Here is a 66778-nt window from a genome sequence, read left to right on the forward strand (position 1 = left end):
TGAGATAAGTATTTTGTTTGTGCCATGGCGTTGCATGTAAGCAGAACCGTTTTTCCCTTCCGCTTTTTAGCAGCAATAATCAGTAACCCTTTCATGAACCTCAGCTTGCTAATTCATAAACGACTCCTTCCTCCCTCCTGCTGCAGTATCTCAATCCAGTTCTCAACAAGGATTAGAGAAAAGAGAGAGTGCATTAGTAAGGTTTTATACACGGAGACTCTGTTAACTGACTGGATTCCCTACAGTAACTCATGGCAATATTAGCACAACTATTTCAAAACTAAACTGCATATAATAAATCAACACAACCTATTTTATAGAACTCTCTAGAGTTTTTTAGAAAAAAATGACAAACTTCTTCCTGTTGTAGCCTTTTCCCTTCTTTCTTCCTTTTTCATAGCAAAATGGGAAGAAAAAGGAGAAAGGCAAAGGGAAGTTTAAAATGCATATTAAGAAAACCCAAGATTTTCCAGTATGGGTGATTTTAAAATTAAATTGTTTTAGAAAAACTAGGAGGAAAATATAAAAAATAAATCCAATTTCTTTTCTTTTTTCAATCAGCTCGAGAATTGTGCTTATTCCCACTCCTAGAGAGCTGGTTCATTTATGAATTTAGAAATATTTTGCCTTTGACCAACGTGATTTGGACGCTGAGCTCAACAGTCCAAGCCGGAGATTTCCTTAGATAGGTTGATGTCATCTCAACTCACACGCACGTGAACGCTCTCTTTCAGCCCACCAAATAAAATCTGTTGTGGTGTTCTCTCCATGGCATCACTGTAAAATATGCTTCTTTAAACAAATAAATAAATAAATGGGTTTGCTGAACAAGATTTGTTTGCTTTATTCACCAAAACCAAAGTCAAATCCTAACTAATCAAAAACGTCTAGAAAGAGAGAGCCTCTCCTAAGCAACTTCTGTCTACCGTCCAGAAGCCAAATGTACCTATACGGATCACGGCATGAAAACGTTGCTGCTCCAACTTCTGCGCTTATTCATGTTCTGTACTTCAACCACCTAGCTGCTGGAGTCGTTGCTAGCTGCATAGACAGACAGACGGCTCCTTTGTCAGAAACTCCGTTGCACAGAAAACGTCTTCATTTTTACTGTTGAACCCACTGGTGTTGATTCACTGGACAGAATTCTACTCAAAATCTGCAGGATAGTTTCTAGGCAGTTTACTTAGCTTTTAGGCAATTCATCCCACGTAATGGGGAACAAAGGGCAAGGAATAATATATTAACAGCTTACAATCATGAGTTTGGAACTGTTTAGTTTCTATCTCATTTGCTGAGATTTAGGAGCTAAAGCAGACATATTTCACCAAACACAGGTTGGTTGTATTATGTTCTTACCCTCTCCGTGTAATATAAATGCGTATTTTTCACCAGCTACAGTCAAGTTAAATGTGTGCACACATAATCCTCAAACAATAATTTACTAGCTTTCTACCCCCCTGGAGATGGAGGCAATGTATATACTTTTTAGTTCATGTTTATGTTAAAATGATTTCTCACTCAGAAGAAATCTTAGCTTTGATTAAAGGAAATAGAGTAGGATAGTGAAACAGGTTATCCCTAATACTATTATTTGGATTACATTGCCTGACAACACTAAAAGGGGTATTTTTTATATATTTACAGATTTTATTAAGTCAATAGTCTTCACAGAGAGAGATGTTAGGCATACATTTTAAAAAACCCCTCTATTGAAATTACAGAAATACCAGCTGTATTTAACCAGTCACCATAAATAAATCACACCCATGGCATTTATATACATGGTAATATATTATACTCAACCAAATGCCAAACCATAGTTTAGATGGAGCTGCTTGCCAGAATCTCCATGATTTTTTGAAGAGCAGCAGGATCTTAGCGGAAAAAAAAGAGGCAACCAGGTAGACAATATATTGTGATTTGTAGCACAAGCTTAAACACCCAGTTAGAACCTCATCTGCCATTCACCACTGAAATGGCCTGCAAAAGGCCATGTCAAATCCTGCGATGCGCAAGGCTAACATGCATGATGCAACACATGCAGCTTTCCAGAAAAGAAGTCACTTTTCGTGACTATTAAAATCAAATCACAGAAGTAAAACATTTATATGTAAATGCTTTAGCTTCCAGATTGCTAGTAAACACTTAATCCCTGTGAGAGAGATCTGCAGCACTGCCGTCCATTCAGAGAGGAAAGCTCTTGAAAGGCTCTGCAAGGCTGCGAGAACCGCACAGGACTGAGCACAATGTTCGCTCCGAGGGCTCGACCCTGCTGGGCACAGCGCAGCCCGCGCTCCCAAAGTACTTTTTCGCCTCTCTGCCTTTTTTGCTTGACTTCAATTTTCTCCTCCCTCCAGCTTTCCCCTGTTGCTTTCAGTTGCCATTTTGGGAACTCCAGATCCAAGGCAACGATATCTGGGATCGCTTTTGTTTTTTCCGTTAAGGAGCCGTCAAACCTGGAGCCTTTTGCCAAGGAGCCCTGCCTCCCACTCTTGTAAGCCATCTCCCTGAAAACCTATTCCTGAGGAAGTGAGTTGGGAAAACTACTGTGGTGATAAACCATCTACGGTATCTTCTGGCCGTGCTTGGGACGATTTTGAAGGCTAGCTACGAAACCCGATTCTGTGCTTGTGCTCTGCAGGGAATCACTGCAACAAGGAGAGTAAGATGGCTGATGTTGCCTTCATCCTGTTAAATAAAACAAAGTAGCTCAATACCACACCGAAAAAGTGCTCCAAGTACAAGTCCAGTCTTGTTCTGAAGTCTTGGAAATCTATTTTTCCTTCATTTAATTGACAAAATCTGTAGATCATACAAGGAAGACAGTTCCTGCCAAAAATCAAACATCACTAGTTTTTAATAATACAATGGGAATAACCCCTTAGAACATATGTAATTATGGCAATGAGTCATTCTGATGGCATCACATAACCACATTCACTGGGATTTTGACAAGGAAGAGGCCACATAAAATTCGAAGTGATTTCATTTCAGCAATGGTCAGGCTAGTCCTGTCAATGAAGCTGAGGCTGTTTGGCAGATCTGACAGGCCTGGCATCTATCACTAACCCCCCTGTCCTGTCTGGTATGTGGTATGGACAACATCCCGCTGTAGCCAATTTAAAAAGAAGAAGAAAAGAAAAAAGTTAAAAATTGAAACGGGAGGAGCATCAATAGCAAATGAAAAGCTTGTGAGTCATACAGCAACAAAAAATTAGTTTAGTAGAGTAAAATATCTGACTTGCGTGTTATCAGATACACAAGTAAACAACCACAGCTACAGAGATACTGCAAGTTAAATACTAATACTTAAAAAATGTTAGCCGCAGTAATGTAATTTTGGTCAGGAAAAAACATGAGAGAGAGGAGAGCGCAGCTGAAAGAATGAATTTATTCCAGTTTGAATGCAGTTCCCATATGTTATCGGTACAATCTTTTCTCATGACAGAAAATACAGGCTTGTAGCCCACTCCGATTGGGACGACAGGGCTCGCCATAAGCAAGGCTGGGGAGAGTGGTGCAGAGACCTCCGCGTTAAAGCTTTCAACGTGGGAATTCAACAATTAACTCTGAGGCGTTACCAACAAAAGTTCTCCATGACATAACCGTATGTCTAAAGCTAGCTATTTCTATTCTTTCACAGAAAGAGACAGCAATTTTCTGGATGCACTCCAAGATATCTTGCTAACAATAAAAAGAGTGTTTTCTTAAGGAAAAGGAAGAAAGAGTGGGGGAGAACAGAGCAAGTATTACTCAACTATTTAGTCTAAAAATCTGAAAATCAAAAGGATCTTCTGACAGATTGATATCAACTCTAATAGAAAACACACTTGTCCAGGGAAAACTCTTCTACATGAGCCTCAAGTCTGATAGCTTAAACAATTATCTACAATTTGGAATTAATTTTTTATGCCCACATCAATGTGTATTTTTTAAATGCCCAAGGCATAGATAATTTTAGTAAGAGAAAAAACAGAAATCGTAGGCTTAGCCAAAACAGACTCAAATTCAAGACCGCCATCTTACAAAACATCTCTCAAGTCTTGACTCATTAGGACTTTGTTGTACAACAGGGACTATGCACTACCTAAAAGCAAAATGCTGAAAATCATTAAAAGAACAAAATCTCAGAAGCTCTGTTATTGTTCTGGATTTAGAAGAGCACTAGCAGACCTAGAAGGAAATTGAACTAGCTGTGAATACTCTGCCGCTAATGAGTATTTAGAAACGACAGGCCAGACCTTCGTTTTGGGGAATGATTCCCCAACGCGCTCAGCAGTTTGGCCCCAGCCCAATCTCTGGTATAAATTAACACCGTTTCAGCGGAGCTTTGTTAATTCCCCCTAGGTGAGGATCTTTCCAGTTTCTGTTAAAATCTGGCAGTAACGTGAATGTAGGCTTAGTCTTTAGACATATAATTCGCCTAAATTTGATTTGAGTTACTGCACCGTCCGTGCAATTCTTTACATGCATATAAAAAAGCCAGCGTTGTCATTTCTAATTTTAAAAAGCCGTCGCCAGCAACCCAGAAACAACAACCCTGTGTGCCTATAAACATCCCACCAGCACTGCCCCGCCGCACGCAAGCGTGCCCCGTGCCACCAGTGCTCCCACCAGCACCCCGTACCACCGGGCCGCTTTGCTGACCGCACGCATTCATCTCCAAATGGAAACAGGCATTCACGCCAAGCTCCCAAACGATTCTTATTATGTCCCTGCGAACAAACAACGTCTCACAAACAATGAGGGCTCCTGTGCCAGCCACCCTCGGCCTTACAGCCTCCCCTGCCCTTGACACGGCCCGCGCCCCCCCCCCCCGCCCCGGGCCCAGGGCGGGAGCCCCGGCCGGACAGCAGCGGCCGGCCAGGGCCGCCTCCCGCCCTCCGCTCCGGACGGGGCCCTGCGGCCCACCGCCCTCCGCCCGCCCCGCAGGCCGCGCTGGGGCGGGCCGGGAGCGCCCCGCGGCACAGGCCGCCCCGCCGGGCCCCACGGGCCGCAGCCCCTGTCGCCGCGCCGGGAGGCCCCGCGGGCACGGCGGGGCCGGGGGGGGGGGGGGCACGACGGGACACCGGGGGACACACACCGGGACACACGGACACACCGGGACACGGACACCGGGGGGGACCGGGCCAGCCCCACGCGTTGCCACGGCGACCGGCGGCAGACGTGGTTGCCAGGGCAACCTGATGCGCCTGCGCAGCCGGAAGACTGACTCAGCGGAAGCGCGTCATGCCGCTGACCCTCACGCCGGAAGAGGTTGTGCCGCCGCTTTCTGCCCGGTGCGGCGCGTGTGGCAGAGCGGCCTTTCCGTTCGTCCCGGTCCGGCCGTGAGCGCTGCCCTGTCCCGTCCCGCGCAGGGCGCTCCGCTCGGCACGATGGTGAAGCCACGCTACAAGGGCCGCAGCACCATCAACCCCTCCCGCGCCAGCACCAATCCCGGTACATGCGGAGGCCGTAGCGGACCGGGCCGCGCCGGGCCGTAGCGGGCCGGGCCGGGCCTGACGCTGTCTTGTCTCCGCAGATCGCGTGGGGGGCGCGGGAGGAAACAACATGCGGGACCGAGCCACCATTCGGCGCCTCAACATGTACCGGCAGAAAGAGCGGAGGTGAGCGCGGCTCGGCCCGCGGGAGGCGGCGGGGTCCCGTTACCGGTGCCGCGGGGCGCAGGCGGCTCCGTGCGCCTGCCCGGGCGGAGGCGCTGGCCGGTTTCCCGCGGGGCCGGGCTCCCGCCGGGCGCGGCGGCGAGCGGGCGCCGGTAACTGCGCTGTCGGTAACGCTGCCGGGCCGCGGCCTGCGGGACAGACCGGAGCCTTGTGGCGCAGGGAGCGCGTTTGTCGGTGCCGAGCAGCGGCGTGGCCTCCGCTGCCCACGCACGTTCAGCCACGCTGAGGGCAGCTGCCCGCGCTCTGATGCCAAAATGCCCGTATATTGGCACGGAGCCGCTCCTCCGTGTTTCCTGTGATACCGTGAGCTGGGAAACCTCGTCCTGAGCTCCAAACAGACCAGCAGTGTGTATCGGGGAATGCAGCTGGAAAACACGGGGTGCAGAACAGCTGATGTGATCTCCCTGGAATGTCATGAACCCCAAAAATGCCCAGAATTCCTTCATTTCCCACAACAGCGTAACTCTAAAGCTCATCTCAAAATGTCTGAAGAGCCTGACTTCCACACGGCTCCTTCGCGGAGAGACACCCCCTCACTCTGCTTGAGAATTGCTGGCTGTGGAGCAGCTCCCACCTCGTAAACGTGTGTCTCTGCCATCTTGTAGATGCCGCAGGGGGTTCTGAGAGTCCTGGTTCAGATTAGCGGTTGTGTGTTGTTTTGCCAGATTTCACTTTGTTTTGAGAGCAGACTGGGGAATATGTATTTTCAAAAATTACTAAATTTAAGGCAGGTCTAACTTGGAAATCATCTTACGGTGAGTGCTCTGCACCAGCTTATGGGTAGAGCTGATTGAAAAGTTCCACGTGAGCCCATGAGAGAAGAAAGCAGGGTTTACTAGGAAATTGTACATCGGTGCTTTTTGCACCCCAATAAGCCATTCCCGGTCTGACGTAAGCAGCCTTCATCAAGAGTCTGGTCAAGCTGGAGTGAGACTTTGGAGTGTGCACTTGCCAACATCACTTCTGCTGCAGTGTTTAAGTTAATTAGCCTCTACAGGCAGTACTGTCTCTGATAACAATCTCAGGGGCACTGGTTCTAGATGAAGGGTCTTTCTGGATTTTGTGGATGTAATTCTGGTCTAGTGAACAAAAGTGCTAGAGGGGTGTGTGCTGCCCTGCGTAGTTACATGTGTTCTCATTCTTCGCTTAGAAACAAACACGGTAAAGTGATTAAGCCTCTACAGTATCAATCAACAGTGGCACCAGGCACAGTTGCAAGAGTGGAACCAAATATTAAATGGTTTGGTGAGTTGTTTTTTGTTTTTTTTTTTTTTTTCAACTTGCAGACTCAGCAAGCTTAAAAACTGTTGAACTTTGTGTGTTTGGAGGGTGTTTATTTCAGAATTGTGGTCTCAGTGCTGTGTGGGACAGATACTGAAAATGGAGCTGAAGGATCTCCACCGTAGGCTTGGGTATGGGCTCATGCTTCGCATGTACCTGTACTTTGGGTGTTTGCTTTCCGCGCACTCCTCTAAAGTGTGGTTATTCTGTCCCCTTTGGTCATTTTCTGGGGTTTGCCTGTGTGTACATATGTTGTAGCCTATGTATGTTAAGTGTCCGAGGGATACTTTTAAAAATTTTCTTTAAATGGTGGGAAAGAAAGGGGTTGGCTTATTTATGCTAATTTGGGGTTTGTCGCAAGTAAAATCATCTATTTTTTGTCACTGGTATTTTTGATTCCAGATGGAATATTAATATTTTAGTAGTGTACCTGGGGTCTTTGAAGCAGTTAAGATGAGGAGTGGTCAGGTGCAATATGTATTTTTACATGCAGGAAATACTCGTGTGATCAAGCAATCATCCCTACAGAAATTTCAAGAAGAGATGGAAACTGTCATGAAAGATCCTTACAGAGTGGTCATGAAGCAAAGAAAGTTGCCAATGTCCCTTTTCTATGATCGGATTAAACCACACGTGGGTATTGTTCATCTGTACAGGGTGAAGGCTGGGTTGTGTGGAAAAAGGTGTCATGAATATTATTTATCTACGGGTGATCGTGCTGTCTCTCTTCAGTCTGGTGAAATGTTGTGTTCTAGAAGTATTGGGAGGGGCAGTTAGAGCAGGTGACTCGGGGAAGGATATTTTTGACAGCTTGTCACTATGGACATCAAATGTGAAGGCAAAGAAACAGTGTATTGCTTCCCTGTAGTTTATGAGAAGATCTATTAATTATTAGAAATTTTCATTTTTCGGTAGGAAACTTACCCTAAAACATCCTAGGTTAGCCTACCAGCTTAGGATGACTGTAGCAGCTTGCCACCTTATGTTCTAACGCTTCTAATAGCTCCCATGACAGAGGGACCTTTTTTGAGGATGCTTCACACTGCAGATATTCTCGTATGATGAATTTGAACTCAAATATGTGCTTTTTATCTTGAATCAGAAATTCTTGTGCATGCAGCCTTCATTTCTAGTACATCAAGTTTTAGATATTACCAGGTTTCTTTCATAATGTCTGAACTATTATTTTGGACTCTTGCTAGCTATTTCTTCATATGGAAACTTTCCAGGTTTATGTCATAAAAATGTTACCTAAATTAAGGAAAAAGTCATAAGAAACTAAGATGTGCATTACAAAAACAAATTACTTCTTTCAGCAATTAATTGTATGCCATTCGGAGGAAAGTTGGCATTCATTACAGGCTTTAAATTCTACAATTTTGATTGTAATTATCCCTGACAAAAATCTGTGAGTTTGGCGAGATTTGTGCGCTTGTTAGAAAAAATAAGAAATGATCAAAGATAGCAGCTGAATTTTCATCATGGTAGCTTTAATCACATTTGACATCACTTATGGTGAATGAACTGAAGCGTAGTTCTTTGGCAAGTGCGATGTGTTTTGTTGCTTATTAAATATCGACTCTTATGTTTCTCAAAGATTAAGCTGGAAAACTCAAACATTGTTAGGAAAGTGCCTGTAACTCTTGTCACAGGTTGCAGAGTTGCGTTGAACGAAGGTCTTGTTCACTGCATGTCATGAGAGATGGAAAAAACAGTGCTTGTGGGTTTTTTTACGAACCTGTTTTTCCTTAGACCTCCAGAGTTCACATTCTTGACACAGAAACATTTGAAACAACATTTGGCCCCAAATCACAGAGGAAAAGACCAAATCTTTCTGCAAGTGATGTGCAGTCTCTGGTGGAGAATGCTGAAGCCTCATCGGGATCTTATGATCAGGGCAAGGACCGAGACCTGGTGATAGAAGACACTGGTGTAAGGTAAATAGAAAGAAGAATTTATTCATTGTTTACAGTTCTGAAGAGCCAGCTTTGTTTTTAAAGAAGTATGTAGTACATCCATCGATGCTGTTGCTGTATGGAGGAGTAAGGAAAGTGATATCAGCTGAATTTGGGATTTTTTAATCCTGTTTTGTCCCTATGTATTTAACCATACTGTTGCTTCCATGAGACTCTTCTGTCTTTATTCATAATTCGTTTTCTGTTGTGTGTCAGAATATCTCCAAACTCACATTTTGGGTTAGATAAGGAACTGACTGGTAGGCAGATAGGAATGTTTGAAAGAGTGCATGTTTATAGGATCTTTCTGCAGATGGGTAGGTTGAAGGCGGAGCACAGGGAGCAGGGCTAAATCCCAGCTATCTGTTATCTGGGCCTCGTCTCCTCTTTTGTCTGTAAATGGCTTGAGAGAAGACAATGCTGTAACCCTGTTACTGATGTCTCTGGTAATGCACTTTCAGGGATGAAGCACAAGAGGAAATATATAAGAAAGGACAGTCCAAAAGAATCTGGGGTGAGCTCTACAAGGTAAGCAACATTTATAATTTGCAGCAGAGTCATGTCTATCTTTCAGCCTTTATGAAGTCAAGTGCTTCAGCACGCCACTGGAAATCCTATACAGCAATAATCAGAACAGCTCTGAAAAACCATTCATTGTTCTGTTAGGGAAGCTTTGATACAACTGAACTTGCTGCAAAGTTTCTTAGAAACATTAAGACAGTGACTTCCTTCATGCAGTGATGTCCTGAGTTTGTCACTCCCTTGCCTGCTTTCCTGTCAGCCTAGTTGGAACGGACTGACTTGAAACCATACACCCTTTTTCTGGTACTGATACGGTACATAAACACAAACAGAGAAAGCCAGCTGTAGAAGAGAGCAGAGATTCATTTTCAACTCTCTGCCTGACTGAGCTTGTTTCTTGAGTTCTCATCTCGCTGGAACAAACATCCTTAAAATAGATGATCTAGAGATCAACTGGCAGAGCAAAGGTGTTAGCTTCTCTTAGGTTCCTGGATCTTCACCCCAAATAAACCAGTCACATGCCCTTAAGTTTCGTTAGGCAAAAAACATGTGGCATATTGATAGGGTCGTCTTTGGAGGGCTCTGACCCTCAGTTCCCCATGAGCCACCTTGACTGCTAGAGAAATGGAGACTGAGAATGCATTAGGGTTGTAAGAGCAGTTTGTGTGCTCTCAGTGACTGTTAGGTGTGAAATTGCTTGACTTTTTGCTCTGAATTTCTGAATGTAGCTTAAAACCTTTTCATTTAGATCTAAAAGCACTGGGAATGATAGAGCAAAACAGATTTCAGTAAGATGCTGCCAAAAATGCAGGAAATAGCTGTGAAACAAATTCACTTGGCTTGAAGCAAGTCGTAAAATGACAGCTCCCTGCTGTAGATGCTTAGCGGACTAACAGCAGGTTCCTACTTGGTTGTGTGTTTCATATTGATCCAGAAAACATGTTTTATATCCTGATCCTTTATGAAATGGCAGAATTGAATTGCTGCAGAATGGATGGCAAACATTGTTTTTGTCTACTGAAGCAATTAATTTTCCCATTTGGGTGCAGTGTTTTCTTTCCCAAGTGCTACCAGCATCTTCCTGGTGCCTAAGAACAGGTAAAAGCTATTAGCCTGAATTTGGTGGGGAGTAAGGAGAAGAGAGAGTGGAAGATCAATGGATATTAGTCTGAGCTTCAGTAGTCTATGGGGAAGTAACAGTTGTTCATGAAGGCTACAAGGTTTTTAAATTAATGTTGTAGTTTAGAAACTTTGGGGAGGTATAGACATCTTACTTTCTGTAAAATCCTTTCCTGCTGTGTGATTTTTTTTTTTCAGGTGATAGACTCATCAGATGTTGTTGTTCAAGTTCTTGATGCCAGGGATCCCATGGGTACTCGCTCCCCTCATGTGGAATCTTATCTTAAAAAGGAGAAACATTGGAAACATCTCATTTTTGTCCTGAACAAATGTGATCTTGTTCCTACCTGGGCTACTGTAAGCACAGTCCTGCCTGTTACTCCTTGGACCTTCTTTGTTCCTTTTGTAGCCTCTGCTTTAATTCTGTTGCCAGTCCTCATGCTGGTCTCAAAGGGCATAATGTAACTGGGTCAATGGGAACTCTCTGCTTGCCTGCTATAAAAGTAACAATTACAATGTAAATCTGTCCAAGTTTGGCTGAGTTGAGCAACACTCACCAGCCACAAATTCTCTACTTCCTCTGTCTGGATTTAACAGTTCAGCTGATGTCTCCAGAGTATGCTAAATGTTAGTCCGCGTAAGATCCATATCCACCACAGCTGGTTTGCTTTATATTGTTAAACTAATTAGTTTTAGCTAGCAGTGAAGGCGTTTTTGGGAAATTGTTTGTCTTTTATAAAAACAATACTCAGACCTTTTAGCTATTGGGTTGGTGAAATGCTTCAAAGGTTCTTATATAGCAGTTTTCATAGACAGTTACATTTGTGACCCAAGTGAAGATGCTGTGTACTTCTGCTTATAAGCAGATTGTTTCACCACCTCCGCAGCACAGGATCCCTAACCAAGTAATGTTTTCCTCTTTAGAAGCGCTGGGTTGCTGTCCTTTCCCAGGAGTATCCAACACTTGCTTTTCATGCCAGCCTCACAAACCCTTTTGGCAAAGGTGCTTTTATACAGCTTTTAAGGCAGTTTGGAAAGGTACAGAATAATTTTGGCGATTCGTATTGTTGTTTGGGGAGGGGGAGGTGTTTAGTGTGGAGTCCTCTGTTTTGTTAGCGTTTGGGGATCAGTACACTTTCTGATGGCCATTCTGTCAGCAAACGACTCCATCAATAAAGCTCCCTTCTTTGGAGAGAAAATGGAAAATATTCCTTCAAATATGTTCAAAATGTTTGTCAAACTGAGGAGATCCACAAAGAGTGGGTTGGACCATCAGTCTCTGGCCTAGGTTTGTTGTAGACAGAGTATCCAGTTGACACTCGTAGGCCTCATCTGAATGTGTAGGAGAGAGGAACGTATTTCACACCTGTTTGTCCTGCATGTATGCATATTCTATTAAGGTATTCTCCTTTTAAGTGTCTTCATTTTTCAAAGAAAGGCACCTTCTGTTGCCTTTAGATTAGTTACTGTCTCTTCAGGCCACATCTATATTCTATCCCCAGCTACTGTTTGTATTTGCTTGGTTTCTCATCATAAATGGTTTCTAAATAAGGCATTCACAAGTAATTTTAGAGCAACAAGGAATGCAAGGGGTTCACGTCTTCCTTTTGAAGTAGCAGATATTTTCCTCAATGCTTGGAGTTCTTGGATGGCAAGTTGGTTGTACCCTTATACATTTCTCTTGATAGAAAAGAGCTGATCTCATTTTTTGACCTGGTACTTCAAAGTCCCCTTTGCTTTCCAATATAGTGAGAACAGTAGCTGCTCGAATGTTCAGAACTGTAGTAATTCTGTCTTTCTCTCTGAGATGTTAAAAAGATGTGCTATTTCTTAACAGTTACACTCTGACAAGAAACAGATCAGCGTGGGTTTCATTGGTTATCCAAATGTTGGCAAAAGCTCAGTGATCAATACATTACGGTCTAAGAAGGTCTGCAGTGTGGCCCCTATTGCAGGTGAAACAAAGGTAGGAAGAGATCCCTACATTAAAGATAAAAATTAATTATGTAAGTGCATTGTCAAAGGCAGAATTCATGAAAAATTAGCTCAGTGATGTTTTCAAGTCTTAACACTTGAACTGTACAGGCTATGTGACCCTGAGTTTGAGGAGTGGCTGATCGACAGGCGTTGCTCTGAAGCACTGCTACTGGAAGCATTCCTGAGTTCCCACTCTACCTGTACAGTAGCGCTTTGATCTGAATGCTCAGCTGCCCTGACTCGGGGTCTGCACTTTCCCGAATCACATTATTTGGTATATTTGTGCTGTCAGGCTCTGTTAGTGCTGGTTTTCTAACTCTGTTCTTCAAGAATGTGACCGTAAGCAAGAAGACAAAGTTACAGGAATCTTCTTTGCTAGCCTGTTCATTTTACTCCTAAATATCACTAAAGTTAAGGATCATGGAAGAGGAAGCCCACAGAATATCGGAGTTTGTTGTGATTGTAGTTTCCTCACCTTGGTCCTGTGAGTTAGTAGCTTGGTGCAAAACCTTAGAGATAGCATTGGCTGATTCAGAAGGAGCAAGGTGCAATATGTCTTGGCTAGCTAACAAAAATGCCAAGTTATATTCCGTTGTCTGTTAATGCCAAATTCCTAAGATGAATCCTGTGTGTTAGAACTGTGCATTTAAAAATCAGAACAGAGCTGTGTGGAAGGAGGTAACATGGGGAACTACTGATCTCTTTCAGGTATGGCAATACATTACCTTGATGCGGCGGATTTTTCTCATTGACTGCCCAGGTGTAGTTTATCCCTCTGGAGACACAGAAACAGACATTGTGCTGAAGGGAGTGGTATGTGTCTGCACTAAATGCTGGAAGATCTTTGCTGTTGTCAATATGATGGGTTCAAAGAAATGAATGCACACTTCCCGAAGGGTTGATATTCTACCATTTGTTTTCAGGTTCAAGTTGAAAAGATTAAGAGCCCTGAAGATCATATTAGTGCGGTGCTGGAAAGAGCCAAACCAGAGTACATCAGAAAGACGTACAAGATTGATTCCTGGAAGGATACAGAAGACTTCCTTGAGAAACTTGCTTGTAGGACTGGAAAACTGCTAAAGGTGTGATGACTTTCTGCATTTGCAGGCTGGAAGAGTGTGTGGCCTGTTACTGAACATGGGAAATACAAATGTTTCTGTTGCTTATAGGTAATGGAAAGGTGGTATGACCTGCAAATGTGGACATAAACTGTTACTGGGTTCTTTCAGGGTGGTGAGCCTGACCTGCAAACTGTGAGCAAGATGGTTCTCAATGACTGGCAGAGGGGCAGAATCCCATTCTTTGTGAAGCCGCCGAATGCAGAAACAGGTCCCCAGGTGAGAACATGATGCTTGTGCCTCTTCTCGTATGTTATTCAGTTCTCCTAATGGTATTCACTATTCTTTTTCCCAGAGTGCCATGTAACTTGGGCAGTGCATGTCTTGGACTCTGCCCAAGTCTGGTGATTCAGGTGACACTTGCTTGAATTTGGTGAGGATCAGGTAGCAGTGCTCTTCACAGAGATGTCTGAGCCATTTTACAATCATCTGACTACCAGAAGTGTCAGTAATTCTCCCGTCGTTAGCCTGTTATCTTAGACTTTTTCCAATAGACTTTTTCGAAAGAGATAAAATGGAAATTGCTCTCAGAGATGGTGGGACAGACTTTGTGGATAACACATCCATTACACCCTTTCTTGTAGCCTCCTGCATTGGAAGTAGCTATGACATCAAGCCAAGATAATAATGAAGATAAAATCTCTGAGTTGGTAGCGTCAAGTGTGGAGCCAGCAGAGGAGAAGAAGAATACAGACACTGAAATTAAGCAACTCATGTCACATGTTCGGCAGAACTTTGGGAGGATTAATGTGGCACCTCAGTTCTCGGAAGAAGACCTGGTTCCTGTAGATGTGCCAGGCTTTGATGAAACAGACAATGATTCTTCTGGAGAGGAGGAGCAGGAAGAGGAGAAAGAGGAAAATGAGCAACATCAAGATTCAGTAGAGGAGGAATCGCAGTTGGCTGTACCAGGTGGCAGGGAGAGCTCTAAGGCGGTTCTTAAGGCTTTGGAGGAGAAGATTGCAAAATACAAAAAATTTCTGGATAAAGCCAAAGCCAAGAGATTCTCAGCAATAAGGTATCTGAATCTGTTCAGTGACTCAAGTGTTTCGCAGGGGGGAAAAGAGTTAATGCGGTTCTGCTGTGGTTTCGCTCCATTCATGATTCACTTGACTGGTTCCTCTGTGTTGCCACCCACAAGTTGCCACAGCTTATCTAGCTTAGCCATAAATATTTGAACTTTGGCCAAGCAGCAGTTTGTTTTTGAAAGATTATTCCAAGAAGTCCTGTTTACCAGCCTAACTAAAAATGTTCTCACTTTTGGAGAGCTGCCTCTTAAGCTATGGATTAGAAATCTGTTGGTATTCTGTGTAGCAATATTGCATCCTTGGATCTCTCCTTGATGCTGGGTTCTTTCTTGAGCAGTACCAAGACTAATGCCCTACCTGGATATGCCAGCTGGTCTCCATGCATGTACCAGAGTATCCCAGCTCATCCAGTAGGCCCAGTTTTAGCAAAGCTCATCCACCAGCCTTGTGAGGACTAAGATTTCAAGGTTAAGTGTTATATTTTGTCCCTTTGTGCAGCACACAAGCCCAGTAACTCCAGAGACAAGATTACTGTAATATGTTTTTGAGGTGCAGAGGCTGTGGCTTTGCTGCTGACAGGCTACTGGGATCTGTTGGAGACTGATCACTTCTCAGAGGTGGTTACATTTTGTGTTACGACATTCTTTTATTGCTTATTTTATCTTTTGTAGAATCCCTAAGCAGTTGAGTGAAAAAGTGTTTGCAAAATCCGTGCAGAAGTCTGAAGAACCCAAAGAAACTGAAGACAGAGGTAAAACAAGATTAGCAGATGTTCTTAATCTACATTTGGAAATCCTATAAGGAAGAGAAGAGAGGGAGCTAGGGGGGGAAGCGTTCGTTAGCTCCTGAGTGGAAGTTCTTTTTCCCCTAAAGCTATTTAAATGTTTCCATAGCTAACCTAAGGGCTGCCCGATGACCTTGCTGTAGCCTTTCTATAGAACACCTGTCTATAGTAAGGTATGTCCCTCTACTAGTGAATGAGGGTAAAGCGAAGCCAAATGTTGTATTTCCAAAAGAATGGTGCTATGGGCAGATTGCAGTCTGAGCAACTTCCGTTCCACACGGTGTAATATTACACAGAAGGGAGTGGAAGGGGTTTATGACATTATAAAAGCACAGAGCTACTTCAGGCTATAGGTTTTATTGGGGTGATTTCAAGAGTGTGGCTTCAGTTTCCATAGTAAGTTTGATTAAAGGCTAAATGGTGGGAGAACCCTCTTCCGACAAGACTATGAAATTCTTCTGGACTTGCATGAGACTTTAAGCAGTCTGCTTCTCAAGAGCAGTTTTCATAGTAATAGCGAGTGATTCTCTGGTAAGGACCATGCATGTTGTTTTGGTAGAAGCTATTAAAATATGACCAAAGGAATGCTTTGCTGAAGTAAATGGGATGGTGACCCCAATCTTAAGTGCTGCAAAAGAGATGGATGGTTTGGAAGATGCCCAAGTATGTGATCTCTGCTGTTTGCAGGCAGCACAGAGAAGAAAAGAAAAAGGAAGGGAGAAGAGGAAGATGATGATGACCTTTCGGGTAAACAGCCTTGCAAGAAACTTACATCCAAAGAAGTAAGTGTGATTTCTTGTAGTACAACAAATGAGCTGGCTTTTTTTGTACATAGATTTCGCATTACCACTTAAGAGCTTTGAGACTGGGCGCTAGTACGAGGGAGAGAGCGTGGGGACTGTAGCTGAGGTAGGGCGAACGTGAAGACAGGGTGACTTGCTGCTGACCTGAGATGTGACAGCAGCATGTTCCAGCTGAGCATGGACCCATAAAAGGGTCCAGCAGGAACCACGACAGAAGGAGTGTTGAAGGGGAGAATCCTTTGTGGGTAACTGTTCTGCTTTCAGCATTAGCTTGCCCACTGATGCTGTTAAGAGAGCAGGGGTCTAAATGCTGGGAGATGGGAGAATTTGGAACTAGATGGGCAGTACTATTCTGTCTTGAAAGAGAGCTGCTGCTGCTATTTTCTGTTCATGTTAGTCAAGTCTAAACAATTCTTCTAGAGTAACTTAAATACCAAGTGAAATTGTCTGTCTGTAGGACTTTGAAAGTGATTTGTAAGCAAACTTGTACAGCAAGGGCTTTTTGGAAAGCGGAGCAGAAGACTGGGGGGAGGGGAGGAGAAGACTGCATTCCATTTATGAACGTTCAGTCACATCTCCTGTTAAAGACCTCTTACATGACTATGCCCATCAGGTTGCTTCTTGTATCTTGTTTACTACTTCTATAAAGATTAAAGTGTATCTTCCTTTGTAACATTTTAAGAGCATGGGTGGGTGGGTTCCATATCAATGTCCATATATTCACCTCAGTAATGTTTTGTTTGAAATTATTTATTTTACTTAAGGCATGTGGAATGCAAAGTGAACAACGTTTGAAAGAATGCAAACAAATTCAGGCTACGGATACTGTGGATTTGCTAATGTGTTTTGTGTGTATTTGCAGAGAAGACGAGCTGAGAGGCAGCAGCGCTCCAAGAAAGTTGGAGTCCGGTATTATGAAACTCACAACGTGAAAAATAAGAATAAGAACAAGAAAAAAACTGGCTTGGAGGGACAAAGATCAAAGCACAAAAAATACAAACATAAGCAATAACTGCTTATTCTATTAAATTTTACATAAAACAGCTCTAGTATGCAGTGGCTTTTTTTAATATAAAACTTGTAGTTCCCATTCAAAGCCTAGTTTGACTTGTCTGTCTTGTTCCCAGGAGTAGCATCTCACTCTTTGTTTCTGCATCATCTGAAAGTTCTTTATGCAGTTGGAGACCGTGGTATTTCTACATCACCATCTAAGGCCAGTAAACACTGCATTGGCAAAACATATCCTGAAGTGTTATTCAGTGGTGGTGGTTTGTTTGTTTTGTTGTGTTTTGGTTTTTTTTTTTTTTTTCTGGAAACTAGCTTTATGGAGTTTTTCATATGACTACAGTGAATTATCTTTCCCACGTCTGCTTGCTATGTATAACCAGCTAATTACACAGGTATCTCAAAGATTTCTTTTGCTTCTACTGAGAAGCGATGCTTGGAATGGTATCATACCCCTCTTTCATTAGAAGTAGCCACATAGAGAGCATTGGTATTGCTCATCCTAGGTTACTACTACCGGTTCTGACAAGGGATTTTGATGGACAATTAACACCGACTTGCACATACTCAAGGAAATACCCTCCAAACACCTGTCCAAGAATTACCTGCAATTTGATTCTTAGTGAATGTGACTTACATTTATTGTAGACACTTCATATGTTGTTTCTGAATTTTCTACAACATTTTCAAAGTAATAATGTTACAGAGATGCTTGCATTTAAAAATGTTTATTAGTTTACTGCTTTGAAGGTCATGTAATGTATTGCTAACAGGCAAGTCCCAGACAGGTTCACTATTTAAGGAGCTGAGTGCTGAGGTGGCATTGAAAGAGGGTGCAGTAATTAATGAAGCTCTTGAATTTCAACTGTCCAAGAGAAAAAGAAAGAAATAATACAATTACGCTGCCTTCAGTTACTGGTAAGTGAAAATTCAAGATTGCTTTATGAAGACAAATCTTTGTCACTAATTGTGAACTTCTTGCTCTGACAGCTCTTCTGAGCACTGCCTGGAGAAAAGCAAAAAAATCTACTTGTTTGGTGCAATGATGCTTTCAAGTTGGGCCTGAAAAACAAATGAGAGAGTACATCAAATTAGATTCAACCTAAAAAATAAACCCGCGTTGCTGTAAAGTGATAAATTGTTAGATATTCAAAGTGAGGAGCTGAGGGATGCTGCAATACTTCAAGAGAAGCAGGCCAGGGTTTTTTTCCCTAGCTATTCCATTCCTTACTACATGTTTTATAAATTAGGTTTTCATTCTTGGCATACACACTTGTTGCATTCTGAGAAGAAAAGAGCTGGCCTTGGTTCCATACAATGAAAGACTCGTTTTATAATATAAAGCATTGAAGAGGAAATTAAATAAAAGCTGTTGAAACAGTGGTCTGAATTGCCTGACTTCAGGCTGGACTATGTTAGTTAAATTAAATATTTGGCGCTCTCGCATTTGGAACACAAACTCTGACTCTGGGACAAAAGTAGCTGGGAACAGCAAGTTTTTCAGTTGCTGAGACAACTTGACGCCCAATTAGTAGATTGATCGGAGAGCTACCCATGCTTAGGGAGCGTGTAGCGCATGAAGCTTCCAGGACTCTTAGATTGTCCTCTTCCTAGAGCTGCCATCAAAACAAACTACAACACTAGTATACACACAGCTGTTAAGAATAGTTGTACTTCAAGGAAGAAACATGGATTCAGTGGCAACACGTATTTGATCTAATAGTTACTCCATTTTGTGCCCTGAAAGATTTCAAGATGGCCTGAAGATGTCAGTGGTTTAGTAAGGAGAAACTGTAGGAACAATGAAGATGAGGAAAGCAGCTCGGTGTAAAGGAAATGTTTTTAGCGGTAGCCAGAAACATTTAACGTTGTTTATGGTAACATTTTTTCTTTACTCAAAAGATGTGGGATTTTTTTCCTTTCAAAATCAAAAGTAATGAGCAGAAGTGCTGTTTTCACCAAAGCAGCATGCACAAATTTACTCCTGTAATTATGCAGTCCCTACTGCATAGGTACACAATTGTTCTTATTAGGTAATATTTAATGTTAAGTCATGTGTCTCGTTATCAGGGAGTCAACTTTAATGGCCAACGGCAAAGAAACAAAACTTCTTAATTTGCCTTCGCTAGATTTTCTGTTTTGTAGTTGAGAAGGGGTGCTAACCATTACAACCTTACAATCAAGTTACGCAGAAATAGATTCCTGGGGTATCAGTGAGGTTTGAAGCCTCTGCATTTGGGGTTCAGCTGCATGCATCTGCTCTCCTCCAGCTGACTATAACAATTTATCATTTTCTGAACAAATTCAAAAAATCTCTCCCTGGCGAATGTGTGTATGACTCAAATTCAATCTGACCTGTTGTTTGCATCATCAGGTTTACCAGTAATGACCAATTGCTGACTGAGCAAGGAAGTAGAGAATGCAAAAGTGCTGTTTTCCCATTTCATTAAAAATTTAGAGAAAGTGGAACATTAATACAAATGCGTCATAAATGTAACACTTTTAAAACTGTAAGGAGAAAGATATTTTTATATCTTTCCAATTACAAAATGAGAAGTTTTACCATTACTATTTGGAATTGTGGTTTTTTTACTAACCTTCAGCTGTTGATTTGTTCGTTTCAGGAACTGAACCTCTTCAGTGTGTTTCTTTTCTTCTATCTGTTGCCTTTCACTTTCACGTTTTTCAATGGCTTCACATTTAGCTTTCTGTTCACTCACTTGTCTTTCCAGCTGCCGCTTTTCCTCTTCTAGCTCTGCAATCTTGGAAAAGAGCACAGATCTCTCAAGTTTTGTTTGTTAGTAATCAATTTTCAGTTAAGATTTTCAGTTAAGATGGGACAAAGTTGTATGTTGTACAGTCTTTAAAGTGTTCCAGATAGAATAGCACATAATTTATGAAGTGCAATTAAGCCCTAGGAAAACAGTAAGACAAACGTTTTGATGATCTTCACTGCCATCCAGTGGAAACAGAGAGAACGGATTTCCTATAAAACTTTATATGTAATATCCTTATGCTGTATCACGTGCAGAAAACTACATTATGGGGTTAACAGCCCAACTTACTCTTTTTTCCATGTCAGATTTGCCCTGCTCAGCTTGTAGTGCCTTCCGCATGCCAAACGCAACACTGCTCTCGTACAGCGTCTGGTAAGCAGCAATTGTCATTTGGATTTCATCCCTGACTCGAAGCAGCAAGAGTCCTCGCTCTGCACAGTTAATTGTAGTTTCACGGATCAATTCATCTTTAAAGAAAGATTGCGACAATCTGGTTAGAGTAGCTACTGTACTCTGGGAATGCTGGATACATACAGGGTCCAGAGATTGTTGCCTTTCACCTATTCTCTGCACCACAGAAGCAACATGGATTTACCAGAGATAGTCATAATTTATTTTTCTCTCTTTTGTTACATTACAGCTATAGCATCGAGTGCTAGCAAATGAAAGCAGAGTGGTGGTACAGAACCTATGGTAACAACAGTGATACTGATCTGCTAAAGCTGTTAACAGCAAACACCTAAAAATTTGTAATGATTTTTTGCAGTTATCGGGAAGCCTCCAGGAAAGTCGAGAGCCGCGAGAAGGATGCTGCTCAAACTAATGGCGATCTCTTGCATTTGGAAGACTGGCAGCAGGTCATCAGGGTCTGTAAGAGTGCTTAACTTAACTTAAAACACTGTATAACTGTTATTTTAAATTAACTGTTGGGTTAAGGACAACTAAGAATTTGCCTCTCTTACTGTCATGTATGTGTGTCTCTTGGGGGTCAGCTTTATGAGTGACAAGGCAGCGTAAAGCGCTCTGTGTAAAGGCTGGCGGCGTGGGTTAGGGTCACACCCCTCTGAGCTGTAGGGCAGGCAAGAGCTGTGGGCCGGCAGCAAAGACGTGAGCAGCGTGGCTGCTGGAGCAGCAAACCCTCGCCCTCCACGGCCAGCACGCCTCAGCCAGCCCTGCCCGGCAGGGACCGAGGCCACGTTGAACCTTCTGGAAGGAGGAATGCTGACGGGGACATGGATGCGGGAGCCCCAGCCCGTTGGGGAGTGGGTGAGGAGCAGCGATGCTTTCCGCGTTCGCCGGTTTGGGCACTGACCGAAGCACTGTGTGTAGAGTTCCCTGCGCACCGGGCAGATGCCGGTCTCCCGCGCCTGCCTCTGCTGCAGCCGCAGGTCCAGCTGCTCCTGCAGGTGGACGACGTCCTGGCGGGTGCTGGGCGCGCTGGACACCTCCTGCACCCACCGCCGGTTCTCCTCCTCCCACTCCCTGTCACGACATAGCACCGGGCCTTACTGGGTGCCCCCCGCGGGCCCGGCCGGGCTCTGCCGGGCAGGGGCGGGCCCGGGCCCGGCCCCGGCCCCGCTCACCGCGGCGGCAGGATGGCGTTGAGGAGCTCCTGCGGCTGCTTCGCGGCGGCGGCGGCGGCCGTCCGGGGCGGCGGGACGGGCCCCGTCGGGGCGGGCGGCGGCGGGGTCCCCTTCAGCGGGCGGGCCTGCGGGGAGAGAGAGCGGAGCGCGGTAGGAGCCGGGCGGCGGGTAGCCCGCGGGCGCCCCGTCCCGCCCGTCCCGGCCCCGCTCACCCGGGGGGAGCGCTTCTCCGTGCGGCGGGTGACGAGCACCGGCGGGTTGTACCGCAGCAGCGAGTCCGGCGGCGGGATCATGGCGGCCGCGGCCGTTGTCGCCATGGCGACGGGGTCTTTGTTCCCCCCCCCTCCCGTGCGCAGGCGCAGAAGCGCCCGAGGGCGGTGCCGGCCGCCTCGGCGGCGGAAGCGCTTCCGCGCGCGGGCCGGAAGCGGCGCGCACTTCCCTTTGTGGCGGCCGGCGGCGCCATGGAGGCGGCGGCCGAGCGGCGGCGGGAGCGGCGGCGGCGGCGGGAGGTGGCGGTGAAGGCCGAGAAGCGGAGCCCCCGGCGCTCCGCCTCCCGCTCGGCGCGGGGCAGCCAGTCGCCGCCGGCCGAGGAGCGGCGGGGCCCGGCCGGGCCGCGCCAGGGCAGCCGCGGCAGGAGCAGCAGGTAGGGCCGCCCGGCGGCTGCGGGCCCCGCGCTGCGCCCGGCCCGGCCGCGGCTCACGGGTCAGCCTTCCTCTCGTTGTTTTTAAGATCGCCCAAGAGGAAGAGCAAGTCCGGGCGGAGGAGCCGGTCCCCGCGGGGCAGGAGGAGCCGGAGCCCGCACCACGCCGCCGTGAAGGTGAAGCAGGTAAATGGCGCTGTCGGTAGCAGCGAGGCCCAGTCCTGCCCGCCGAGGGGTTCGCGGGGCCGGGCGCTCTTCCCGGCTCCGCAGCGACAGCCGTTCCTGTGAGACTCGGCCACGCGAGGTACGGAACACGACTTCTCGCCCAGCAGTTGTTTTCTTCTGGTCCTTGTGGTGCGGTGTGTGAGGAAGAGGAGGGTCTTGGCCGTTTACTGGCTCGTGCTGCCCACCTCAGGCTTTGCCCTGAGGGCCCCGGGTCTCCACACGTGCAGGTGAACCCGGCCTTTGCCGCTTAGGCACGCTGTCCCCACGAGCTTCTTTGCGTGCCCAGAGCAGGTGACGCGTCACGCCGTTTCTTGATCTTGCTTTATTCGGCGCGAGTCATAGGAATCCAGATAGTTTGGCAAGGAAATAAGTTTCCCTCGCTTTGCGTTAGCTCTGCCCACGACACGTCCAGGTAGGCATTTTCCATGCGTAGGATTGCGATTTTCTTAAAAGCTGAGGTAGAGTCGCTGTTCTCTCGTTCCAGTTCTGAATTCGTCACCATAAGCGATTCTTCCTTACAGGAGCGAGATGATCATTGTCGTAGAGGAAACGAGGAGCGAAAGCAGAGATACCCATCGGAACAAGAACACAGGAGAGAGAGAAGTGGTGACAGAGACAGACACAGAGACCACTCAGACAGAAGGAAGAATCCAAACGAAAGGCCTGGAGTTCGAGGCCACGAGCGAGAGAGGGATGTTCAGAACATCCGTGAGCAGCAAGCAGAGAGGGAGTTTTATAACGAGAGAAGACGAGAGCATCGACAAAATAACGAAGGCAGTGGTGTTGACCAGAATCCAGAACTCGGGCACTCTGATAACAAACCTAAAGAAAAAGCTTCTGTAAACAAAGAGAAGCCAAGCTTTGAACTGTCTGGTGCGCTTCTAGAGGATACCAACACTTTCCGAGGTGTTGTGATTAAGTACAGCGAGCCCCCTGAAGCTCGGATTCCGAAGAAGCGATGGCGCCTCTATCCTTTCAAAAACGACGAGTTTCTCCCAGTCATGTACATTCACAGGCAGAGTGCTTATCTTCTGGGCAGGCACCGCCGAATCGCAGATATTCCAATTGACCATCCCTCCTGCTCAAAGCAGCACGCTGTGTTTCAGTACCGGTAAGTATTACTCTGCCTGCTGGTGAAACAGGATTGTTCAGGAATTTCTGAAGAAAAAAACAACCAAACAGAAAAACCCTGGGTATGCACAGTTGAGAGGTACGAGTTTGCTGTAAGTATGTTAGAGAGAGATGGAATTTATGTTTGACTGCTGCATATCGTCCTAGCAGTAACCAAAAATATCTGTAATTCCTCTCATTTAACCACAGGCAGCCTTTTAGTAAGACAAATAACACAGCAGGCTTAAAGACAGAACTGTGCGTATATCTGAACTGGAATAAACCGGCAGGTGTAACTGGCAGTAAAAGTATTTCAAGGAGAGGTTTTATTTATTTGGTCTTTCACAACAAAGTCTGCTGATCTCCTCTGAAGCAGCAGGGGTTGCCTGCTGCTGGAGACAAAGATGCTTTCTTAGGGAACAGCCATCTGTTCTGTTGTAGGAATTACTGTATTACATCATCAGAAGTTTCAGAAAGTGATGCAGTCTGTCAGAATCCGCTCAGTCTCACACAGTTTCTCATTGCTCTCATCAGACCCGTTCAGATCTCTGCACGTACAGATCACTGTTAACTGCAGCGGGGCTCACGTGTTGGAAAACCTATCTGCTTTTGGAGTACGTTTTCTGTCTCACGCTGTTGTGATTGAATCAGTGTTCTTTGTTTTGCTAGGCTTGTGGAGTACACTCGTGCCGATGGTACCGTTGGCCGCAGAGTAAGGCCCTACATAATCGACCTGGGCTCTGGGAACGGCACTTTTCTAAATAACCAGCGGATTGAACCTCAGCGTTATTACGAACTAAAGGAAAAGGATGTACTGAAGTTTGGGTTCAGTAGCAGGGAATATGTTCTTCTCCATGAATCTTCAGATAAATCTGAGGCCAACACAAAGGACGATGATGATGAGGAGGAGAAGGAGGAAGAGTCTGACAGTTAACAGATGAGGAGGAAATTGGGGGGGCGGGGCGCAAGGGAGAGAAATTCTTTGCAGTTGAACATGCATTGGGATGTAAAGTGTTGGAGCATCGCAGCACTGATGCCTCTTATTGCCTTAAAGTCCTTTTTCTGTTGCTGGTCTGTTCTCGTAGTTTATTTTGGGGGACTTGACTGATCATTCATCTTTCACAGTTCTGCATATCAGGAAATACAGCTTTTTTTTTTTTTCTTTTTTACCCCCTGACAAGCGAAAGAGCACCTGGATGTGAAAGCTCTGATGCTGGAAATATTCAACATTGACTGTCCTCTTCTAGGAAACGATGTAAAACATAGCTGGCATATTTTAAATTATTTTTATTAACTGTTTTGTCATAGCCCTTTGAAAAAATGCTACTTAACTGAAATATTAGCTAGAAAGTAACCCAATGCATTTTGTAACACGTCTTGTTTGGTAGAGTTTGCCAAATTCCTTTACCTGTTACGAGGTCTAGATGGGAAAATTTACCCGGCTCGCCACTAAAAAAGGCAGAAATGTTGCAAAGCCCCTCTTGTATTTGTATGTTTGGGGTTGTCAGTTTGCCTTGTGATGACTTTCAGGGAGGGGCATTTCACTGGAATAGGCTACCTGAAAATTACAAGGTAATTTGACACAGAAGTTAAACGCTTCCTGGGATTTTAGGTGACAATACTGTGATTTGGGGTGAGGTCTAGGTCAGCGTCTGCCCAGTACCTGTTTCAACAAACCATGCTGAAACTGTTACTGGATGTGGAGTGTCCGGCTCTAAAGCTGGGGCCTTTATTTCTGATACCACCCCATACCACCCCTGCCCCATGAATGACGACTCCTTGTTTTTGTTTGTATTACACATAAATACCTTTTATGTGGTGACATGTTTTAACCAGAGTTTGCACTATTTAAGTTTTCTTTTTATAAAAAGTTACGCAAATCACTTGTTTAAAATAGTCCTCTCCCCTGTAGAAGAAAACAACCCTTTAGGAAGAGAAAAAACCAATTCCACTCACTGAAAGCGCTTGCATATTTTTTGGATGTCTTCTCCCTGTTGCTTTATGGTATAAGAAATGTGCATTTTCCACACTGTTTACTAATTTGCCTGGGTGTTTGTTCTGTGGTCACAAGCTATTCATACCCGCTGTGTATATACATTGTGTATACAAGTGTTGCAGATTGTATACACAGGCTAGAACATTTATGGTGTAAATACAGGGCATTGATGTAGGTTTTCAAACAGAGGGTAGAATGAGTTTTGACTAGGAGGATCTCCTTTATATATACTCCCGGGGTTTTTAAATAAAGAATTTGTAAATTTAGCCCTAATCACTTGTAGTTGTAGTATTTTTCTAGTGTTCCTTTTTTCCCCCTTTATGTTCCTTGAAATAGATGAACCTTCAGTACTCATTTCTGTATTAAGGGCACCAAACATGTTAAAAAAAAAAATTAAAATTGCACGATTGGTGTACTTGAGAGGGGTTGAGTGCAGAGGGACGGGTGCGGAGGGTTTGCGCCGCTTCCCTCTGCTCCCACCTTTCTCACCGGAGGGTGGCCCGGGTGGCTCGTTCCGTGCCCAGGCTGTTTGCCCCCGGCGCAGACAGCTTCAGGCCCAGAAACAGGAGATCGGGATGTGGTTTACGCCAGAGCCGGTCGGTACCGTGAACGGGCAAACGAGCCCCTCAGGTCTCGCTTACTGCAGAGCGTTTAGGCTAACGTGATTTAAGAGAAGCTCGAAGCGAGCTAAAAACCCTTGGCCTGAACCGCGGGGACGTGCCCGAAGTTGGGAGGACCTGTTCTGAACGGGCTTTTTTCCCGACAGCGGCCGGCACCGAGGGGATGGTTACGGCTGCGATGGCGAAAGGAGGCCAGAGCCTCTCCTCCCTCGGCGACCCCCTTTGTCCCCGCTGCCCTGCCCGCGGCGAGAGCCCTCCGGGCCGGGTCCTGCCGCCCCCGGGGCTGGGGGCACCGGAGCGGGAGCGACCCCGGCCGAGCCGTGCCCGGCGCCCGAGCTCCCCGCTCGCCCGTTACCCGCCCGGCACCGGGGAAGGGGCCGGGGGAAGCCGCCGCGCCGGCACCGGGGCCTCGAGGTCCGGGGCCTTGTTTTCAGCCTGGAGCTTCCCGGTGCCGGCGCGGCGGGCGCGCCGCCGGCTGACCGAGCGCCGCGGGGGCGGGGCGGGGCGGGGCGGGGCCGGGCTCGGCGCTGCCCCCGGCGGCCCCTCCCGGCAGCGCAGCCGCCGCCCCGCCCCGCCCCGCCCGGCCCGCGCAGGCCGCCGCCGCCATGGCCGCGCTGCACGCCAAGGCCGGCGGCCCCCCGCAGATCCCCGACACCCGCCGGGAGCTGGCCGAGCTGGTGAAGCGCAAGCAGGAGCTGGCGGTGAGCGGCGGGGCGGCGGGGCGGCGGGCGGCGGGGCCGGGCGGCGGCGGCGGGGCCTAGGCCGCGGGCGGCGGCGGGGCCTGGGCGGCGGGGCGGGCGCGGGGCCGGGCCCGCTGCATGCGCTGCGCTGTGCCCGGCAGGAGACGCTGGCCAACCTGGAGCGGCAGATCTACGCCTTCGAGGGCAGCTACCTGGAGGACACGCAGATGTACGGGAACATCATCCGCGGCTGGGACCGCTACCTCACCAACCAGAAGTGAGTCCCGCCGGCCCTGCCCGGCCCTGCCCGCCCGGCCCGGCCGGGCCCCCGCCATGTGGCTTCTTTCCGTTTCAGGAACTCCAACAGCAAAAACGACCGGAGGAACCGCAAGTTCAAGGAGGCCGAGCGGCTCTTCAGCAAGTCCTCGGTCACCTCGGCAGCGGTGAGTGCCGGGCTGGGCCCGGCGGGGCCGAGCGGACGTCCCCGTCCCTGTCCCCGTCCCCATCCCCATCCCCGTCCCGCTCCCCACCCCTTGCTGCTCCTCGGTGGTCACCCAGGCTGCTGCAGGACCAGCTTTCCATTGAAGCTCCTGTACCTGCCCAATCTTCACTCCCCTGTCGCAGCCCCTTTCAGAAACCCCTTTCCTAGTGCCCAGAGAGGCGAAAGGGAGCCGCAGTCAGGAGCCACCCGTGCCACACGCCTGTCACTGCAATCCGCGTCTTTATCTTTTTGCTCCTAACCCCCTTCTGCTGTGCTGTGCTGGTGCTAGGTCATAAGCTCTTTCAAGCAAAGGCCTGACGCGTCTTTCTCTCTGAGGCGATCTCTGTGGTTTTGAGCATTTGAAAAGTGGTAAGTGAATTACTACTTTCATTAACATCCCTTTCGGTTTTCTAGGCGGTCAGTGCATTAGCTGGAGTTCAGGATCAGCTGATTGAGAAGCGTAAGTCACTTTCTCATTTCTCTCAGAATTTGGAAAGAACTACACTTCTCCCCACCATTCAGCTCTGTCTCCAGTTGTCTGGATCCGTGCTGTACGTGCTGCTCCCCCCGCAGCGCTCCCCGTCCAGGGACCTGCGGCTGCTCCCCTAAGGCCGGCTCCTGAGTGCTCCCAGCACACCTGTTAGCTGCACAAGTCAGCAAAGTGGCACCGTGAGAAACAGAAGTAAAGTTGAGCTTCCTTTCTGGAGTAAACCTTTATGCCAAGCAAGGGTTTATTGTGCATAAAACTTATTTAAATGGATTTGATGGTCTTTGGAGAAGGAGGCTAGAAGAGCTGAAGCAACGCGTTTCTGTTTGTGTCTCTGTCAGTCACTTGCAAGTGACGTGAGGAGGAGCCGTTTACATTCAGGATTTTTAAAAATGTTTTTGTAATCAATACCGAATCGCATGCAATTCTAGTGTGCTTCAGTTGCTGAGGAGGTAGCTTGCTGTCCTTCAGAAATATTTTTCAGGTTCTCTTATTTACTGCCCGGTGCCGTAAGGCTCAGCGTGTCTCTGCTGCCCCGTGTTCTGTTGCTGGGGGCTGCTTCTTCCACGCAGGGCTTTGCCAGGGCAGCCTGGGGTGTGAGCTGTGGGGTGGTAACTGCTGTGCTCGTCTGTGTTTGTCATGCTCTAGGGGAGCCAGGCAGTGGCACAGAAAGTGACACTTCTCCAGACTTTCACAATCAGGAGAATGAGCCCAACCAGGAGGATGCTGAAGAGCTGGATGGGTCTGTGCAGGGGGTGAAACCCCAGAAAGCTGCTTCCTCTACTTCTTCGGGGAGCCACCACAGCAGCCACAAAAAACGGAAGAACAAAAATCGACACAGGTTAGTGGTACCAGCAGCCTTCTTGTCATGGTTAGCTGTTGTTGAATTTACCTTATTATGTGAATGGAACTAGTAACTTGTTAGAGTAATGAGCAGCTCAGGTCATTTGTTTTGGTAATTTTTCTGGTTTTCAGTTGTATGCATCCTGTAGTGTTCATCAGGACCCCATTGCCCCCATTGTATCAAGGAGGGGAAAGCATGCTGAAGAAGATGAACAAGCAGCACAGGGTACTAACTCCAGCTCTGGTACAGCTAGGCTTTTGACCAGGCTTTTTCAATTCTCCTGTCTGTCCAGGAGAATAAAGCTGTCTTCCTTCCAGTAGAGGAAGATTGCAGTCCTGGCCTCCTGTGCTTGCTTCTTGGTTTCTGCAGATCCAAGTAAGATAGGAGTGTCAGTACTTTCTTTGGAGAAGGAGGGTGAAAAAGCAAATTGGAATGTTTTGGGGGTTGTGGACACTCCCAGTGCCTTCACTAAGATTTCCACTCCAAGCCCTTTCAGCTGTCACGTCCCAGACTGAGTCTCTCTTGATTATGGCATTTGCCATGTTAACCTCAAAGTGTTTGTTATTAAACTGACCTGAAATTCCTGTGAAACAAAGATTTCCTGAACTCTTTGTGGTTGAATTTAGATGACCAGTTCTGCCCCTTAAGGTAAGCCCCTAAGGTGTGATGCAGCATGGTGGGCTGACGACTTGGAAATCTGAAATAAACTCCCTGCCTTACAGTGCTGCTCTCCATGGGCCAACACAGCCTGCTGCTTAACTGTGTCTTGGTGCCCCTCAGCAGAACTAGCCCAAGGCTTTCTACAGAGTATGACAGTGCACTGCGGAGTCAGGCCCTAGGGGGAAGAATCCATGGAAATACATGCACTTGGAAAGAGGAGACATTTACTGCACCTTTCTGGAAGTGATTGCTGGAACTGGTGCCTAAAGATTATTAGAAGTAAAGGAGCTTTTAAAAATCAAGTGTTCTTGCTAACTTTGAGCTTGTTGGCTTTGTGTGTGGACGGGCTTTCCTTTTTAAGGGACCTTCCCATACAATTACAAGAGAGAAATGTTTTAAAGAAAAAAGTGGTAAAAATTTACAAAGATTGCTGGGGGAAGGTTGGTTTGGGAGATACAGAGGTAGGTATAGTGCTTGAAAAATGTTTAACAACTTTTTCTCCCTCGCTAGGTTTTGAGTCATTAGCGTGTCTTTAATTCTTAGATCAGAATTTTCTTCCTACTTAATTGGGCAGACATCCTGAAGTACTGGATGTCCCTTTGGGTCCTCATGAGGTGGGAATCCAAAGCAGTTCAAAACTCTTTTTTTTGCCTGTAGACAATTGGAAAGAAGTTCAGGAATAACACGAGAAACTACATCTGTAAACAAGTTCAGAGGAACAATCTGTAAAACTGAAGTACAGCTTAAGAAAATTGCTATTTCAGACAAATTATAAAATATTCTACTAAGCACTTACATGGACAGCAAACCAATCCACTGCAGATGCAGTGGGGTGCAATACAAGTGCTGTAAATAATATAAATTCTTTTGCTCCGTTACAAAACCTGAACTTTAGCGACAGGAGTTAGAAGAAACTGGCCTACTGACAGGTTGTGTTGCATTGGGGTTTCTTCTACATTCCTTCCACTGAAGCAGCTGATGCTGGCTACTGTCGGGGACAGAATGTTGGACATGAGGAGCCCTGGTCTGATCTGGTATGGCAATTCTAACCATCCTAAGAGATACGTCAGACACATTACATTATGGAAAGGCTTAGTAAGTTAGTAATTGACTACTTCGTAATGCTTAGCATGGCCAGATAGATAATTGAAAGAAGAAGAAGAAGATAATTAAGTTTGTCTGTAATAAAAACTCTGTTAAAATGGTGATTGCCGTTACTATCTCCTAAATTTTGGCAGAAAAGACCAAACAATTTTTAAGTATATCTAGGTTAAAAAAAAAAAAACCAACAACAAAACAGTCCCAGTCTACTGAAGGTATAGCGAAGTGCTTTAAAATGCATTGCAGCCCAGACTGCTCTTTCAGAAGAGACCTGCACGTCTGTTTCTTGAGTGTCATGGAATGAAAAAGAGAAAAACAAAAAGAAACATTGGCACTTCTTTTCATTCAGAAGCTCTTCTATTTGCCGGCATACGTTTGAGTTCTGCTCACCTGTTCCTGAAGAACTGGGAGGTGCTGGGAACAGGCACCCTGAAGGTGCACTGACTCCACTGGGTTTTCTACTTTGTACGCCACCGAGAGCAGTGTGGAAAGTTGGATTCAGACTGGGCAGAACTGGCATGAATAGGCAGTTTAACTTCGAACAGTTAAAATCAGGGAATCAGATGGAAGTTACAGTGTCTTTATTGTAGTCATCCTCTGTTCCCTCCGAGACCACAGGAAGGCCAAGATGATTCTTTTCTGTGTGCTCAGCAAGTTTCATGGCTAAAAAGTATTTCAGAAGAAAACAAGACTGTTTCCTCTTAGAAATTCAGTGCTGAAAAGCTACTAAGTTACAGCTGATTTGATGATAAGTCGTTTCCCACCAATACAATTGTTAGCTTTGGGGCAGAAGTGTTTCTAGAGACAGTGCTGTGGTATCTGTGTGAGTGCTGAGACGAGGGGTGGGAATGTCACCAAACTGTAATTAGCTTTGGCCAAATGACTGTGTTCTCTTTTTAGCTCTCTAAAGGAAGCGAGTGCAAGAGGATGTGTGTATGTGTGCACATTATGAGAATATTCGAATGCAAAGTTGACCACTTAGTTCTGTGTCGTCTCCACCTCTGCCTGAACAAGCTTTGCTTTGCCGTAATAATCTAGACAAAGCCACTGCTTTCTGACCACCCGCTTGTTTGTTTTTGCAAGCAAATCAGTTTTTCTCTCTGCCTGTGAGCTAGTGTGCACTCTCACCTATCTGATAGCTTCCTTTTTCAGCACCTAAAATTCCCTCCATAAAACCAGTCTGCCTCTGTTCTAACACCTCTTTTTCCCGGAAATCCCACTGGGGAGGGGGACTCTGGATTGCCAAATCTGGAGTGCTTTTTGTGCCCAATTCTGGTTAAGATATCTTAAGAACTTTATGGCATTTGAACACTGGCTTTATTATTTATTTTATTTTATTTTATTTTTTAGTAATCTCGCTAGGGTGGCTAATCAACTAATTTATTTAATTCATTAGTATATTAATTTCTATTGCTTTCTTCCTTTCAAATGCTGCCCCTCAGCCCGTCTGGCATGTTTGATTATGACTTTGAGTAAGTTTGACTTGAATTAGTACTTGTGCTGTGTTGTTAGTGTGTAGACACCAATGTGCCTTTTGAGACCTTTCTAACCCATAGTTTATCTGTTTAATTGTAGGTATGTATATTAGGTTAGGCTGGGAAGTTTTTTTTAAAAACAGAAAAGCGTGATGGAGGTAACATTTTATTTAATAACTTCAGCAAAATTAAATTAACTTCACTCTTCTTTACCTTTCTATTTCATTTTTAAATAGATAAACTTTTTAACTTAAAAACATAGTTTCAAAACTGATTCTTCTGGCTTTGCTTCTTAAGGAGATTAGTGTAGACTTGGATATTTCCTTCTGGAAAAACGTAATAAACCAGTACCTTTGACTCATATAATCCCTGTCATCTTAAACTCCTATCTCTATTCCAAGTAAATAACCATTACTACTATGTCTGAATAATTACCTGCGGCATAGTTACACATCTAACAAATTAACATAGAGCATGCGTATTTAACCTTATTTCTTTATGCTGCATAACTTCCCTGTGATTTTTATTATGAATCTTTATTAACTCTTTTTTTGAGTGGACGGAATATGCATTTTGGCAAATAATAAAGAATCCACTCTCCGTCTCTTTGCTGCTCTCTTGTCCAGTAATATTGGGACAGTGATTTGGCTCAGCCGAATTGAGAATGTGGATTGAATTAACCAAATAGTCTTTGTTGTAGCCTGTGCCATATGCAGTAGCTGGTTCTTTGAACTCTAGTGTTGGTTTAATGTATTGAAATGGACATTTCTCTTATCTTTCCAACCACAGGATTGATCTCAAGTTAAACAAAAAGCCAAGAGCCGTAAGTATCAGTGCTCTGTCATTGTTTTCATTGCTCATCTGTAGACTTGAGTGGCTGACTGACTCCTAATCTTAAAAAGCCTCCCTCTGCTGTAATTTAAGATCTATTTTCATGGTTGAGGAATATCATGGTATGAAATAAGCATTGTCTTGTGGATTTAACAGTAAATAAGCCCAGGTAGGTTTGTTATGAAGCTAGGTCACGGTTAAGTCCTGTCCACTTTTTATGGAAAAAGCTGTTTTGCGTTCTATTATCTTGTCATGATCTGGAACATTAAAAGCATCTGGTTTTGGTTGATGTGTTCTCGAACTAAGGTTTTAAAGGATCCTTTCTTTTGAATGTTTAGCTACAAGAAAAAAAAATCTCTTTTCTGTTTTGCCTGCAACTAATGGTATGTAGAAATGAGAGAAGACTGAGAATCCCAGCTCTGCAAGCAGTATTGAAGGTAGGAAGGTCTTCATGTGCCTGTCCTTTTCTTTCTCTGCAGGACTACTAGACTCATCAGTGGTGATGCTTCCGGGATTTAGGTCTACATGAATCCCCACTGAGAAAAATGCCAGTCGACTGAATGAGCACGATGGCAGCTCTCTGGCCAAGTGTCTGCAGATGGGAGTGGCTCACTCTAAAGAACTTAGATGGGAGAAAATCTTGGACCATGTACTTGCATCATTTTTAAATCACCTGAGTTGCAGGAAGACTAAGGTGTAGTAGTAGTAATAGTCCCGAGTTCCTGACTGTTCTGTGCTTCCACCTCAGTCAGGAACTTCCCAAAATTGGCTGATCTTGCTGCTGCCACCCCTGTCATCTGCAAACCCATGGAGAGGTATTTCTTTTTCCACTGGAACTAGGGTATGATTCAGTATGTCCCATCTATGTTGTAAGACTTAGATTACTTTTGTTGCTGATAATTAGCATTGTAGTTTTGGTTTTGCTTTGGTTTTTTGTTGTTTTTGTTTTTGTTTTAAACCAAAGTGTATAGTTAACAAATTGCCTTTGGGTTTCTTTGTTTTAATCCATGTAGAGTGGAAAGTTCTTAATTTCATGGAACAGCTTCTTTTGATTCTTACTCGAGCAGAGAAGAAGGTGGTTAACCCTTTTCTCTAACTTTAATTTTAAACACCATCCCCTAAAATTTACACAGTGCTTTTAGATGCAGGGAAGGCTGGAGCTCCAAAGCCATCTTGCTCTTTGCTATCTTTGAGGTTGGGTGGATTCTCTTTTTAATACAAACTTCTGTCATTTGTACATAAACAATAAAATTACATGTTTGTCTCTCTTCTCATGTTTTGTTCAGTCCAAAATTTGACTCCTAGTTCTTTTTTATTCTCCATCTGCTTTATGAGGACTTTGCTGGAATTCTTCCACTTCTGCATAGTAGCTCTTCCTTGTCTCGTGACCCTTCTTGTGCTTTCTTTCCTCTGGTAGACATAACATTGACTACTAGAAAGGATTGCCAGGCACTAATCTCCAGCTGTGTTCCAACTAATCCCACTTCAAGGTAGGACTTGGATGTAAGTCAGTTCTTGCTGATACTGGCAGAATGCCCGCAGATAAGGAATGAGCAGTCTGGATTGCCACTGGTAGAGTACACAGAGGGATGAGTGTTAGGTGCTTTTCACAGTAGCCAGGTCAAGATATCAATGCTGATGTTGAAATAAGCTTTGCTTTTCTCAAGGTGGTAAATAGCTTTTGTTACCGGTGCTGTAATGTATTTGTGTCTGCTTAATGAGTGCTGTGGGAAAAGTTGTATCGCTCGCCTGACAGCCCCCCCAGTGCGTGCATGTGCACTTGTTACAGCTGAGTGTTCATTCCGTTCTGCTACACCTCTGCTTTCCTGGTGTCTTGGGTCTTTTTCAGCTCCCTCCAGGCAACCCAGTCAGTGCAGAGCGGTACCGAAGAGTGAAGGCAAATGTGTAGGGCAAAGTTCTCCCTTGTTCTGTTGCCTGGTTCAGGGATCAAGGCAGCTCTGTATTTGTTCACGGTGGGAGCTGGCTTATCCCGCAGTAGAGTGAGCAGCTGGCACTCTGCTGTCAGGGGCCGATGGCTGCTTATCTGCAGGGGGGTGTTGGGATGTAATGGCTTAACGGGAGAGCAGCAAAGCTGTCCTACTTTTTTGTTTTTTTAAGTTACAGAGGTTAAATACAGGGGGGTGGAAGATCTAGGAAACAGCATAAATTCCTAAAAGGCTTTGCCTTTCCATAGTTCTGGAGAAAAGAAGTCATAGCTGATGGTTTTTGATTACTTGGCCTTGGTACAAAAGCAGTTTTTCTCCCACTACTGCTGCTGTTCCAAAGCAAGGATTGCAAGAGCACCTGAACTTCAGAGAGTAAAAAATCTTTGCTGCACCTCGTTGACCTCAAGGAAAGCTGCTGTACCTTTTAGGCCAGAACATTTACCTGCAGAGAAACAGCAAAGAGCTCGTGTAGCTTGGCTCGGAGGCCTGTGTGTACAGGCGTTTGTGGCGAAGTGTCAATCAATCAATCAGCTCCACTTTCCCTGTGATAGGCATTAGGGGTGCTGCAGGGACAAGGGGAAAAAGCAACCTTTCCTGCCTCCGGCAGTGTTTGTCACTAAAGGAAGGGGACAGCCTGTTCTGATGAGGACAGTGTCTGATGGCAGCAGCCCTGGGGAGCCAGCACACTGATCAGGGCAGAAAGCTAAATGGCAAACGCTTGGTTCATAGTTGAAGGCACCCTGTTCTGCTGCTGATAGGCAGCTCTTCCCTCCCAGGTCCTGCTGATGGGCAGCAGCCCTTTGGCTGCCATGAGACAGGTGAGATTAAGAGGCCGTGGGGCTCTGTGCGGTCTGCCCCAGCTTGTCCCAGAACAAGCACTGATGGCTGAAGCTCTGCAGCAGCAGCTTCCCCACGGTGTTACTGTGGGGCGGGGGGGGAGGATGGTGTGGGGGGTCTCTGATCACTTTGGGAACATAAGCACCATCACCTACAAGTGTCGTGAGATGGATGCTGGAGTCTGACTCTGGCAGTTGTGCCTAAAACTTCTATTTTATTTCTGAAGACTTCTGTTTTGATTCCTAAACAGCCTGAGTGACTAAAGATCCCCAGGATAGCCAGTGCCTGGCCTTGGACACAGGAGTCAGAGCATGCTGCACGGGCTTTTACCTGAATGCTAATGAAAGCTAGAAGTAGTAGTTAAAAATAAATCGCAAGTCCTTTGCTTGTAGAAGATGAATCCTGAGCAGAGCAAATGAGGGGCGGCACAGCAGCAACCATCCTTATGGCCTCCAAAGGTAGAGCAGGAGAAACGCTAATCCCCTGCACAGCCTCGTCACCAAGAGGATTAGGCAGGATTTTTATCGAGCCCAAGCAAGCGGCGAGCAGCAGCCGAGAGCTGACACCACGCAGGAGGGGCAGCAACTGTCCCAGCCGTGTCCAGGAGGGGTCCGTGCGTGGTGCATCGCCGGGTAAGGGGGCACAGCCGGGGGGGGAGCAGGTGTCCCTGCTGAACACGTGTCCCACCTGCTGGGGTCTGGCCCTGTGAACGCTCACCCTCCCTTTTGCTAGCCTGGCACTCGGCGAGCCAGGCTGGACACCAGCGTGTGCCGGTGCACCCCGCGGCTGCCACGCGTCCCTCCAGCATGCGGAGCGTGGCACGTGAGCGAGCCAGTGGCTCCCAGGGCTGTGGGCACATCACCTCTCCATCTCCTGGTCTGCAGGGTCCCCATGGGCAGGCAGCGTGGCCCACCGGTGCCGAGGTGGAGGCAGCTCCTGCGCACCGGGTGCTGGTGGCTCCTCTCGCTCTCCGGGACGGTGCTCCGGGGGCTGCGGTGGCTCTGGAGGCTGGTGTGGGTGGGTACCACGGGGGTCCCTTCCCCAAGGGCCTTCAAGCACTCGTGTCGGCTCTAAACGTGGCGCGTGCCCAGAACCAGGTGCCGGGGCGTGGGGTCAGGGGTCTGCCGGGTGTGTACTGCTCTGTACCCGTGGTGCCGGGGGCTGTGGTTCGGTGTGGCCGGGGCAGATGGGGGAGGAGGTCACCACGCCATCCGACAGCGTGGCTGGAGGATCGCGACCCTCGTCCTTGGGAGTTGGCTTGAGGCACTGTATGGTTCTGCCCATCAAGAGCGCTGGGGATGTGGGGACATTGCTCCGGGCTCTGCCCTCCCTGGGGCAGGTTTGAGCCTGCTGCTCTCACCATGCGGCTGCCGTCCTCTTCCCCAGTACCTGCTGTTCTGCTACAAGAGCTGCTGGGACGGCGCCTTCCAGGTCACCGAGGAGGTAACTAACTAACTCCCCCAGCATGCCCCCATGCCACAGGGGCTGCAGAGATTTCTGCCTCCCCCCAGGACACGGCTGAGCCCGGTGACACGGTCTGTTGGGCGGCCCTGTGGCACCAGTGGGGCTGTAGGTCCCCAGGTCACGGCATGGCAGGGTTCCCCGATCAGGGTTGGTGCCAGGGGCCAGCCGGGCTCGGCTGCCTGTGAATATGTCAGTCCCCGCTGTCCGTGGCGGCTTTCAGCTCGGTGTGGTGCTGCGGTCGAATCTGGAAAGCGGCAGCCAGGGGAGCGAGGAGGAGGAGGAGGACGGGGGCTCCACTTCTGCGCTGGAGCCTGGGCAGGCAGGTGGGTCCCCGGCACGGCGGTGCGGGTGGGCAGGCGGGGGGGTGTCCCTGGAGCGGAGGCCGGTTGGGGTGGGTGTCGCAGGGCGCTGGCGGGAGCTGAGCTGTGGTGCCAGGGCAGTGGCAGAGCGGCAGCGGTGTGGTGACGCCATGCTGGAGAGGTTAGAGGCGCTGGAGGCCGACGTCCGCTTCCTCTGCACCGAGCTGGGCGCCGAGAAGCTGCTGTGGAGCAGCCGGTTCCTGGAGCTGCTGCGGGAACAGCAAGGCCTGCGCCAGAGGGTGAGTCCCCCATGGAGCCCCCAGGCCCCCCCCAGTCCCCTCCGGTACCCTGGACCCTCATGCCCCGTCCCAGCTGCAGGAGCGCCCGCGGCGGTGGGACAGCGGTGACAGCCCCGAGCTGCTGGGGGAAGCGGAGGACCAAAGTGCCAGTGGGAGCGAGGGAGAGAGCCTGGCAGGTAGCGGCTGGGGGCATGGGGGGGGATGGAGAGCCAGTGGTCAGGGAGGGGGGACCTGCCACCTGCAGCCAGAGCTGGGGATGGGGCAACATGTTGAGCTCTGCCACTGGGCAGCACTGGGAGGTACCTGGGAGGACAGGGTGCCAGGGAGGGCTCCCAGTCCTCTGTACCAGTTGCCAGCAGGAGCCCGGCTGGGTGCTCCTGCACTCGACAGAGCTCTGGCCATCGCCTCCCCTCTCACCCTTTTGCTCTGTTAAAGGACGCCGGTGGATGGAGCCACGCTGGCAGCCAGCCCCGTGCCCAGGCAGTCTTTTGGGGCCAGCAGCTTCACGACAAGCAGAAAACGTAAGCAAAGGTGTAAGCGGGGTGTTGGTGAGACGGGAAGGAGCCACATGTCCCTCCCTGCCCAGGCACTGCAGGACACAGGGCAGGACAGCGCAGTCCTGGTTGTGTTCCCATGTCCTTGTATGTGCCTCCATCCTTCAGTGCCAGCCAGGCCCTGCCCCGTCCTGCCCCATCCTGCCCAGCCCTGCCCATTCAGCAGAACTGCAGCCAGTTCCCAGAAGCAGGAACCAGCCGGGAGGCAGCTCAGGGCAAGCCGCTGTCTCCTGGGCTGCCCAGGGCAGGTCACAGTCACCCCTTGCCCGGGGCCACCCCTGGGACTGACTGTGCCCTGGGCGGGTTGTCTCTGGTGGAGTCCAGCAAGGAGCATCTTCCTGACCTGCCGCAACTTGTTGGGAGCTTCCAGGAACGAGGAGGAAGGTCACCGCCAGCTCCGTCACCTTGCACAAGCTGGCGACACCACGGCCACGGATGGATTGCAAAACACAAGCGCTGCCCCGTTTGCTTCCTCCTTGGCCAGTTGAGCCCCTCTGCCAGCTGCTCCGCACGCATTGCGACTCTCGGCCGGCTCCTTGCGACAGCTCTCAGCGGCAGGGTGGGAAGGGGGAACCCTCTCTCCTGGGGGGGGGCTGAGGGGCCCTTGTCCCCAGAGAACGGCTCAGCCAGGGATGCTGTGCCGCAGGAGTGCCAGCCCCGAGCGGAGCAGGCTCTGAGCTGCACGGGGCACGTCTGAGCAAACGTGCCTCTGCCCCCCCCCAAAGCGCTGTGTTGGGTCTGTCAGCCCCCAGCCCAGCAAAGGCAGAGGAAGCAGCCGGGGGGGTGGGGGCTGGAGGAGGGCGCTGAACCTCCCACCCCCAGGAGAGCGGACCCAGCAGGGCCACAGGCCCTCCACATGCGACAGGATCAGCCTTGGGCTCCCATGCAAGACCTGCGGGTGAAGGGCCACCCTGTGCCCAAGCCCTGGTCCAGCCTCAGGGGGCTGCGTGCTGGCTTCCACCCTGCCCCAGGCCCCCCCCACCACTGCCGGCCTCTGCTCTGCTGCTGTAAAATACAGGCGGCCACTTTCCATTTGGTTGTGTGTGCTTGGTCTTTCCGCTGCACGGGCTGGGACAGCTGCACCACTGCCGCTCTGCAAAGACCCCGGTCCTGCAGCTCTTTGGGGAGAGGGTGCGAAGACGAGCTCTTGCTAAAGCACATTGGGGACCAGTCCCCACCCCATGGCAGCTGGGGCACAGAACAGCATGTACCACAGCGGTGATTCAGTCAGGGAAGCGTGCATTGCAAACGTGAGCTGTGCTGCTGAAGGGAGCATGTGGCAGCAGCACTTCCCGCCTGGGAGATAATCCTGCCTTGCGAGAAGGCTATGCAAACCAGCCGCTCCTTGCCCAGAGATGGGCAAACGCTTTTCATCGCTGTTCCCACTGCTTAAAACACGTCTCGCCAGCCCTGTGCGCGCAGCCCTTCCCTGCGGGCCCTGGCACTGCGCTGTCTGCCACCGTCAGCTGCCTGCACCTGGGCAGCAGCGACCGCGCAACTGCCAGGTAAAGGGGGAACGAAGGACTCGCTGGCAACCGGCTTATGGCAAAGGCTGCGGCTGCCCCTGAGAGAAGGCAGCCACTAATTCAGGGGCATCTGCCCTCTGGCACAGGCAGCAGAAGGCTCCTGCCGTTGCTGCCTGCGAGACCCACAGGCGCAGCTCTCCGGGAGCCCGGCGATGCCGCCGCACACCTACACCAAGACTTGGCCTGTGCATTAGGCAGGGAACAAAGCGCTGAACAAATCTGTGCCCAGGACTGACTCCCTGCTCCCCAAGCAGGGCACATGCCCTGATCCACCACACAGGCAGGCGTCTGCCTCTGGGACAGGCCAGAGGAAACTCCAGTTTCTCCTGCCTTCTCTCCAGCTGGTGTTCCTATGGGCTGTTTTCACTTGGGGAAAGTGCAAAGAGCCCCCTGTGGCACACGGCTGAGGGTCTGCTAGTGACCCTGCTCCTCGCAGACCTGTGGCCCTGCGAACTGGCCTCCAGGCCTAAGGCTTTTTTTTTTTTTTTTTTTTTTAACTTTCATTCTGGTTTTGTTGCCAGCACCAGGTAGACTTGCTTATGCTGCTTGGGAATTAACCCCACAACACTGTGGAATGGCTGCCATGACCGCCATCCCCAGAGCCCTGGAGAGCACATGGAAACCATCTCCACAGCCCCGACCGCAGCCTCTGCACCCACCCCACAGGGCTGGCTGGGCGCAGGGACTGGGGACAGGCTCCTACAGTGAGCAGGGATCGTTCCTCCCAACATGCCCATGCAACACACCACATCAGGGAACTGATGCAATGCAAATAACAGCAGCCTGACTCACCCTGCACCAACCTGGCTCCTGCACAGTTTGAGGTGGGACAGCCCCACGCTTCATAGAAATACCAAAATAAATCAGGTCCTGCAAATGCGCCAGTCTTGGGTCCCTGCTGCAGCAAAACCCCAGCTCCAAACTGACCATCCCCTCTCCTGCAGAATCACAGCAGCATCCACGCAGAGAGACCTCAGGAGCACCAGTGATGCCAGGCAGCAGCTTCGCAGCGATGTGACACAGTCCCGGCCCTGCTGCAGCCGCAGCTCAGCTCTCCTGAAGCATCCACAGGGCTGTGCTGGAAATCCCCTGACAGCAGCTCAGCCACTCTGCCCTGGACAGGGTTTAGGAGGTGGAGGGTGAAATAAAGCAGCATTAGCTACGTTCACCAGCTCTTCCTCCCCACTGGAGCAGCCCCCCGTGGGTGGGCAGCCCCCGCTGCAGCTCTCTCACCACGCTGCCTCTGTGTGAGGCAACAGCTGCCCCGCAGGCTGAGGAAACCTTTCCCCTGGGCCAACACGCCATGCAAATCCTCCTGACCTATTGCTCAACCAGACGCCGTATTTACTCCAAAACATTTGTGCAACGCGGGCCTTCAGGGGCGCGGGGGAGGCACTGCGAGCCACGGGGAAGTTTGGGGCTGCTTCTCACTCGTGGCCTGTGGCTGTGCCGGGAGGGCTGAGCTGGCTGCCGCTCCCCCCAGTCGCTGCAGCAAGGGGTTTAGCTTTGCTCGGGGCCACCTGCTCAAGGGGAAGCTGAGACAGCAAGAAAGCACTTCTGCTGCCCTCGTGCAACTCCTTAAGGGAAGACTTTCCATGGGCAAACCCTGGCCTGAGGGAGCGCAGGGGCGTTCAGGGCCTAAAGCCCAAGGCACTGAGGAAGGCTGGTGACAGGTGAACTGAAAAATGCGTGGCTGGAGGGTGAGCACTGACAGGTACCTGCACAGGCAGCACTCCGCCATCCCCAGCATACCACCAGCCTCCCTGCCCCTGCCTGCTTTCCTGCCTTCTGGTAGGACCCAGACCCTCTCTAGCTGTTGCACCTTTCTGTTTGCTTCGGTGCAACGTTTACTGTGTGGAGTTACTCACTTTCTGCATGTCTTACAGCAAGACTGTACCCCAAACAGCCTCAGATACGCAGTGTGGAGCTGCTGCTGTGGTCAGGACACCTCTCCCTACCTGCAGGGAGAGAAACAGCCCTGCAGCCTCAGAGTTGGGTGAAAACAGAGATTTGATGCTGAACCTGCTTGCTTGTAAGGTGGCCTGCCCCAGGCAGGCGGTATCGCCGCAGCCCCCACGTAACCCCACACGTGTGTGTGCTTCTATTACACAGCAGCCCCTTTCCCACGGCCCGTACAGGAGCCGTGGGTCAGATTCCTGCCTCTGGAAATGCCTTAAAATGATACGAGTTGAGCTAGCCACATCCTGGAAATCCCCCGATGGGAGGGAACCAGATGGGTTCAAAGAAAAGTTCAGCAAGCAAGAAGGGCACAAGGCAGCTGGTGCAGGGGAGGGGTGAGCAAACCCCGGAGTACAGGCTGCGGCCCCGCAGACACTGGGTGCCCGATCCCTCTGGGCTGGGAGCAGGGGGCTGCGTCCGCTGCCCAGGGCCCTTCCTGGATCACCGCCCAGCACAGGGGAAGGAGAGACAAGAATCCAGCAGTCTCTACCCTGACCTCTGCCACAGCACAGCTTCCCATTTCTTCCTTCCCTCTTTTGAGTATTGATTTAAAAAAACACACAACAAAGTCAAGATATCCTGCAGCACTGACTTCTGAAGGCAGGCTCTTCCCCTGCCTGTTCACCCTTTCATTGTGCAGTGGGAGCAAAGCCTTTCCTTTGAGGATATTTAATTACCTTTGCCATCTATTTCTAGCACAACTGGGAAGGCAAAGAGGAGACTGTTCTCCTCTATCCCCAAAACACACCAGTGGACCCCTCATTCCTCTTTACAAGCACCTTCACTCAGCCTGCTCACCTTCACATCAGAGTTTTTCCTACCCCAACCCACCCTCCTTGGTTCCCTTTACCCTGCCTTGTGCTTTTGGGGAGGATGCAGCCACAGCAATCTCCTCATGCTGAGAGCAGGCACCTGGCTCGAGCAGGAAGCAACACAGATGACAAGTGAGAATGACTTGACCACTGCCAGAGGGTGAAGGATGGCACGCTTGATTTGGAAGGAAAGAGCTAGTGATGGCTGGGCTCACCAGACTTGTTTTGCAGAGCTCACAGCCGTTCAGCCAGCTCCCACTGACCCCACTGTCCAACAGAAACAGCCTTGGGTCATCTCAGCAATTCTCCTTCTCTTTCCCATTGTTATGCCCTGACTTTTTTCAGGTGCCTTCTGCACCCCATTCTCCAGCTCAGCCTGGGAGCTGCCCCTTTCGAAGAGAACAGCAGCCATTCCTCACCCTGTCAGGGCAGGAAAAGCCACTCAGAGAGGAGTGAGCCTCCTGCGGGGCTCAGCACAAGGCTTTACCAACTGCACAAGGCCAACAGGATGAAGGCAGGGCAACCCCGCTGAAGCAGAGGAAACTTTCAACAGGGTGTCTGTGTGTGACCTCCTTAAACTTCAGTAGATCAGTAAGCTGACAAGAAGATCTAACCTATTTTAAATGGATAAGAAACAATGCAAATGCACAGGAGTCATGACAGGTCCTCCCCACCGATGCGCCCCGAGGAAGTGGTAAGCCACAGGATGTGTCTTGAAAATTCCACAATAACAGCACAGCGAGAGCCTGCCCAAGCACGGCAGCCCGCCATGTGCAGGTAGGCAGCTCCTCTGACTCAGTGCAGACGACTGGGGGGGGCAAAAAACCATGCAGCCGCGACAGTTCTGGTCAGCATTCACCACGCTTCCTGAGCTCCCGGGCACCGCAGTGAACCGGCCCACCGGGACGCGTGGCACACAAGAAAGGAGTACTTACACTCAAACACACAGGATGCTCCAGGGGCAGGAGGCACAGGTTCACTCACGCAGAAGCCTTGCATGAGAGAATGAGAGAATTCAGAGAAACAGTGGCTGGATTTCGGCTGGGTTTTCTGGGTGGCGTAGCAGCACACACAGCAGCAGTTTGTGGGAATAATTTTGACCAGATTTGTATTAGCAACTGACCCTCCCAGATTGCTTCATGTGCCACCAGGACTGTCACTGCAATAGAAGAGGGCCATTAACATCATAACCAAACTAAGTCACCACCAGGTCTTCCTTTTCTGGTTATGGTAATGAACCTCTGTGCTTCTGCACAGGTTCCTTTAGTTGTGTCGGTCCAGCTTTGATAGAAATAAAAATAAGCATTCCCTCCACACCTACACATCCTGCAAAACTAAAATTAGCTATTAAGCTAAATATAGCTAAAATAAGCTATAAGACCGGCCTTAAAATCCTGCAGCATTTTTCAACTACAGACCCCGCTACAAACAGCAGAAAAGTCTTCACCTGGTTAAAAGGTCTGATCCAAATCTATGACACATCACTTAATCCCCTCCCCACCAAGACCCCAGCCATCATACAGGTACAGAGCCACATGAGCTTACCGTCACTTCAGATGACATCCTCCAGAGGGTTCCTCTCCCACAGCCAATAAATGACCTTTCAGACTGTGAGGCTCCAGATTCACTTTTTGAAACAAAGGACTATCTCCGGGAGCACCTGCCTTCCTTGTTTTTGATTAACTAGAAATAGTCATTGCCCTGTATTAAATCAGGAGCACAAATTTGAATAAAGACTATAAAGTTATTTAGCAAGTCAGATAGGAATGAACATGCGGTACTGCAGTATAGCAGGTGGGAGGGGAAGATTCTTACACAGAAATGTGAGCATTGGTATTCCTACTGCATTTCCTTCCCAGTTCATAACAAAGCTTTAGAGCAAAGTCTTGACATGTTAGAGTTCACATATTATCATATGATCATGCTTGACATCTGACACAGATGTGCTATACAAATGGCTAACATACATATTTATTTCCAGACTGTACTGTGGAGCTGCCCATTAAAACTGAAGCACAGCCCACGCTGTTTATTCCAAAATTGTTTGAGTGTACTATTCTTTAGCACTCGAGACATCCAGCACCACTGTGGTTCTCATACTGCAGTTAGAACCACATGCCAGCACACCGCTGCCTCACTGCACCTCGACTGCCAGTGCATCCCCTATGCAGTGAGCTCACCTCAGTAATGCCAAATAAACAGTAAACACTGGACACGCTATTATCTGCTACAGCAATTTGGAGCAATTTGGTTGGTTTTTTTTTTTTTGACCTGTCACACTGCATTGATTCACAAGCCTGTCAATATCCAGCCATCAGGCTGTTGCTGCCACTAGACTGTGTATGAAGATCTAAGATTGTGAGAGGAACCCCAGGGAGGAAGGATAATTCCTCTGACTTTCCTGGAAAGCCAGCCAAAATGTTGAATGGTCTTCCAAAAAGCCACCAGAGACCAAATAACTCAACTCAGCAGTTTTTATTCATATAACACAAGTTCTTACTTTGCCATGGCTTTCACATGGCTGCCTCCATTCAGTACATAAACTATATACTGCATAATGATACAGGAAGTTCAGTAAAATGTCAGCTTGTGAGTATAAAATGTTAATCTTCTGATTGCAAGAGAAGAAGCATATATCAGCATTCCACCAGAAAAACAAAAACCACGATGCCAAGTAACGCAATGGCTGAGTCGAGACTAGTACTAATTAAAAACAGCATCAAGCAGCAAGTTGCTGGACAATAACATTAAAAACCATTTTTCCTGTAATTTACAAATATGCAAAGTATCAGGTTACTTAAAATTAAGAAGCATTTTGCTTACTAACATGAAACATTACTAATTTGTAATGTATCATAATTAACCAGGTATACAGGTTTCTGTGTCCCTGTGGTTTTTATGGCACATGGTGCCAGTCTGGGTAGGTCACTCCTTGGACAGTCAGAGGGAAGAACAGTAATAGACAAAACCATTCCTGAAGAGGGTTCTCAGAAACAGCTGTATTCCACTCTCCCCTTCATAGTTTGCCACTCAACAACCTTGGTTTAACCACAAGATGGACGTATTTAAAAAACATAACAGAAAACACAGATACAATGTGTATCAACAAATCAACTGCTTCTGGCCTGCAAGTGCAAGAAACATCTTTGCATTCTAAGCACAGTGAAATTCCAGGACCAGAACCAATTACTACAGCAATTGGGTTTGCATATTTAAAATTGTTACAGTATCTACAGTAAAAAACATCTTACAGAGTAAGAGGGAATGAAAGGGGAACAGTCTTACCAAATAAGTCTTACTCTACATTTTTGGATGCTGCTATAGATTGACAAAGCTGAAGGGGACAGGAAAACGTTAGTAAGAAGATGAAGCAACAGCTTTACAGAGAAAAATACTAAGGAATCCTCAGGAACAGTACTGGCAGCAGTCCAGACATGACTACAGCTGTTTTACTGAATGCTCAAAACTATTGCTGTCTGAAAACAAAAGGCACAACATCATAAATCCTCCTTGTCAGTGTTGTACAGAGATAGCCTAAGACAGGTTACCAGGCAAGGTCAATGTTTTAGAGCAGCATCAACAGTGTGGTCATCCACATGTTCTGACAACTGCATTTTTCAGCAAATGCCAAACACACAACTTGCATGTAGCTTTGGAGCAGTGTCAGGCCTCTCATCCTGAGAAAGGATTGCACTCCTAGCTCCTCTTATTTCTGGGAGCTGAGCAGCTTGCTAAGCACTTGTGCTACATATTGGAGAATGACCTCATCTCAGGAAGGTAACCTTAAGTGGGAGGGGTATGGGAAGCATCATGAAAGAAGTGCACCAATAAAACCAAATTAAAGTCAGCTAAACCCAGCATCATACTATATTTATAATCCAACATTTTCCACAGGTCTGCATGGCAGTATTTACTAAAGAGGCTCAGTTAACAGCTAAGAACAGCCTTGACAATGCATTTCAGTCTTCACAAAAAAGCCTCACGCCACTGCAAAGGTAGTACCCCCTTATCTTTCACAAGCCCCCCCCCCCCCCCCGCCCCAGGAGTCCTCCCTCCATATGCCTGATAATACACTAAGCCATCTCAAAACTGAAGCTAATGGGAGGAGTAAGGTCACATTCAGTTCTGAACAACTGTAGGAATTTAGGGTGTGTCTGACTCACCATACAATCCCAAAGGAAAAATCCTGCTCTGAAGCTGCAGCCTCTTCTCCTGTTCAGCACCCAGAGCCTCTTCAACAGCCTCTGGGGAAGATGGGACCCTAGGGTGCTCTCACCTCTCTAAGAGGGGCACACTGTCACGTCTAGACCAGAATTTGCTGTGAGCATACCACATCTGGTATCCAGCCTCCAACTGGAGCCTGGTATTTCCAAGGAAAAAGGAGGAGCCCTCAGAAGGCATCTACAGCAGCTACAGAGTGCAAACACTGCCTCTCAAGCTTTTCACGTGCCTGGCTGCCCTCAGCTTCTGCCTCATATACCTGGGTTCTGAGACTTGTACGTCAGTATCTCTGCAGCTAGCCTTTGGGGATCCAGAAGCCGAGGGAAACGGCTCATCACAGCATCAACTAAATGGGGATGGAATATGCCACACAGCTTGACATGCACATTGGCCCGCTCCTCCGCAAACTGGTCAGAGACAGCCCACTGGCAGGAGTCCCCATACGCTGGCCCTGGGGCTCTCTGTACTGAACGAGGATCTCGCACACTGGTAGATATCACTTGAGGTGGCGGCATCTGGTATGGTTCGGACCAGTACTCCCGAGAATGGGGTGGAGGGGCATTATACTCATTGGGCAGGCTGTATTGCCCAGCATTAGCTGGGTGTACAGGTACTCCATAGCCTGAGAAAGAGTGAGGTGGCCCTGAGTGAGCTATCTCAGGGCTATACTGCAAGAAGCTAGCACCAGAGGAGGAAGATTTATGGGAACCGTGCTTGTAAGAGACCAGACCATTTTTCTCTAAGCTGGGAGAATGTGGGTAGACAGGTCTCTGCCTACCACAGGTGCAGACTGCCACCTGATCAGCATGGGAATGATCACAGTGACTGGTAGATCTGTAAGGCCACATGTCAGACAGTTGGTTCTCCAGAGACCCAATGCCTGAGTCAAGATGCTCCTGAGAGATATAAGACAGAGAGTCCATATGAGGCTGCTGGTACCTGTCAGAAGACCTGTGGCTCCCACTGTTAGGGGGGATGCTGCCTGACACACAGCCTTTGACCTGAAGCGAAACATCGCTGGGCTTTGCTTTGTGGGTCAAGCTTTTCCTCTCTGCAGAGACCTTCTGCAAAGAGCTTTTATCACTCTCTGTGGGCACAGAGCACAAGAGGTCTGCCTGGGAACCTCTTTTGCCCTTTTTCTCCTCCTTGGCACTGGTACTTCTGGTAGGAGACAACCTTGCATTGGCTCGGAGTTCATCAGCTAATGAGCGCTGGGGCTGATTGATCCTTTCAGGGTGGTAGAATTTACACTTGATTCCATAAGTGCATTTCTTCCCTGCAAGGAAAGGCAGAGGATGGAATGACCAGCTGAATTTTACTAAATGCATGAATTACCCTTGCACAGACACCTCAGTCTTCATGTTTAGAAGGCAGGTCTTACCATAGGGGCACTGTTGTTTCTTGTGTTCTGGCACCACAGGTTTCTTTCTGAGAAAGTTATCCAGGCTGGGGCCATGTCGCCCTAAGGGATCATCTGGAGGCATAAACCTAAAGAAAAATAAATCTCAATCAGAAGCAGTTCACTTTCTTGGGTGAGGGTTTAATTTCTTCTCAGTGTCTCCCATTTCATTGAAGATTAAAAGCTATCTGAGCCCTAAAAAGCTTTCCCATTTCCCTGACGATATACCCTCCTGTCACCTGGTAAAGACCAGCATGAAATGCTTCACTTCAGGCACAGAAGAGGTTTTGTGCTCTGCTGCTGACCAGAATTAGTACTTGCTGCTGGGCCTGCTAGTGACTGTCCTGTGAGGAAATCAAGCCCTGGAGCTCTCCTAGGAACTACATCAGAGCTCCTAGCTCCAAACCATGAACAGCTATTGAGATTACTCCAATTCCTTATGCCTTTGTACCTCACCACAGTTGGGTAGTTCTTCCCACCACACTTCCTTCTACATAAAAAAAATAAAAATCTCTCTACAGCATTTTTTTTTCATTCTGTACCAGCATTTTGCTCTTTTCATGCACCACTTGCTATTGCTTCATTAAAACAAGACAGCATGCTCACACGAATCTTTTTTAAAAGCAAAGGAAGAATGGGAACATACTTGTCATTAACAAAGGAATACATCAGCAGACTCTCCTCAATGAATTTCTTCCACTCAGGACGCTCGTTCTGCAGGTCCCGATAAGTATCGTTAGAAACCACAATGCCATCAGACTCATGTGCCAGTTTCACAATGAATCGATCATCATAACAGACAACACGCTTGCCTCCAACCCGCCTGGAAGGAGTGAAGACCAGAATTTTCTTCTTTTCAAGGTCACGGAGAATGTACTGGTCTAGAACAAACACAACTGTGAACACACTTACACAGCCCAAAGGCCTTCACACAGATAAAGTAACATTATAAATAAATGACAAAATTCATGTAGTCATTTCGTCTCTCCACAACCCAGCCTGTAGTCTCATCTCTTTTCTTATATCATCCATCACACTGTCAGAGGTGGACTCCTAGCCCCTGTGCCTGCATGGCACCTGAGAATACTTGGAGCACACCACAGAGGCTGCTGTAATACAGCAAGTCCCATCCACATAATCTTTTGCTTGCAAAGTGTGATTTGCATTTAAGACTGGCAGGCTAATATCTTTTGTAGTGCCATACTACGTGCGTAGATTTCTGAGTAGAGGTACTCAGAAGTCTCAGCTGTTTGCCAGTTCAGAGCAAACTCCCCTCAATTTGGATAATTCGGACTAAACTCCCATCAAGCTTTAACTTTTAACATGTAGAAATTCTGTACGGTCCCCAGTATCGAATATGTTATAGTCAAATACATAGCATGAAGATGTGTCCCTGAAAGAGGAAAAAAAATTAAAGTAATAAAAGACAAGAAGTTAGGAAGCAGAGTAGTATTACATTCTTTGTTCTCTGAATTATTCCAACTGATCCAGGCAAGAACTTGCTTAGGGGAGAAGTTAATGACTAATTCTCACTGGTCAGCTCAACTTACTGGATCTCCTACTACTCAGATCTTCCATTCATAAGTTAATTACTAACTAGCCAGAACTTTGCAAGCTCATTAAGCGACAAAGCATTAAGCCTGTAAAGCTACTTTTGGTTTTCATATTTCCACACCTGTTATAAGTACATCTGGTCGTGGCTGCTCCTTCCTCCAAGATGGCACAAAGACTGTAATATCCTTGTGTCCCCTGTCCCAAAACCACTGGACAGCCAGAAGGATGCCTCGGCAGGAGAACACTTCTTTATTTCCATGGCTGCATCAAAGAAGAAAATTAAGAACTTCAATATTCAGGTTATGTACAGACTAGGCAGGCAATACACTAAGCAAATGGATGCAGCAATTCAGACAACCTTTAGTGAAGAAGTGTTAAGAGTAGCACAATCAGTATTCATTGCTCATCTTGTGTAAATAGAAGCACTAAGATCTTCACAGAATGACTGTTCCTTTTAGCACCTTAGTATACCAATAAACACCCAAATTCTCACTGGGAGAGAGAAGGCAGCAGTAACTGTTGCAGCTGCTCTGAAACAGAGCCTTTGCTTCAACTCTGGACTCTAGATCTTTATTTTTAGCCCCGAGTACAACGTGATCTTGAACACCCTTTGTCCTATTCTGCCAGCTAATGCCAGTGGTTAATCTCTGCCAGTGCAAACTGCACCCTCACTAGGTGTTTTGCTTGTAAAGTTACCAAGATAAGGAAAACAAGATATTTTATGCACTCTTACCTCAAGGACATCAGCACTGATGAATGATGCTTCTTCGTTATATTATGGCCCCAAAAGTCTGTTGCAAATGCACTATTTGCACAAAACAGCAACATCTCCTGTTAACAGGATCAGTGCTGAATGTCTTAACAGCACTTGGCAGTTTGAGAACAAAGTTTGACAACAGCATCAGAAGCTATGTACCAATGCAAAAAGCTGCTTCTTAATTATTTATTAGGTCGTATCAATAAGTTTCCAGAACTTCTAAGAGGAAACTACCACTCCTGTTTTACAAGTGCCAGTATTTACAGTGTAATCAGCTCTTCTGTTGATAATAGTTCTGGCAAACTTTCAACATTTCTGTATTACAGCCCAATTTATCATTCTGGGGATGTAATAGCCTGTGTTTTATGATGAAACTCCGTTAAGATGTACTATACTGCAAATAACTGGTCTCATGATTCAGTAAGATTTTTCCCCACCTGGGCACTACCCCTGCCCCAAGTCTTACTCTTCCCATCTACACTGGATTGATATTTCAACTCCCACCACCACTCAGCATGCCAGTGAACTCCTCCATAAAGTAATTACTGAAGAGCTTACACATCCCAGCAGAGGCATTGCTAAGAAGCACTATTGCTGGAGTACCACTAGAAAGCAGCTTTACTTCTCCTCCTGTCCTCACCCTTCTCAAACTATTAAGAAAATTGAAGAGTTGTACCAAAATACTTATTCTAAAAGAACTATACCTTTAGCAACAAAGCTAACACCTAAAGAGACACCAAATGTATCTTCATTAAGAATCTCAAATTACAGAAAGGCTGACATTAACCATCAGAAGAAAGATGCTCTAAAAATTTTCTCCAATGTCAGACTGGTTTTTCTATAGATAAAGGTAGGTTACTATAATCTTTTAGAGATAAATGCGAAAAGCAGAGTTTTGGGGTTTTTTTTGGGTTTTGGGTTTTTTTTTTTTGAATCCCTGCTACCAATCTCAAATCTACAGAAGGTAGCCAATTGGGCTGATCTGATTTGGCAGCAGCCAAGAAAAAATTCCCTTAGAAGGAAGTAAAAGCTAATTTCCACTATGATTTGCATATGTTTGTCAAGAGCTGTTCAGGGAGGCCGCTGTACACACTGCAAATGAATCAGCAGGGAACATCACACCATCAATACAGGAAGTTTCAGAACGGAATTCCCCTTCTAGCAAATTGCTTAAAAAAGCCAGACTGCTTTTCTCATGTCAAACTCTGTCCTATTGGCAGCATTATTACCGCCTGGCCTGCCCCAGTCACATTTGGTGTGATCTCTCCTGTGCTTTTTGGGATAACTTCCATGGGTAAACAGCTCCTCATTCAAAAAACCACAAACAATTCTGTTGTTTAAGCCTGAGCACTTATCTAAGGTGAGCTTCACTGCAAGAGTCACACTTGTCAGCCCAGGTCTCACAATAGGCCATTTTCCTCAAGTGACTGCACAGCTGCTGCAGGAATAGGACGGTGCTCTCCTGCAGACACCCGGGTCAAATCTTTGACTCTCCAGCCCTGCTCTACGGCCATCAGAATTCCTTATTTGCCCTGGGACTCGCAGGCTCTGTTCGCTGGTTGCACAGCAGACTGTACCCCATCTTTTCTCAGTCCTGTTCTCAGAACTGTCAGCCACAGCTTGGAGAAAACCACACCTGAAAACAAATCTCCACTCAGCACTTTCACCTTAGACAAAAGGTACAGTAACACACACAGCAGCTCTGTGTGCACCCAGGTTTATTTTTTATAAAAAAGTCTGTGTACACAAGCATATACTACAAGACCTATTAAGCTAAAACACAGTGAAGGAGGCTTGCTTTTGAACTGCAACGACAAAGCCTAATTCGGAAGCCTGGTACATTAAATTAACGGAGCCCAGACCCTCCTGTGCAGAGGTGGGGAGTGCAGCACCAGGGGTTGGGGCCGGGGCAGGCAACACTCACCATTGCAGGGAACAAAAGCCAAGGTGAAAGCGGGGACATCAGGCTAATAAACATCCAGCCCAGAGATTCTGGGCGCTCCATGGATATTAGGGCTCCTGCACTCCCAAGTTACTGCTCCAACCCAAGCGGCTTCGCAGGCTGCCTCTGGTGGCAGTGCCCGAGAGGACCTGCGCCATCAGCACCAGAACACCCGCGATGCTGAGGGCAAGTCGCAGCCGGGCCTTGGTGACACCAGAGTGCCCCTTTGACATCTCGTCTGTTCTCTACACCGTACGGAAATCCAACCAAAATACAAGAGTCGCAGTTTGGAGACTGGTCTCCAATGCAGGAGACAGCTCTGTACTACAAAACCTTCTCTAATTAAACCTGTAATTATTTATTGAGCAACTTCCTGCTACAGAAACTTACATAAAGCCATTAGGTAAGAGGACAGCGTATCTTCAGTTGTTCTCCCCATCAGCTAGAAAACAGAAGGAAATGCCTTCATCTCCCGGGAAGCACGCCCGCTCTCATCAGAGCCAAGAGACCACCGGTTACGGGCTGGCAGAGACCACGGGCAGGAGAGGCCGTCGAGGCAGACCGCATCTGCGGACACGACGCTCATCCTCGTGAGAGCTATGCATTCTGGTGAGGGGCCTTGGAAAACACTACCGGCCACTGGCCGGGCATCCAGCCGTTTGCAGTGAGAAACCCCCCGAGATGTTCAGAGCCCGAGCTCTCGGCAGACCCCGTAGCCGGGGGTCAGGCAATAAAACCCACCGCCCGGCCGGGCCACCGCAGCGAGCCCCCCCCCCCCCCCGCCTGGCCAGAAACCCCAGACGCACCTCATGGCCACGTTGCTGCCATCGATAACGATGGGCTTCAGGTTCTCGCTCTCCGTCTCCTCCGGGGCCGGCGCGGGGGTCTTGTTGGCGGCCCCCCCCCCGCGGCACCAGCGGGGCCTCCTTGGCCTCCGGCGGGGCCTCGGCGCTCTCCCGCTCGGCCGGGCCGTGCTTCACCAGCTCCCCCAGCACCGTGTTGGTGTCGGCGTTCAGGCCCAGCTTCTGCAGCACGACGTGGATCTCCTCCGAGGAGTAGCCCAGCTTGCGGAAGAAGTCCACCTTCAGCTGCATCTCGGCGCCGTCGCAGGGCTCCCGCCCGGGGCTCCCCGCCTCCTCGGGCGGCTCCGCGCCGGGCAGGCCGCCCGGGCCGAGGCAGCGGCTCTCGCACGGCTCTCTGGCGCTCATCCTCTCTCCGAGCCGGGGCGCCGGCGGCCTGGCGGCCGGCAGCGCCTCAGGCCAGCCCGGGACGGAGAAGACGCTGCCCGCGCTCATGGCTCCCCGCGGGGGACTGCCGGCCTCCGCTCACGCCACGGACCTGCGGGCCAAGACGGGCGTTAGCAGCGGGCCCCGGCCCGGCCTCCGCGGGGCCCAGCCAGGGCCGGGCCGGGCCGCGGCGTGTCGGGTCGGGCCGGGCCCCCCTCCCCATCCCCATCCCCGAAGCCGCCCGCCCCTCTTACCGGCCTGCCGCCGACGGGCCGCCGCTGCGCCTCCATGGGGCCGGAGCGGGCCGGGCGGCGGCCGCCGCTTTATACCGGGGCCCGGGCAGCGCCGCGCCAAGGCGGAAGGGCAGAGCGGGCGGGGGCGGAGCGGCGGCCGCTTCCCGGTCCGCCCCGCGTCCCGCCCGGCCCCGGCCCCGGCGTGCGGCCTCGCCTGGGGCCCCGCCGCCGGGCCTGCCGCTCCCCGGGCGAGCAGAGCGGAGCGGGGCCGGGACTCGGCCGCCCCCCCCCGGCCCCTGCGGTTCCCGTTGGTCCCCTCCCAGCCCCGCCGATGCCTCCTTGCGGAACAGCCCCGGCAGGGGCAGGTCCCTGCCGCAAACACCTGGGGTTTATGCAAATCGTGTTGCAACGCGGGCGGATTTGCCCCGACAAGCGCGCACCGCAGGGAAACGCTCCCCTCCGCTTCCCGCTCCCCCCCCCCCCGGGGCCGGTCCCCGCTGCCCGCGGCCCGGCAGGCTGCCCGGCCCGGGGGGGGGGGGCGACGAGCGGGGCGGGGGCCGCGGCAAAGGCCCGAGTTAGCGAAGGCAGGCAGGTCCCGCGTGGAGGAGATGGTTCCTCGGAGGGTTTGCCAGCGAGTCCTTGGCTGCTGTCGCTCGGGTTAAAAGCGTTAAAACACGAAAACTCCGCTCCCGGCCCTTTTTTCACTTCCCTCGCCACCGTCAGAGGTGGATGTCCAGTGGTAATTGAGTCCCAGAGCTCCGAAACGCGTGCTCGGTGCTTCCCGAGAGGGAGCGCATCTCCTGACCGGTACGGGGTGTAAGGCGGTACCAACCTGCTGCCCCTCACCATCTTAAAGACCAGGCTTTGGCCCAGGAGCTGTCAGGAAAACATCGCTCCAGCCCCGGCACACTCAGCGCCCAGTCAGAAGGCAGAGCAGACCCGCGAGCTGAAACTGGAAAGGGAGGAAAATGGGACGGAGGGCAGGGGACGGTGGGTCGTGTCAGGTGCAGGGACAATCCTGCAGTCACCAAGGAGTCGCTGAGGATGCGCTGCTGCTGTTTAAGCCAAGCCTAAGCTGTAGGCGGCTTTAGGCAGAAGGAACGTGTGAATGCACCACCGCAAGCTTCAGGCACATCAGCGAAGGTGCTCCGTGTATTGTCGTGTTCTGTATGAGCTGCGCTTCCAGCGGCAGGTGCGGTGACACTGAAGCCACCTGATGGGTGGACATGGCAGAGCGCGGTCAGGGGTGCTAGGCTGCTTGCTAGCTGCGGCTCCTGGCGTGGTGGCCCCTCCTGCGCCGGCGGTGACCAGCCCAGAGGTTGCCCACACAGGCTGCACGCCAGGCGTGCACCGCGCAGGAGGCTGGAGTCTCTGACACACGCCTCTTGCACCACTTTGATCCCGGTGTGATGCAGGTGGCTGTGATTCAGCCGGTGGAGGCTTATCAGCCCGGGCTTTTAGAGGAGGTAAGAGCCAACAGGAAGCATCTGTCAGCCACCCGTACCTGTCCCCCGACTATTCGCTGAAGCCACCCTTGCACACTGTACGCAACTGCAGGAATTGAACTAACATTTCACAATGTGCAAAAATTTTACATCTCTGACTTCTGATTAATCATTCCTAAACAATTTAATGAAGGTAGTTGCAAATTTGCTTTCCTGAGGCCACGTACCAGAGCCCAACTTAAGAGCAAGGGAACTCTCCCAGTTACAGGAATACATTTGCATTCATCTTCCTTGTGGTTACCCTGAAACAATCATTTTTTCTTGTCTCTGGCCATGTCTGAAACCGCACTGTGTACTCAACAGTAACACACACACAGAGGCTAGATTCAGATCAGAGATAATATCCTTAGTCAGTACTTAAGTAGGTGCTTTCCCAACTCTTCTTTCCCTTGGAATCTACTCCAGTCAGCATGAATCTAGCATTGTTTGTGTGCTTTTGCTTCCAGGCTAAAGTCTATTGCATCAAAAAGTATGGCCACAGATGTACTTTATAAAAAGGAATTACCCCAAGTTAAGAGCCACAAAGCTGGATCTTCTGATTTATGCAAAGCAGCGACAGCAACTGCATGCTGCCTGTTTTGATTTGGTAAGAAGAGAAGCCAGGATAGAGAGAGGGTCTGTTGGCTTCTCCACCCTAAGAGTCAAAAGGGGTCATATGCTGGCCACACCCCAAAATTCCCAGTGTTACTTTTGATTTTTTTTTTTCCTTTTTCACATTTGCAAACTGCTTTGAAGAGAAAGTGCTTCAGTTATTTGGCATTGCAAGGGCCGTTGTGGAGGCTGCAGCTTCTGAGGATATGAAGATCTCCAGAGCCAAGCCTCTGCTAGGATCACTGGTACACCGAGACCCTTCGCTACCACGTACAGGCAGGAGACTTTCTTTCTTCCCTGAGGCACACGAAGGGTCCCCTGCGCAGGGAGAGGGGCTGGAAGAGCAGAGCTGTCCCACAGCTGCTGATGAGGAAGACTCCTACGGCTTCTCAGTTCCAGAGCAAGAAACCGGCTCTCACTTAATTGCTGTGATTTGAAAGTGTATTGACCCACTCCACTACGCAGCACAGAGGAGGAGGTATTGCGGTTAAATTCCTTGTGCAAACAAGCCTGGAGTGTTTTCAGGGCCAGTCACTCCTCCGCTCCACTGTCCCCTGGACCTCATAACTGCGCGGCTGCTGCGGTACCGCCTGCGCGGTGGTTTCCAGGAACCAGCGGCCGTCCTGCTTCCTCCAAACGCGCCCGAAGGTCCCTGCCCCTCTCTGCTCGCCCGGGGGTGTCATATCCAGCAGGACTTCAGTAAAGCCACTGCCCAGGGAACAGTACCCTGCAGAAAACCATAATCGCAGCAGCCCGCTGATACCGAGTTTGGAGCAGCAAGTTGTCCTGCGGTGGGGAATGCCAGAGGAGCTGCAGAACAGAGAATCGGTCTGAGGGGAGGGAAGGGAGCCATATTCAGAGGAGCCTAAATAGCGCCAAGTCTGCCAAACACATGCCAATAACCGTTTCGTGGATTTCGTAAGGGGTACTGAGCACCTCCATGGCATTTCACAGAAGTGCTTTCCAACTTGCACACCCCGCTTCCGTGTCCAGACACCAACAAACACCCCTTCGTTTTGGGAAAGGCATCTTGCACAGCTGATTTTTTGTGTCGTGCACCAGAGGTCAGGCCCTCATCTCACAGCGATCTGACCGACTTTCTGCTGGGCTGGTGGGGTGGGGTGGTGTGCCTGGGGACACAGCCCCGACACCCGGGCTGAGGCGCCCGGCGGGGCTTGCTGGGGAGGCTCGGCTGGGGAGCAGCGGGACTGAGCAGGAGGGAGCACCGTGCCAGCAGTCGGGCGGCCGCCTTGTCCCCTTTCTGCCGCGGGACGGGCCGTCCGCTGGCGCTGCTGGGCTGCCGAGCGGTGCTCGTGCCTCCGTCCCGCCGCAAGATATCTGCGCCCACAGGAAAGCGGTGGAAATCCCCTCTGCAGCGCACGCATGCACAGGGCCTTTCCTGAGGAGGAACTTGTGAGAGCAAAGGGGGGGACAGCGGGCAGGCAAGACCAGATGCGAGACCACAGGATGTGCCCAGCTGCGCCAGGCTGGGTATCAAGGGCAGCCAGCAGCGTCTCGTGCTGCTGAAGGGTTATCTGTCTGAATCAGGGCTTCTAGTAAGCAAAAAAGGGAACAAAAGCTTGCAGGGGCAGCGGTGACAGCGAGGTAGCCTGTGACCTGGGGATGGGCTCCGTGCCTCCCAGTCCTCTGTGTCCTTCCACTTCTCTGCTGACTCAACGTAAGCTTTCCACCAGTCTGGTTCCTTGCTCATGAACAAGTCTCGTAAAATCCTGACATCACATTTTTCTAGGGATTTTTCTAGGGATTACCACTCCCATGTCCTGGATTTTATAGGAAGAGCTCATCCTCTGGCAAAGCCTTTCATCTCCCACTCGCACATTTAACGCAGTCAAAATAGGTGGTATTCAAGGATCTTATTATCCGCTGGCGGGGAAGAAGCTGGCCTCGTGCCAGTTGCTTGGGAAGAGATGCCAACGCTACAAAACTATTGCTAACCTGCCTCAATCAGGAGCCTTGTCAGCAAAGTGGCCATGGACCTGGCTTGCCTACCTACGGAAGCTCAAGGCAGATAACTCGCTTTTAAAAATGGGCTAATTAAACCTCATTTATAAATACCTACATGGGACTACTTAATGTTAATTAAGGACAATTTAAATGGCCTTATTTAGTAGCATTTGGGAGTAAATTAAACTGAATTAAGGCCACTTTAATTCTGAATGAGAGTTTTATGCAGAATTTTAATGCTCTTTAATCCACTTTAGATTTAGTTACTTCAATTTAACTTTCTTAACAGTCCTGTGTAGGCAAGCCCCGAGCAATGAGGGGCAGGTATCCGTACCTGCTCAGAGCCTGAGCTCATGCCTACGGCCTGTCTGGGTGGGGATGGGGCTGGCTGTCTTGGGATCTGTGCGTTCCCGACAGCCTTGGGATCGTAAATCCCCTGCTCATCTGTGGAGTGACCTAATGGCTCCTCTCACCGCACTTACCAACGTGTGCTCCTGGGTGATGCGAACAATACCCGGTAGATTAACTGAATCCTCCCATCTCCTGCGAAGTAGGGATTCAAGAGGCTGGCAGAGCTGCATCTGAATTTTCTTTTACAGTGAGCAGTATAATTTATTACACAGTACTGAGCACATCCAGGAATTAAAGGAAAAAACAAGTGATGATTTATGCCCTTTCTTTGGAAGAGGGTCACCATGCCTCACAAGGAAAGCCAAGCAATAATGCTGGAAGGAAAGCTTAGCAACATCCCGTTATAGCAGTTTGCTTTTATAGCTACAACCACTCACATTTATGGAGATGCTGATTGAGAGACCATCTGCTTCTCTTGCTTGCCTCAATAAAGATGTCTCTGATGGCAGCATCATAGCTCGTTGCTAGAGTGAGAACCCATCAGCTGATGCATCGCTCCAGTCTGGAAGCGTGCCCGGCGGAGGCACCAGTGGGAAGGTCACCCCCCCTCGCACAGGCCAGCTCCGCTCCTGTGCACGCGCGTTGGGCAAGAGCTCTTGGCCTCCTGACCCTGGTGCTACGTGCCTTAGTGATTCAAGAGGAGAAAAGGTAGCTCAAGTCTTCTCAGAAAAAAGGAAACTGTAGCAAGGGAGAACTAGAGGAGAAGCTAAACAAGGATTTGCAGAACTTACATTTTGAGCCTGTATACCCACAGTATTCACCACATTGCTAGCTGTCTTCCCAGTGCCACCTTCATCCACGAGCATGGGATTCCTTTGCAGCTGCAGACAAATAGACTGATTTTTCTCTGAAATATTCTCTCTTGAACTTATTCCCTGGCTTTTAAGGAGATCCTCATAAGCACTCTGCAGAGTAACTTACTCCCTGTGTAGCCCGAGGGCTCCCTGCAGAGTAGACGTGTTTCGGAGGCTATCGCTTGCTCTGGAGGAGAGCACACACTCCTGAGGGACCACGCCAGAGTAATTTATTTGGCTGTCACTGTGACTGCCTGCGTGCCTGACTAGACACGGCCTTAGGTGCTACTCCGAGTAAGCAGCCTTGATCTCTACCTTTGGTCTTAGTGAATGATGGCATTAAGTTATAGGAGGATGGGCTTATTTCCTCAGTGACAGATGGATCGGGCACACCCTGACTATTTTTTTCTCTTGCTCTTCCATCACAGAAAAGAGCCATCCTTTCAAGGTCTTTTTGACTATAAGTCTGTTATTGTTGAGGGTTGAAGTGACAGAGACAGCAGAAGCCTTACCATCGCCCGGGCTGTCCCAGGTGCAGCATGTGGTGCTGCGCGAGTGTGTGAGGTCTCGGCTGACCAGCCGGGGATGGTGACCTTGCAAGGGGGCTGCGAAATGAATCCTCCCTGTCTGTCCCACTCTAGGGCTCTGCAGCTCGGCGTGCATCTCCTGAGGTCTTCCATGAAAAGTAAAATTGCACACCAGCAAGGCACTGACAGACCATGGCTGGTCTCAGACAAGTCCCAGGAAATCCTGTCGCCGACCATCCTGGCAGCAAGGAAAGGGCTTGGCTGGACCTGGGAAAGTGGTTCCTCCACGCCTCTGTGCCAAAGCCAGGGAGGATTGGTCGCACTGCCCCTGCCCAGGATGCATCAGTGACTTGGAATCTGGATAATTCCTCTCTGCTGCGATCACCTCGTCCCAGCAGATGTGTTTAACAGAAGTACCCAGAGCATTGGCACTCAGGTAGCACCCTCTCCTTTCCGAAGCAGCACTCCTGGCTTACCGGGTAACCTCAGGTTTACCACAGCAGAGTCAAAAGCAGAGAGAAGCAACAGACTCAACTAATAAATAATGATGGGGAAAACCAAGCAGTTACGCAAGTGTCTGTGACAGCAGCTATTTACCGTTTTGCTAAGCCCTTCCCAGTCACAGCCCCTCTGCCGGAAAATGACAGCTGTCCCCTTCTCCAGAAACATCCCTGCCTGCTCAGCCCAAGTTTTGTTCAGATGCAGCATCAGCAGCCACAGATTTGCTCTACTCTGACATGCCTGGGAGCGTTTACTACTTCAGAGCTAAAAGAATAATAGAAGTTGAACAAACATTTCATGGTATTAACATAAGATGTTTAAATAGACAGTCACAGAATATTTTATCCCACCCAGAGCAATGTGAAGAGCAGAAGAGTTATGCCTATTGCTGAGCAAATACCTCTCGAGAAGTCACATCCATCTGGGAAGCAGTTTTTGTTCTAAGGAACTGAAAGCAGAGCACGCCTGAGACAAGCGAGCAGCAGGCAGCAGTGCCGGGAGCTCTCCTGCTCTTCCCCTCCAGGGATAACGGAGGATCCTACAGAGCAGACCTCGCCTGGGGGCAGGAGATGCAGAGCTCACCGTGCCTATGCTATGGGCACGCAGAGGGGAGACGGCACAGCTACACCTCCGGAGCCCCAGCCCCCAGAAGAGCTGGCTAGGGATGCCCCTCACTCTGCAGGGAGAAGGGAGACATATGCTCTTTCCCTGTGCCCTGCATGTGTCGGGGCAGGGGACAAAGCCTCCTAAACCACGCAGGGCTGAGATCGCTGCAGGTCCCGAGGGAGAGCCCCGGTGCCCACTCACAGTCTCATGGCAGCGTGTCCATCACGTGCCTCCAGCTTGCGGGCGCGTGGTGACGTTGAGCCCCAGCTCAGCACACGGGCTGGGAGCGAGCCAGGTCAGCAAGGCTGGCTTCGCAGCGAGGCACTGAGACAGCGCAGGGTCGTGGCTCATAGCTGTTAATCATCTGTAGGCACGTCTCCGGGATGAATGGAGACATGTAGCAAAAACCAGAAGTGTCAAATGCTTCATGAGAAAAGCGACACACATCCTCGTGCTGTCTGCTCTGTGGTTTGTTGTTGCGTTCCCAGCCCTGAGAGCAGGAACATCCCTCTGAGTCACGGGGACATGCTCTCACCTGGCAGCTCTCGGTGCCCGCAGCAGGAGGGAGCAGCAGAGGGGCAGCCGGCCATCCCAGCCTGGGCCCTCAACTCCCCCGGCCGAGGGCACCGGTGCCGGCAGCTGCTCTCCGACAGGCCAGTCCCGAGCTGCTGCACACGCTGGTGATGCCACCGTGCAATGGGAGCATTACAGGGAAGAAGGCTCTCCATCTGGGAGTGATTTCCAGATGTTCCCAGGCTGGAGTGTCTGCCCTGGGCACCCAGGAGGTCAGGGAAGGACATCTCCAGTCCTTCCCTTATGAGCCCTGCTGAAGTCTACAAACCCAAGGGGTTAACTCCTCGACAGCAGCTTTGGGACTTCTTGTGCTAAGTGGGCTCATTGTGAACCTCTCGGGACACAGGCTGGGTGTCCCCAATGCTCCCGTTAAAGCTGCGTGGAATGGGAGGTCCTGGCTCTGCCAGGCACCGAGCTGAGCACACATTGCCCATCAGGAAACTAATTTCTTCCTTTTCCGGGCCAGGACGGTGGGGTCAGCGCAGACCCCAGACACGGGGGCTGGGTGTCACCATAGGGACTGTGCCGATGCCTGCCTGCGCAATGCGGGACAGTGCTGGCTACCCCAAAGCCCTCCCACGAGACGGATGTGTGTCACCGGGGCAGAAAGACAAACAGAGCGCACAGCTCTCCCCTCACGGCTCCCATGATGTCAGTGGCAGTGGGAGCCGCTCTGTTTGCCGATCTGATATGACTCAGCCTGTGTCAGCGTGGCAGCCGGTGAAGCTGGCAGGCAGGGTCCAAGAGGTGGTTTCCTACCTGCTCAGGCTATAACGTAGAAAAGGTGTTAACTGCCCCACGGATCAGTGGCAAAGCTCATTCCCAACGTTTGGCGGATGGCCACACGCGCAGACAAGGACCGAGCTGTCTGGTATCGGAGGAAAGCTCTGTGTTTCGCACACCTCGCAGCGGTTGTGCAATGCGCACAATGCAGAAGTGCAAACAGGGCTGGCCTCTCCCTCCACTTACGCTGCTATTAGAGCAGCCTGTCTCCGTGAGGCAAGACCGTGCTTTCGCTACCTTTGGCTGGGGATTTCCCCAGTGCGAGGAGTGCCGTGCCGGTGTGGAGCTGGAGCAGCCTCCGGCTGTGCCGGGCTCCGGCTGCTCCTGGGGAGCTGTGGATTTCTGCAGCATCCAGGGCATGGGGAGCTCCCTCTGGCACAGCACCGTGCGCAGGATGCTGCGGCCAGTGGCTTGGGCCCCTGCCACCTCCTGTGCTGCCCAGCCCCGATCCTGGTCTGTTCAGTCCTGCTGATGTACTGCAGTGGGAGAGCACAGCCAGGCCCCAGCCTGTCTTTCCACTTTTACACAACAGTGTACAAAAGAAGTGATGCATTTATTGCAAAACAGCATCTGGAGCAGAAGACTCAAGAGACACAATACTCAGGAACAGCACGTGGGATCTGAGGTCTGTTTGTCAGACTATTTCAGTTAAGACCTCGCAAGCCTTCGACAACGTCCTCCCAACCCACATGCCTGATTCATGTCTGACATCAAGTAAAGAGGGTAAAGAAGTGGTTGCACTTTTAGTTTTGCTCTTTGGGACAAACTACCCCTTTTCTAATAATTAGATTTGTTTTCTCAGCCTTCCACCTAGAGGACTGAACGAGGTTTTACAATTTAGTCCAAAGTTTCTGATTGATTGTCCCCAGCACTGTGGAAGAAGCATTTGGGATGAAAAGGACGACATGATACAGCAAGTAGGTTATTGAGAAGCTAAGGCCTGGTTAATGCCATCTTCCAATCATGCTGATAAATGCGTGTTGCATTTCTGGGCTTGTCTGTCCAGTCTTACGTGCGGAAATGGAAATGTTTCCTTTGGTTTATAATCTTGAATTCTCTGTACAGTAAACACCAACAACTTCCAATCACTTAGAGCAGAAGATAAAACTGCTGTGCCTCTCCCAAGCTCCTGTTTGCTATCCTGCCCATCTGCAGACTTAGAGCAGCACATCCTTCTCTTCCTTCCTGATCTATGCGCAGTGTTTCTGTGAAGGGTGGAAAGTTGGCTGTTTACCAGCGATAACTGCATTTTGGTAGAAAACAAGTTTTCATGAAAGTAGGAGCCTGGCTTTCGGTTTCTGTTTAGCTTTGCTTTAGCGATGACTCTGCTCATTAATGCGCTGTTGAAATGAAGGGAAAAACCTGTGCGTGCAACAGCTCCTTAAGAAATATGAACAGTATGAACCCAGTGGTCTAACTTCTTGCTTGGGTCGGACTCCGACTTCCTCGCCCAAACACCTAAGGAGGCATCGTGTCTCGCCAGCTCTCCCAGGGCCTGGTCTTGCTGTCAGCACACGCAGCGATGCTCCCCGTGGGGCTGGGGGCAGCTCGTCCCGCCGGGGGTCGGCGGAGCCGGCCCGGCGCTTCCCAGAAGGACTGTGGAGAGCTGCAGGCGAAGTGGGGGGGGGGGGGGACGGGACACGACGGAGAAGGATTTCAAAGGCAAGTGCCCCGGCTGGCCCGGACAGCCCTGCCCTTGAGGGGATGGATGGTGGCCCGAGAGAGCCGTCGGTGCGGTGGGAAGGGCGGAAAGCCCGACACTGCTGCCTACCCCCCGGTGCCCCCCGCTCGGGACCCCAGACCCGCTGCCGGGGGCTCGGCCGGGCCCCGCTTCGCCCCGCGGTCCCGGGGAGGGGGGGGGCCGGGGGTGCCCGGAGGGGGCTCGGCGGAGCCGGAGGGCTCCACGCCGGATTCCTGCTGCCAGGCTCCCACCTAGAGGAGCGAGGCGGGTGTTGCAGCCCCGGGCAGCTCGCCCGGCGCTTCGGGGGGGCCGGGACTCGGCCCGGGAGAGGGAGGGAGATGGGTGCTGGGGGGGGGGGGGGCGGGCAGGAGGGATTGCGAGAGCCTTACCTCTGGTCTGGCTACAGCCGGCAGCCCGGGTCTGGGAAACCCGGTCTGAAATCCCCGGCGAAATGTCTCGGAGCATTTTCGAAGGGAGCAGCGTGGAGCAGGAGCAGGAGCCAGCCCCCCCCGCGGCTGCAGACCCTGCCGGGCAGCCCCCCTGCAGCCAGCCCCCGCGCCGCCACCAAACCACCCACGGGATGAGAGAGTCCGGCGCGAAGGCTGCCGCGGTGTGCTCAAGCGCAAAGCCGCAGAACCGAATCCGTTCAACAGGACCATAAAAATATCCGTGCTAATAACCTGTTGCAGCTTAAGGCATTTAGACAATTCTCTACCTTTTCGTAATTCTCTGTGTTAATAATTAAATGACCTTTACAATGGCAGTGGGCGGGAAAATTCAGTAAAGCTGAATAGCAATTCGGCAACTGCTAAAGAATATTGAAAATCAAGATGAAAAAAACTCACTTCGGTGTTAAGGGATGAGGAAGAAAAATCAAGTGGGAAACTGGAAGTTTGTTCTTCGTTTGCACTGATTTACAGATCTTGTTGGGCAGAATAAATATGGGAGCACTAAAAACCCAACAGATCAGTGAACAACCCCCGGTGCACAGGAACCTCGACTGGCCTCAGCCCCCTCTGTTCTTTATACCCAACGGCCAGAACATCTGGTCCAGAGCAAGGGACTCCACAGCCAGGCGGGTGACACAAAGTTTGCTTAACAGGGAGCTTTGCCATGACCAGCAGCTGTTGGAGAGCGGCTGGACTGGGACTGCCGAGGGCTTAGGTCCTTCCTGAGAAGCTGGTTAATCGTCTGTGTGTGCTCACAGACCAGGTCTGAAAAGCCAGGGCTGGAGAGGAAGGTGCTGGTCCCTCTGCCCTGTATCCACTTGCCAAGCAGCAAACGTCCCCTCTGCCCTTCTCGCTTTGGGCACTGATTTCCCCCTCACCCGTGCAACACCGGGGTGGCTTCGCGACTGACCTGAGGCTGTGGCGATGGTTTCATGGTGCTGGCCATCAGCAGGGCTCAACGAGTACCCTCACACCTGGGCAAAGGGACCAGTCTCCTTTCATCAGCACTCCTGCTTGCCGGGGGGACAGCACGGCCAGGGACGGGGCTGGAGGACACGGGGCTGGAGGCACATGCACCCTCCCGGGTGCTCTGCAGCGGGTCCCGGAGGGAAGCAGCGGGTGGGTGGCAGAGGCCAGGCCAGGCAGAGCCCATGCTGTCCTGGGAGAGGAGCTATCGCCGCGCAGCGCTGCCGGCCGCCAGCCCAGCCTCCCTTGCCAGTATCGCCGCTTTGCAGCTTTGCGTTGGATTTGATCCCCCTACAATACATGGGATTTATCTCTCTCACTTTCATGTGCCTTTAAGGAAACACTACTTTTTATCTCGTTTCTGCTGCTTTTTATCATCACAAAGGGTTTTTAATGAAACGAGAAAGCGTCTGTTTCTGCAGGCTGGAGCAGCGTGGGTAATTTCAATATAAAACAAACAAGGCGGCTTTCAAAATTAAAATTTTATGTGTGGCATTTTCTCATTTAACGGAATGCACAAAGATGGGCAAAACCAATTAACAGGAGGTTGAGACTCAGCACTCGGCAAAATTAAACAACGGGACTCTGCAAAAGGAATGATTTGTTCAAAGCGAGCTGGAGAAAGGGATGGAGAGGAGGAGAGGAAGCAAGGCTGCTCTTGAAAATTCAACACCTCTTAAAAAAAATAAATGCAAACAAATCTGCATCTTACCTCACATTCCTCAGATGGGCTTCAGAGCCCCACAGACCAGGTGGAAACACTGGGGAATGGCAAAGATAAGTCTGGGAACGCCAGCTTCAGGGAGAGCTGGCAAAGTCCTAAGTCAGGCTCAATTGCTGCGAGCAGCGGGAGAGGTCGGCTCCCAAAATATACCTGCCCAGCCAGGCAGCTGACGCAGGGCGCAAGGCTCCTCCGGACACCCTTCAGGAGGGTGCTGCTTCCTTCCCCAGATTTCCCTCTGCTTCCAAGTCCCCTCCCACTAAGAAAAAAAATCAGTTCCAGCAGAAGTTACACTGGAGACAAAAAGGAAACAAAGGTGGAGAGGAAGAAGGTGGCTGAGCAGGAGCAGAAGGGCAGCGATGCTGCCACCTGCCCCGTGCATTGCCTGGGCAACTGCGCTGCTCCTGTGCAGGGCTGTGATTAGCGGTGCGGTGAGTGACACCGTGGGGGGCTCCAGATGAACCATCTTAAAAGAGCGGAAGAGGTGGAATTAAGGCTAATCACTCGTTATCAACCTGGGGGCTGTGCCTGCAGAGTTCAAGATTTACAGTCCCTGGGAGCAAGTCTGAGTTGGAGTCTGATTGCTGCAATCACTGCAAAATGGGGATGGGGCTTATTTGCCTGTTTTGCACATAATTTGTGGGGTGAAGTGTGGAATTCTTTAAGGTGGCAAGGTGTCTGGACAGCTATTTAGCCCTGCTGGGTCAGAGCAGGGGCTGTGATTCCTGCCTTGCAGCATCACACAAGGGAGCGAGTCGGGCGTTTATTTCAGGTGTGCCGTCCTTTGCTGGAGCAGCAGAGATCACAGTGGTAGAGAGTCCCTCTGCCTGGTGAATAAAATACGGAGCAGTATTATTTACTGTGCTTCCAGCTCTGGTTTCCACAGAGTGACCGACAGAGGCGGCAAAAGTC

General features: G+C 49.5%; 6 protein-coding genes across 22 annotated transcripts; 4 read left to right on the plus strand and 2 right to left on the minus strand.

Moving 5' to 3' along the window:
* The first annotated feature begins 5238 nt into the window (after positions 1 to 5238).
* Positions 5239 to 17293, plus strand: GNL2 (G protein nucleolar 2). Of its 2 annotated transcripts, XM_052810786.1 has the most exons (16): positions 5240 to 5439; positions 5522 to 5606; positions 6814 to 6908; positions 7438 to 7577; positions 8697 to 8881; positions 9361 to 9427; positions 10739 to 10897; positions 11465 to 11578; positions 12378 to 12506; positions 13226 to 13330; positions 13441 to 13599; positions 13747 to 13854; positions 14220 to 14653; positions 15335 to 15414; positions 16135 to 16229; positions 17113 to 17293. In XM_052810786.1, exons 1-16 carry the CDS (start codon positions 5376 to 5378, stop codon positions 17260 to 17262), a joined length of 2169 nt encoding a protein of 722 aa, XP_052666746.1. In that variant the 5' UTR covers positions 5240 to 5375; the 3' UTR covers positions 17263 to 17293. The 2 variants fall into 2 exon arrangements, with proteins under 2 accessions (XP_052666747.1, XP_052666746.1); XM_052810787.1 differs by lacking the exon at positions 11465 to 11578 and having other exon boundaries at positions 5239 to 5439.
* A 674-nt stretch (positions 17294 to 17967) lies between these two features.
* Positions 17968 to 22025, minus strand: DNALI1 (dynein axonemal light intermediate chain 1). Of its 3 annotated transcripts, XM_052810792.1 has the most exons (6): positions 21828 to 21970; positions 21616 to 21740; positions 21345 to 21514; positions 20321 to 20499; positions 19853 to 20017; positions 18163 to 18317 (listed from the first exon to the last, which is right to left on the minus strand). In XM_052810792.1, the coding sequence occupies exons 1-6, from the start codon at positions 21930 to 21932 to the stop codon at positions 18282 to 18284; spliced, it is 780 nt and encodes a 259-aa protein (XP_052666752.1). In that variant the 5' UTR covers positions 21933 to 21970; the 3' UTR covers positions 18163 to 18281. The 3 variants fall into 3 exon arrangements, 2 of the variants coding, with proteins under 2 accessions (XP_052666750.1, XP_052666752.1); XM_052810790.1 differs by having other exon boundaries at positions 17968 to 18317; positions 21616 to 21993; XR_008238673.1 differs by lacking the exon at positions 18163 to 18317 and having other exon boundaries at positions 19959 to 20017; positions 20321 to 20900; positions 21616 to 22025.
* Positions 22026 to 22043: 18 nt separating this feature from the next.
* On the plus strand, positions 22044 to 25859 carry SNIP1 (Smad nuclear interacting protein 1). 2 transcript variants are annotated; one of them, XM_052810788.1, is made up of 4 exons: positions 22044 to 22258; positions 22345 to 22441; positions 23002 to 23591; positions 24260 to 25859. In XM_052810788.1, the coding sequence occupies exons 1-4, from the start codon at positions 22077 to 22079 to the stop codon at positions 24522 to 24524; spliced, it is 1134 nt and encodes a 377-aa protein (XP_052666748.1). In that variant the 5' UTR covers positions 22044 to 22076; the 3' UTR covers positions 24525 to 25859. The 2 variants fall into 2 exon arrangements, with proteins under 2 accessions (XP_052666748.1, XP_052666749.1); XM_052810789.1 differs by lacking the exon at positions 22044 to 22258 and having other exon boundaries at positions 22404 to 22559.
* A 915-nt stretch (positions 25860 to 26774) lies between these two features.
* Positions 26775 to 34039, plus strand: MEAF6 (MYST/Esa1 associated factor 6). 5 transcript variants are annotated; one of them, XR_008238726.1, is made up of 9 exons: positions 26775 to 26907; positions 27048 to 27163; positions 27242 to 27329; positions 27782 to 27827; positions 28503 to 28695; positions 28830 to 30392; positions 32035 to 32092; positions 32724 to 32757; positions 33245 to 34039. XR_008238726.1 is itself a non-coding variant. In XM_052811185.1 (8 exons), the coding sequence occupies exons 1-8, from the start codon at positions 26812 to 26814 to the stop codon at positions 33251 to 33253; spliced, it is 612 nt and encodes a 203-aa protein (XP_052667145.1). In that variant the 5' UTR covers positions 26775 to 26811; the 3' UTR covers positions 33254 to 34039. The 5 variants fall into 5 exon arrangements, 3 of the variants coding, with proteins under 3 accessions (XP_052667145.1, XP_052667146.1, XP_052667147.1); XR_008238727.1 differs by lacking the exon at positions 28830 to 30392; XM_052811185.1 differs by lacking the exons at positions 28830 to 30392; positions 32035 to 32092 and adding an exon at positions 31902 to 31931.
* A 1061-nt stretch (positions 34040 to 35100) lies between these two features.
* Positions 35101 to 40024, plus strand: LOC128152655 (uncharacterized). 9 transcript variants are annotated; one of them, XM_052811179.1, is made up of 8 exons: positions 35103 to 36180; positions 36433 to 36565; positions 36935 to 36991; positions 37159 to 37335; positions 37448 to 37610; positions 37684 to 37786; positions 38046 to 38131; positions 38273 to 40022. In XM_052811179.1, the coding sequence occupies exons 1-8, from the start codon at positions 35964 to 35966 to the stop codon at positions 38450 to 38452; spliced, it is 1116 nt and encodes a 371-aa protein (XP_052667139.1). In that variant the 5' UTR covers positions 35103 to 35963; the 3' UTR covers positions 38453 to 40022. The 9 variants fall into 9 exon arrangements, with proteins under 9 accessions (XP_052667137.1, XP_052667136.1, XP_052667138.1 ...); XM_052811177.1 differs by having other exon boundaries at positions 35101 to 36180; positions 37690 to 37786; positions 38046 to 40024; XM_052811176.1 differs by having other exon boundaries at positions 35102 to 36180; positions 38046 to 40022.
* A 4897-nt stretch (positions 40025 to 44921) lies between these two features.
* ZC3H12A (zinc finger CCCH-type containing 12A) lies at positions 44922 to 53941 on the minus strand. Its single transcript, XM_052811408.1, is given in 7 exon segments — positions 44922 to 47958; positions 48064 to 48170; positions 48728 to 48962; positions 49757 to 49896; positions 53141 to 53238; positions 53240 to 53672; positions 53815 to 53941. Coding segments are annotated over 6 exon segments (1995 nt in total). The 5' UTR covers positions 53630 to 53672; positions 53815 to 53941; the 3' UTR covers positions 44922 to 46933.
* Between the last annotated feature and the right edge of the window lie 12837 nt (positions 53942 to 66778).

The sequence above is a fragment of the Harpia harpyja genome, chromosome 16 (genome assembly GCF_026419915.1).
Source record: "Harpia harpyja isolate bHarHar1 chromosome 16, bHarHar1 primary haplotype, whole genome shotgun sequence".
NCBI lineage: Eukaryota > Metazoa > Chordata > Aves > Accipitriformes > Accipitridae > Harpia > Harpia harpyja.

What these genes read in the sequence shown, in the direction of transcription:
- GNL2 (XM_052810786.1), top strand. Translation starts at nt 5,376, where the DNA reads ATGGTGAAGCCACGCTACAAGGGCCGCAGCACCATCAACCCCTCCCGC. An exon ending in ATGATCGGATTAAACCACAC is followed by an intron (nt 7,578 to 8,696) that starts GTGGGTATTGTT and finishes GTTTTTCCTTAG; the next exon opens with ACCTCCAGAGTTCACATTCT. An exon ending in AAGAGATTCTCAGCAATAAG is followed by an intron (nt 14,654 to 15,334) that starts GTATCTGAATCT and finishes TATCTTTTGTAG; the next exon opens with AATCCCTAAGCAGTTGAGTG.
- LOC128152655 (XM_052811176.1), top strand. Translation starts at nt 35,964, where the DNA reads ATGAGGGGCGGCACAGCAGCAACCATCCTTATGGCCTCCAAAGGTAGA. An exon ending in GCTGGAGCCTGGGCAGGCAG is followed by an intron (nt 37,336 to 37,447) that starts GTGGGTCCCCGG and finishes CTGTGGTGCCAG; the next exon opens with GGCAGTGGCAGAGCGGCAGC. An exon ending in CGAGGGAGAGAGCCTGGCAG is followed by an intron (nt 37,787 to 38,045) that starts GTAGCGGCTGGG and finishes GCTCTGTTAAAG; the next exon opens with GACGCCGGTGGATGGAGCCA.
- MEAF6 (XM_052811185.1), top strand. Translation starts at nt 26,812, where the DNA reads ATGGCCGCGCTGCACGCCAAGGCCGGCGGCCCCCCGCAGATCCCCGAC. An exon ending in AGCGCAAGCAGGAGCTGGCG is followed by an intron (nt 26,908 to 27,047) that starts GTGAGCGGCGGG and finishes TGTGCCCGGCAG; the next exon opens with GAGACGCTGGCCAACCTGGA. An exon ending in CCTCGGTCACCTCGGCAGCG is followed by an intron (nt 27,330 to 27,781) that starts GTGAGTGCCGGG and finishes TCGGTTTTCTAG; the next exon opens with GCGGTCAGTGCATTAGCTGG.
- SNIP1 (XM_052810788.1), top strand. Translation starts at nt 22,077, where the DNA reads ATGGAGGCGGCGGCCGAGCGGCGGCGGGAGCGGCGGCGGCGGCGGGAG. An exon ending in AGCCGCGGCAGGAGCAGCAG is followed by an intron (nt 22,259 to 22,344) that starts GTAGGGCCGCCC and finishes GTTGTTTTTAAG; the next exon opens with ATCGCCCAAGAGGAAGAGCA. An exon ending in CCGCCGTGAAGGTGAAGCAG is followed by an intron (nt 22,442 to 23,001) that starts GTAAATGGCGCT and finishes TCTTCCTTACAG; the next exon opens with GAGCGAGATGATCATTGTCG.
- DNALI1 (XM_052810790.1), bottom strand. Translation starts at nt 21,932, where the DNA reads ATGGCGACAACGGCCGCGGCCGCCATGATCCCGCCGCCGGACTCGCTG. An exon ending in AACGCCATCCTGCCGCCGCG is followed by an intron (nt 21,515 to 21,615) that starts GTGAGCGGGGCC and finishes ATGTCGTGACAG; the next exon opens with GGAGTGGGAGGAGGAGAACC. An exon ending in ACTCTACACACAGTGCTTCG is followed by an intron (nt 20,500 to 21,344) that starts GTCAGTGCCCAA and finishes CTTTCTTTAAAG; the next exon opens with ATGAATTGATCCGTGAAACT.